The sequence below is a fragment of the Neomonachus schauinslandi genome, chromosome 5 (genome assembly GCF_002201575.2).
Source record: "Neomonachus schauinslandi chromosome 5, ASM220157v2, whole genome shotgun sequence".
NCBI classification, from domain to species: domain Eukaryota; kingdom Metazoa; phylum Chordata; class Mammalia; order Carnivora; family Phocidae; genus Neomonachus; species Neomonachus schauinslandi.
In genome coordinates this window covers 60,437,623-60,504,881 of record NC_058407.1, presented here as the reverse complement: position 1 = coordinate 60,504,881, position 67,259 = coordinate 60,437,623, and the positions used below count along the sequence as shown (strand labels likewise).

Genomic DNA, 67,259 nt, shown 5'->3' with positions numbered 1-67,259 from the left:
ACTACAGATTCACCTTAGCTTCAGGGGCCTCCCCGAAAGATGTTGTCCCACTTTCTGGGGCCATCTTTGGTAACTGGTTGCTCCATCTAGTAGATTCCTTTGAAGAAAAGATGTGGGGCTGGGGCCAGGGGGATTGGGAAGCTATCCTTTGTTGAGCCCCTACTGTGTTCCAGGCATTATGCTAGGCATTCACCTTAATCCACACAGCAGTCCAGAGAGGTAGCAGTTATCATCCCCATTTCACGGAAGAGGGAGCTAAGAATCAGAAGTTAAGCAACTTGCCCAAATCACACAGCTAGGAAGTGGCAGAGCTAAGGTGGGAACCCAGGTCTTGGTGATCCTGAGCGCTCTTCACCACCAAAGGCTTCCTCCTCTTCCTCAACTGCCCCTCTCTCCATGGGATGAGAGACTTGGGAAATTCAATGCAATCCAATTCAGCAAACATTTATTACCTGCCTCATGCCAGGCATTGATAGGTGCCAAAAAAACAAGGAAGGCCGCTGTCCTTGAGATCTGGTGGGAAAGATAGGTATATGGACTAGGAAGTATCTAACTTCAGCATCACTATCTGAACAAGGTGGCATGGACCAGAGGGAAAAAAATGATACCTTATTTTCTCTTTCTGGACAGAATATATAAATACATTATGAAAGGGGTACAAATAAACTGAAACAAACAGAGTACCTACTTAACTGCCATCCAAGTCAAGAAATAGTATTTCCTGTGCTCCAGAAGCTCCCATGTGTTCTTCCCATAATTCCTTCCCTCCCCTAAGAAGTAACCACCATCCTGACTTTTGTGATAATTATTTCCTTGGAGTTTTTAAAGATCTTATTTATTTATTTGAGAGAGAGAGAGCACGAGCAGGGGAAGGGCAGAGGGACAAGCAGACTCTCCATTGAGCAGGGAGGCCAGCATGGGGGCATGGGGCTTGATCCCAGGACCCTGAGACCATGACCCCAGCTGAAGTCAGACACCTAATCAACTGAGCCACCCAGGTGCCCCTTCCTTGTTTTTCTTTTTTTAAAGATTTTATTTATTTATTTGAGAGCGAGTGAGAGAGAGAATGAAAGAGAGAACATGAGAGGGGGTAGGGTCAGAGGGAGAAGCAGACTCCCCGCTGAGCAGGGAGCCTGATGTGGGACTCGATCCCGGGACTCCAGGATCATGACCTGAGCCGAAGGCAGTCGCTTAACCAACTGAACCACCCAGGCGCCCCCCTTGTTTTTCTTTATAGTTTTAGCACCTATGCCTGCATCCCTAAAAATATTGCTTACTCTTGCCTGTTTTTGAGGTTTATGTAAATGAAATGATACTGTATTATTCTTTTGTGTCTTCTTTTGTTCAACTTCCTGTTTGTGAGACGTATCCAAGTGGTTGCACATAACTGTCTTTTTATTGTTGCATAGTACTCAGTCACATGAATACATCACAATTTATGTTTTTATCCTACTGTTGGTAGATGTTTGAGTTGTTTTCAGTATGCCTATCATGAACAATGCTGCTAAGAACATTCTTGGACACGTTTCCCAGGACATACATGCAAGAGTTCTTCCAGGCTATAAAACTAAGAGTCATGGGGCACCTGGCTGGCTCAGTCAATAGAGCATGCTGACTCTTGATCTTAGGGTCATGAGTTCAAGCCCCACATTGGGGCTTTTAAGCTTACTTAAAAAACCAAACCAAACCTAAGAGTCGAAGTGTTCCTATAGGCAATCTCAGTTATCAGATAATGCCCAGCTGTTTTCCAAAGTGGTTACACCAATTACATAGAAAGCAGAACTTTCTAACCAGGGGTCAGGCATGAGACCAAGAAGACCCATAGGCTTTCTTGCCTAAAACCCTCTGCAGTTTTCCCTTTTACCGGACTAAGATCCAAGCCCCTGTGGGGGTTCCCAGGGCCTTGCGTGTTGGGGCCCCTGCCTTGATCTCTATCTGTGCCATTAGGACTCTCGCCTTTGCCCCCAGTCCCATCGAGTGTTGCCACCTCTGCCCCACCCCCAGCCCCAATCTTCTGCTGAATGTTCTTTCACTAGATCTTTCCATGGCTCTCTCCCTCATTTCCTTCAGGTCTTTGCTAAAATACCGCTTCTCAATGACACTTTCCTTGACCACTTAATCTAATTTTATTTTTTTAAAGCTTTTATTTATTTGAGGGGCGCCTGGATGGCTCAGTCGTTAAGTGTCTGCCTTTGGCTCAGGTCATGGTCCCAGGGTCCTGGGATTGAGCCCCACATCGGGCTCCCCGCTCATGAGCTGAAGGCAGATGCCCAATGACTGAGCCACCCAGGCGCCCCTAATAAATAAAATCTTTAAAAAAAAAAAGATTTTATTTGAGAGAGAGAGAGCGCCTGAGAGAGAGAGATCACAAGCAGGGGGAAGGGTAGAGGGAGAAGCAGACTCCCCGCTGAGCGGGGAGTCAATCCCAGGACCCTGGGATCATGACCTGAGCCAAAGGCAGACGCTTAACTGACTGAGCCACCCAGGCACCCAGACCACCAAATTTGATATTGCAACCTCCCACATTCCTTATCCGCTCCTCAGCTTTGTTTTTCTGCACAGCCCAGCCACCTGGGATGCATTCAGCCTCAGGCACCTCTCCCCTGGTCTGCTGGGGCTTGACAGACTGTATCTCGCCCCAAACCTTTAAGCGCTGTCATACCTGACAGTTTGGGGGCTGACTAGCTGCCCCTGCTGATGGGCCCACCTCTCTGAGCCACTTGTCATCAGGGCACTCTGGGTTTCCCACAGCCATTCTCATGCTCTGAAATAAGCTTATGTATTTGTTTATTTACTTGTTTGGTTTTGGTCCCCACCCTGCCCCACCCCTCACTTTTATGGGCACTCTATAAAAGAGGAAACTTAGCTGCCTCATTCACTCCCTTTTACACGATAAGTCCTCAAATAATAATTGTCCAGGTTGGTTGTCAGTCTTCCAGAGACAGCTGAGCACCCCCACCCCAACACCTGGGATTTGCCCTGGCTGGAAATCCCCAGAACCTAAGCATCCTCCCTCCACTGCCAGTTCCCTCCAACATCCCTGGCTCAGTGTCTCAGACAGCTCTGGGGTGGCGGCTGGGGCTGCTTCCCTAAATGCCCTCGGGGAACAGTCTGGGAGCTAGAGGCAGCCAGGGCAGGTCCGGTGGTGGCCGGCCTGGCCGTCAGGGCCAGGGCGCGCTGGGCAGGGGTCCTTCCTTACCCAGGCAGGTGTCAGGTGCCTGGAGCTCAAGAAAAAACATTTTGATCGAATAAAGGGGAAGACTTCAGAGATGAGAGAACCTCACCAGGCAGCGAAAAGAAAAAGAGCATTGGGAGCAGAGCAGAAGGAACGGTGGAAACAAAGGACTGGAGGCATGAAAGCGTCACATTTGAGGAACGGGTTCTGCTGTGGTGCAGAGAATTTTCAGTGGAGGGTAGCATTCCAGGAGAGCATCGCTGGGCAGGCCTGGAAGGGGAGGGCTGGCTGCGGAGGTCTGAGCTCCCAGCAGGATCAGCAAAGGCTCAGCCGTGTCTTAGGTTTAATCCTGCCCCTACCCCTGCCTCTCTCAGTCCGCCCCTCCTACTTCACCCCTGCCCTTCCCTTCACCCAACCCCCAGCCTGGCCGCTCCTGCAGCTGAATGGACTTCTCTCTCGGCCTACGCTTGGGGCCTCGGAACAAGAAGGCTACCCACCAACAGCCCCCTCCACCCTCTGGGCACGGCCCACCAGCTGCCTCTCCTTGTCTGTCCTGTCCCCCCTCCGCCTGTTTTTGCCCCTGCCCTAGCTGTCCTCCTCCCACCTGCTCCTGCACTGCGTATCCCTCTTATGCAGCCACCTGCCCCTCCTGTCCCGGCCTCCCTGGCCCACCCTGTACCTGCCCCTGCCCTCCCTGCCCTGCCTGCCCGCCCTTGACTTGTCCCCACAGCTGCTGCATCCCATGCACTGGTCCACACTTGACCTGCTGCCATCCCTCATCTTGCCCGATTTCCCCTTGCTCCAAAGGCCGAGCTGCCTGTCCAAGTTCCTGCTTGGACGGCAGCAACAGCTGTGGCTGTGGCCGAGGGGCTCCTCCAGGCTCCACTGGCCGCTGCTTCAGGGGACAACGCCCCTCTCAGAGGCACTGTCTGATAGTCTAGCTGGGCTGTTGCTCCCCTGAGAGACTGTCAGTCTCCTGGAGCACTTCTGCTAGCTGCTTCCTCTGCGGGGGAGACAGAAGCTCTGGAGTGAGGAGAGGGATCAGCTAGACCCCTCACCCAGACAGGCAGAGGCAGAAGGCTGCTCAGAGCCCCGGCCTCCCCCTCAGTCCCTGAGAGCGGGGCATCTGCTTTGATGTTAGTTTCTGGACATGCTCCCGCTGGGTCCAGAACCTCCTCTTCTGCAACTTCTGGAATGGAAAGCGTGTTTCTCAGAGCCTCCCTCATGGCTGCTGAAGGTGAGCAAGTTGGCCATTTTCTTCCTCTAGTCAGCCTCTGCTGGAGATCCTTCTTGGCTCATCGTCTCTGTAGTTTGCCTGGATAAGGTGCATTCCTCCTCTAGAGGCAGGAGGGGATTCTTTGTTAAGGGGCTACGTCTTGCCTCTTGGACCTCCACCCATCTCCCTGACTGACCCAAGAGTCTCTGGACCCCTTAACTCTCATCTTGAGTCAGGCAAAGAAGGTCAGTGGCTCTTGGATCAGAAGAGAAAGTTGAGCAGAGGGTTCCTGGCTCTTCCCTCCCCTTGGATATCATGACATCCTTCATGGGCCTTTGCTTCTAGGAACCTGGCATTCTCTGCCTGGATGTCTTGTCTTTCAAATCTCTGAGTGCTCACGCAGTCTCATGACCTCAATCTTCCAGCAATAATCCCACCTGCTACATTCATGCTCATCTGGCATGGGGATAAGGGAAGCTGGGAACCCTGGAGTCAGGGTCCCAGTGATCCCATCCACATACCTAGTCAGAATCCCCCCGTCCCTGGGGGTGGAGCTGGGGGTTTGGAGAAGCGACCAATAGGAAGCTGGAAGTAAGAGCCCGGGTATCTGCCCAGGACTGGGCCTTAAGCCGAGAGCCCCTAAGTACCCCTCTACATTCCTCAAGTCCTTTCAGTGTTCTCTTTCTCAGCCTCCTTCTGTGGGACCCTTTGTTCTTTCCTTTCTATCTCTGTGTAACTTTCTGTTTACCCTTCCTTCTGTCTGTCTACATCACTCTCTCCAGTTCTACTTCCTTCTTTCCATCACTGGGACATTCTGCCTTCACCTAACTTTATCTCTACATCAGTTTTCCCCGTTCTCTATCCCTCTATTTCTCTCTCCATTTCCCCATCTAATTAATTTGGTTAATTGTAAATATTTTATTTATTTGACAGAGAGAGAGAGAGCACAAGCAGGGGAAGTGGCAGGCAGAGGGAGAGGGAGAAGCAGACTCCCCACTGAGCAAGGAGCCTGATGTGGGTCTTGATCCCAGGACCCTGGGATCATGACCTGAGCTGAAGGCAGACGCTTAACCAACGAAGCCACCCAGGCACCCCTCCGCATCTAATTTAAAGTCTACCTAACATAGATGTCTTTTTCTTTCCCCCTTCCCTGTGTCAGTTTGTGTCTTCATTTCTATTTGCTTTCTTGGTCTTTCGATCCACCTTACACATCTCTCTCTTTTTTTAAAGGAAGTTCTATGCCCAACATGGGGCTCGAACTCAGGACCCTGAAGTCAAGAGCCGCACGCTCCACCGACTGAGCCAGCCAGGCGGCCCCCCTCTCTGTTTTTCTATCCTGTTCTGCTTCTGGTGCATTTCATTCTCCATCTCTTTCATTTCTATTTCCCTTTCTGTCCTTGTCTCCCTCCCTGTCTTCTGGGTCTAGTTGTTTTTTTCACTTCCTATTTCTTTGTGCCTCTCCATATTTGTCTTTCTCTCTCCCTGGGTCCTACAGGTACCTGCACACCATGCCTGCGTCATGCCTATCTCATTGCTGTCCGAGGTCCAGGACAGTGAGTCCTCCAATGTCTGTCTATCCCACACATGCCCCAAGTACTGGTGTTTGCAAGGGCTGGACACAGCTACCAGAAGAGTCCTTCCTTTCCTCACCCATGATCCAGGCAATTCGTCCCTACTCAGCTCTAAGCTCAAACTTTTTAAAAATGATGCTTCTTCCAACTTCTTTATTCTGAAAATAAGCAATTAAAAAGAATTGGGGCACCTGGCTGGCTCAGTCTGTGGAGTGAGCAAGTCTTGATCTTGAGGTTATAGGTTCAAGCCCCACATTGGGTGTAGAGATTAGTTTAAAAAAAATCTTTGGAAAAAAAAAAAAGAATTAAGCATTTATGTTGCCTGTCCTATATAAACTATATTTCAGGGTAACCAAATAGCTCTAAGTGGTGGAGAAAACTTCTCATTTACAGAAGAATTCTAGCTAATGTGGAAGGAATATGGAATTAGAAAAATCATTTTGCAACTCTTAATGAAATAATTGATCAAACCAAGAATCATGAATGGATGAAACCAAAGACGATGGTTGATGGGGAACTTTACAATGGAGGAATCAAGCTGTCACCACCTGACCCCACTGATGAATCTTACCATCACTAAAAAGGGCACAACCACCTACTGTGTACCTCCTGATGTGATGTAATCTGAAGCCCTCAGCACCACCCATGAAAGACTCTTGCCAAACAAAGGAACAAACACACACAAAAACTGAATGTGATTCAAATCAAACCTCTAGAACTAACCTCCACTTAACAGGAAATATCAGGGATGGAGGAACAATTTAAATGACCTAGCAAGGAGGCGAGAAGACACATCCAGAATGTGGAAACTTTTCAAGGAAATCTGACCCAATTTCTTCATCTAGTGAATGGCTGGGGGAGGAGGGAAATAATAATAATAATAATGATAATAAAAGGACAACTATTATATGGAGCACGTGGACCTTGTTTGGTTCTTGATTTGGACAACCCAATTGTAAAAAGACAGTTTTAGACAGTTGGAGCCTTTTATTTTTATTTTTTTTTAAAGATTTTATTTATTTGACAGAGAGACACAGCGAGAGAGGGAACACAAGCAGGGGGAGTGGGAGAGGGAGAAGCAGGCTTCCCGCCGAGCAGGGAGCCCAGTGCGGGGCTCGATGCGGGGCTCGATGCGGGGCTCAATGCAGGGCTCGATGCGGGGCTCGATGTGGGGCTCGATCCCAGGACCCTGGGATCATGACCTGAGCTGAAGGCAGATGCTCAATGACTGAGCCACCTAGGGGCCCCAGTTGGAGCCTTTTAATTATGGATTGGGTATTTACAATGCCAAGAAATCAGTATTGATTTTGTTAGATGTAAAATGGCTTTGGGGTTATGTAAGCAAAGGGCCTTATTTCCTAGAGATGCCGAAGTATGGAGTGAAGTGACATACTTACTTTTAGATATTTTGGCCAACAAAAAAGGACAGAAAGCAGGGAGTAGAAGGAACAAAGTGACAATATTAATATTATTATTAATATTAATTATTATTAATATTAACTATATAAGGGTTCATAGAACTATACTCTCTACCTTTGTGTATGTTTGAACATTTTCATAATAAAAGTTTTAAACAATGTTCCTCTGGTGAGCAAGGTTCCTAGTTATTCCCAGAGCATCCTCCCACCTTCCCTGAAAACGAGGACTTCCCCTGTGACTCTGCAATACATAGACCTCAGCCCTCCTTGCCCTTTACTAGAAGCATGTCCTAGAGATGGGCTGTGCTCACAGGCTGCCTTTTATCTCTTCCAGTCCTCTGCTAGCACATTTCCCATGTTAGGACCTTTCCTAGCTGTGCTTCTCAGTTCTGAAGGGACAGGGGAGCCTTACGACTAAACATATTTTTTTTTTTTAAGATTTTATTTATTTATTTGAGACAGAGAGAATGAGAGAGACAGAGAGCACATGAGAGGGGGGAGGGCCAGAGGGAGAAGCAGGCTCCCTGCCGAGCAGGGAGCCCGATGCGGGACACGATCCCGGGACTCCAGGATCATGACCTGAGCCGAAGGCAGTCGCTTAACCAACTGAGCCACCCAGGCGCCCTAAACATATTTTTAATAGGTCCCACAATAGGCAAAAATAATCCAAAATAATGTGATCTTGCTGTAAGTCTCTCTCTGCCAGGTGCTTTTGAGCAAAATGTATCTCAACAATGGGAGAAAACTGGCCTCCCTCCTGGAAAACAGAAGGCCAGAATGTAAGGCCATCCTGTCCCACTCCTGCCTTCATTCAGGATGACCTCCACCCCCAAAAGAAACAAGGGTCATGAGTTCAAGGAGCTTCAGTCCAAGACTGGGATGGAGAGTATTTGGTTCACTCACTGAACGACCTTGGGGAAATCTTGGTTTTTGAGTCTTTGTGTTTCTAGGTGAATGCATGGGAGCCACTACTCTGTAGGGGTTTGCCAGTTAGGTATAAAGGCACTCTGGAACTTGTAGGATATAAATTTTAGCTGTTTACTTTATCATAAGAAAGTATTTCTCGGGGTGCCTAAGTGGCTCAGTCTGTTAAGCATCGGACTCTTGGGGCGCCTGGGTGGCTCAGTCATTGGGCATCTGCCTTCTGTTCAGGTCATGATCCCAGGGTCCTGGGATTGAGCCCCACATCGGGGTCCCTGCTCGGTGGGAAGCCTGCTTCTCCCTCTCCCACTCCCCCTACTTGTGTTTCCTCTCTCGCTCTCTGTCAAATAAATAAATAAAATCTTAAAAAAAAAAAAAAAGCATCGGACTCTTGATCTCAGCTCAGGTCTTGATCTCAGGGTCATGAGTTCAAGCCCCGTGTTGGAGCATACTTTAAAAAAAAAAAAAGAGGGGCGCCTGGGTGGCTCAGTTGGTTAAGCGACTGCCTTCGGCTCAGGTCATGATCCTGGAGTCCCGGGATCGAGTCCCGCATCGGGCTCCCTGCTCGGCAGGGAGTCTGCTTCTCCCTCTGACCCTGCCCCTCTCATGCTCTCTATCTCATTCTGTCTCTCAAATAAATAAAATCTTTAAAAAAAAAAAAAAAAGATTTCTCAAGGTGTAATCCCAGACTCTCCCACCCTCTACCCTCCAAGCCTTAGTGTAAAGGAAACCAACATTTACTAATCACCTGTGCAAATGAGTGAACTCATTTCATCTTCTCAGAAACCACATGAGTGTGGAACTAGAAAGATCTGAGTCCCAGTTCTTTTTTTTTTTTTAACATTTTTTTTTTAAAGATTTTATTTATTTATCGGACAGGGAGATAGCACAAGTAGGCAGAGCGTCAGGCAGAGGGAGAGGGAGAAGCAGGCTCCCAGCCTGACGCAGGGCTCAATCCCAGGACCCTGAGATCATGACCTGAGCCGAAGGCAGACGCTTAACTGACTGAGCCACCCAGGCGCCCCTGGGTCCCAGTTCTAACTCTGTCTCTTACCATGAGATTCTGGGCATATTATCTAAGCTTTCCAACTATCAAGGATAATAATAGTACCTACCTTATGGGTTGTTGTGACACGACATAATTCATATACTGCAGATGGCCCAGGAATTCCTTTTTTTTAGATTTTATTTATTTATTTGAGACAGAGAGAATGAGAGAGAGAGCACATGAGAGGGGGGAGGGTCAGAGGGAGAAGCAGACTCCCTGCTGTCCAGGGAGCCCGATGCGGGACTCGATCCAGGGACTCCAGGATCATGACCTGAGCTGAAGGCAGTCGCTTAACCAACTGAGCAACCCAGGCGCCCAGCCCAGGAATTCTTAAAACAGAGTTTAGATGCACATAGATAACTATTTGATGAGTGTTACCAGCTAATATGGGCCAGCACTTTCTAGGCTAATTTATCTGAATTAACTTATTCATTTATTCATCAAATATTTACTGACTGCTTTTTACTTACCAATAACTGTTTTTTTAAAACTTTATTTCTTTTTTTTATTAATCTCTACACCCATCATGGGGCTAGAATCCCCCACACACACCCCTGATCAAGAGTCACATGCTCTTCTGACTAAGCCAGCTTAGTGCCCCCCAATAACTGTTTTAAGTACTGGGAATACAAGTGAACAAATAGATAAAAATCTGTAGGGAGGGGGTGCCTGGGTGGCTCAGTTGGTTAAGCGACTGCCTTCGGCTCAGGTCATGATCCTGGAGTCCTGGGATCGAGTCCCGCATCGGGCTCCCTGCTTGGCAGGGAGTCTGCTTCTCCCTCTGACCCTTCTCCCTCTCATGCTCTCTGTCTCTCATTCTCTCTCTCTCTCAAATAAATAAATAAAATCTTAAAAAAAAATCTGTAGGGAGAAGAGATAGTAAATAAGTAAAATACATAGTGTGCCAGATGGTGTTAAGTGCTATGGAGAAAATGCAGCGAAGGGGAAGAGGCTGGAAGGACAGCAGGTAGACTACTAGTGGAGGTGGTGGTGATGCTGTTTTAAACAGGATGGCCCAGGAAGGCGTCTCTGAGAAGGCGACATTTGAACAGAGAACTGGAGGGGCTGGAGGGAACCAGGTGGGTATTTGGGAGAAGAACCAAAACCTTTCAGGGCACAGTATGCAAAGGCCCAGGAGGTAGCCAATATAGATGGAGTAGAAAGAGTTTGGAGGGAGAATTGTAGATGAAGTCAGAGAAGTAGTGGAGGAACAGGGGATAGAGGGTTTTATAGGTCATTATAAAGATTTTGGCTTTTAGGCTGAGTGAGGTGGGAAGCCATGGGAGATACACTAAGGCTGGAGTATAAGGAAAATAACCTTTCCAAGGTAACACAGCTTGTTAAGTGGCAGAAGGCGGGCATTCAGCAACAGGGCTGAACTTTAGCCTTTTTTACTTGGGCACTGCTCTCCTTTGACTGCAGACAAAGGAACTGGGACACTAAGAAGTAATGTGCCTTGCCCAAGGCCACGCAGCGGTAAGTGACAGGGGTGGGATTTGAGCCTTAGCTCGGCTTCATGCGGGAGTCCAAGCCCTTAACACCACACTGCCTCCCTCAGGTGTCGGGGCCATACTGACGTCGGGCCCGGAGGTCACCAAGGTGAGAGAGGAGGAAAACCTGAGAGCCGCCTCGGCTTAGGGCAGCGGTGTTCCTTCGGATGCTCCAGCGCACGAGTCTGCGGGACTGCAGGCATTCTCCATGCTACGAAGGGAGAGAGAGAAAATGGGTCTTTATTTCGGGGCGGCCCCGCAGTACCCGGGAGTCGAAGGAGCGGGTGTCACGGGAAGGCAGCGGAGGGGGCCAGAGCGAGAGCCGCAGCCCTGACCGCCTCTACTCTTTGCCGCGGGCTTCGGAAGTTGGGCGCCAGTGTGGGGACAGGAAGGCGGAGCAGGGGCGGGGCTTGAACGCCTCACCCCGTCACGTGATGGGGCCATCATGGCGGCGGCCAGAGGCCTGCCCGGCTCCCGGAAGCAGGCTGTGAGGGGCGGGCGCGCTGCTGGAACCCAAACCCGAGCCCAAGCCGGAGGTAGAGCGGGCAGGGCAGCCGGGCGGCCTGGAGCCGGACGTGTCCGGGGCGTCCCCGCAGACCGGGACAGCAGGTGAGACGGGGTCTGGGCGAGGTGCGAGCAGGTGTGGCGGCACTAGGGCGCTGGGCTGGGGCTAGGGGGCGCAGGGGGTTGCCTATGACCTGGAGGAGCGGGAATCCGAGATGCACGCGCGTGACCCTGAAGCAACTCCGGAGGCCCGCGCGGGCGGGAGGGATGCCCTCGACAGATGGAAAGACTTTGAGGGCAAAAACGAGCTTCCCAGAGAGAATGGGAGGTGATACAAGTATGCAGAAGCTGTAGTGGAAGAGGACAGCACCCCTTTAACTTGTGGGGCTGGGATTATTGTATTAAAGGGACTCTCTCTTTGCTATGCCGGGCAAGGGTGGGGCGAATGCTCAATCTTCCCCCCTCTCCTCTTACCCCTCCCTGCCCCACAGTGTCCTAGGAGACCTGCTCTGGCGGTCCACTCCACCCACCCACCCAACTGGTCCCTCCAGTCTGAGCTCTAGGGGAGTGGAGTTGAGGGGTGGGGAAATGCAGTTGGCAGGGGGGAGGTTGGGTGGAGCTGTCTTCTGCTTCGACACCCAGCCCCTTGACAGTTGCTACCTGGGCAATGGATGTGATTCCGAACCCCCCTTCCTTCCCTAGGTCGTCCGGGGGCCCGCCATGCTGGTGACTGCCTATCTTGTTTTTGTGGTCCTCCTGGTCTCCTGCCTGGGGTTGGAACTGTCAAGATGCCGGGCTAAGCCCCCTGGAAGGGCCTGCAGCAACCCCTCCTTTGTTCGGTTTCAACTGGACTTCTATCAGGTCTACTTCCTGGCCCTGGCAGCTGACTGGCTCCAGGCCCCCTACCTCTATAAACTCTATCAGCATTACCACTTCCTGGAGGGTCAGATTGCCATTCTCTATGTCTGTGGCCTTGCCTCCACAGTCCTTTTTGGATTGGTGGCCTCCTCCCTTGTGGATTGGCTGGGCCGCAAGAAGTCTTGTGTCCTCTTCTCCCTCACTTACTCTCTATGCTGCTTAACCAAACTCTCTTGGGATTACTTTGTGCTGCTGGTGGGCCGAGCACTTGGTGGGCTGTCCACGGCCCTGCTGTTCTCGGCCTTCGAGGCCTGGTACATCCATGAACATGTGGAGCGTCATGACTTCCCTGCTGAGTGGATCCCAGCTACCTTTGCCCGAGCTGCCTTCTGGAACCACGTGCTGGCTGTAGCGGCAGGTGTGGCAGCTGAAGCTGTGGCCTGCTGGATGGGGCTGGGGCCTGTAGCGCCCTTTGTGGCTGCCATCCCTCTCTTGGCTCTGGCTGGGGCCTTGGCCCTTCATAACTGGGGAGAGAACTACGATCGGCAGCGTGCCTTTTCAAGGACTTGTGCTGGAGGCCTACGCTGCCTCCTGTCGGACCGCCGCGTGCTGCTGCTAGGCACCATACAAGCCCTGTTTGAGAGTGTCATCTTCATCTTTGTCTTCCTCTGGACGCCTGTGCTGGACCCACATGGGGCTCCACTGGGCATTGTCTTCTCCAGTTTCATGGCCGCCAGCCTGCTTGGCTCTTCCCTGTACCGCATCGCTACCTCCAAGAGGTACCACCTCCAGCCCATGCACCTACTCTCCCTTGCTGTCCTCATCGTTGTCTTCTCCCTTTTCATGTTGACTTTCTCCACCAGCCCAGGCCAGGAGAGTCCAGTGGAGTCCTTCATAGCCTTTCTACTTATCGAATTGGCCTGTGGGCTATACTTTCCCAGCATGAGCTTCCTGCGGAGAAAGGTGATCCCTGAGACAGAGCAAGCTGGTGTACTCAACTGGTTCCGGGTGCCCCTGCACTTACTGGCCTGCCTGGGGCTCCTAGTTCTCCATGACAGTGATCACAAAACGGGCACTCGGAACATGTTCAGCATCTGCTCTGCCGTCATGGTGTTGGCTCTGCTAGCGGTGGTGGGGCTCTTCACCGTGGTCAGGCACAATGCTGAGCTGCGGGTGCCCTCACCCACGGGGGAGCCCCATGCCCCTGAGCTCTAACCCTGTTCCAGGACAAAGGGCCTGGGAAGGACTCTTGAATCCCACCTCCCCAGGGTTGTACAGATCTCTCCATGACTGACTTTGCAACTGTCTGGGCCCTCAGCCTGTCCTGGGGCCCCTCCTGCCAGGGCTCTGGGTTGGGGAGCACATGGGGGTGATGGCTGGGAAAGAAGATGCCAAACGTTGCCTCTGTGTTACTCCCTCTCCCCTTTCCATTTAAAAATAAACACTTGTAATCGATCATTGATGTGATTCGCTCATCCTCACTTGCACCCACCTCGGTAGTTTCTGATGAGTGGGCACCTGGAGAGTTGGAGGATAGAGGTGGGCTCATCAGCAGAAGCCACTTGTATTTCTAGCCTCTCAAAGACTGTCTCCAGCTTAAACTGAGAGCTGTAGCATTGCCTCTTAGCAGAAATGGGTGGGAAATGCCTAGGTCTTCTATATCTTGTCACCCTGGGGACAGGTACCCTCTCTAGTTGCCCAGCAAGACCCTTGCTCCACATCCAGGGTGAGAGAGTCTCTGGAGCATGTGGGGTGAATGCCACTGAACAGAGATTCCAGGGGCTCGAGTTGCTTCTGTGACCACCGTGTGGGGCAAATCTGGGAACTTCCTGCAGAAACAAGCTTGCAGCTCAGCACATGTATGCTACCTGCCTTCTGCCCCTGTGGCAGAATGCTCCATTTGTCCAGCACCACCTGGGTCCACCCGGGCTTGTGTCCCGTATCCTTGCACGAAACCTAAGTGAAGGGCTGCCAGGAGGAGAAAACAGTGAATGGCTGAGGGACTGGGACACCTTGTCTGTACCTGACTCTTCCCCACCCAGCCTCAGTGAGGGTGTGGAAGCCATCAGGGCAGGAAACTGTACCAGTGGGAACACCAGTTCTGTGGGCCCCTCCCTGCCTCACATGATTTTATCTCCCTTTCCTCCTCCCACCAAAACTCGGGCTTCTCAGGGGAAGCAGAGCCAGCCTTAAGAAATGGGGGGTGGGGTAGATGAAGGGAGGGTAGGCTCAGGGGTATGTCCTGGAATTTGCTTGAGCTGGAGATGGGGGATCCACCCATTTTGGAAAGGATTGACGCTATTTCCCTGGGTCCCAGTCTACTTTCCAGACAGGAAGATGCAAGGTGTACCAGGACCTGCAAGTTCTGACCTGTGTGGAGAGATAACATCAGCTGGTGCTGCAGGAATGTAGTGTGGATGCGCTTCTGCAGGGGGAAACTGAGGGGGAGGGATGGATGGGGGTCTCAGGTCCCTCTTCAGTGAAGAAAAATAAAAGGTCCCCCACCCAGACTGCGGGGAATAGAGGTTGAGGTTAAGTACAGAAAAACAGATACCTTTTCCTTCCCCCATCTTGAGGCTAAGAGAGAGTCTTCTTGCAAAATTCCACTTCCTCTTTCTGCCCCGTTGAGCTGGACCTAGCTATATTTTATAGTTATTTGTAGACTTTCCATCTCTCTCTACCATAGTGTGGTCTCCTTGTGGATAGGAGCAAGTGTGTTTTATTTGCCTTTGTCTCCTCCATATATACACACAGTGGGTGCTCTGCCTGTGGCTGTGCTCAGTAAATATCTGGCGAGGAGACAGGCTAGCTCACACCTGGCTTTTCAAGTGCTGCCCATTTGGGAAGTCTGTTAGACTGGAGTCCAGAGCCTAGTTAGTGATTTGTTGTTTGGGACGACAGTAATTATTTACTAATGGAAGCATGAGGGGGCCCCACATTCCTAAGTGATAAGGAAATAGGAAGAAGAGACAGACTAATGAGGCTCCTTTAGTTTTGTCCCTGCTGAGCTTTCTCCAAAGGGGCTGGATAGAGTGGGGAGGGCTCTGTCTCCTCAGATGCACAGGGCGTTAAGAGCTCCAAGGCATCTTAGACACTGTCCATTCAGCCTTAAATATATTTTCATTAGGCATCCACTGTATGCCATGCAGTGTATTACTAGGTGCTGGTAAATTTCTTTTACAAAGAGCATGTAGCAAGTGAATGGCAAAGCCAAAGCTAAACTGTGCTTCTTGCTGCCTGCCTAGTGCCCCTTCTATGACAGGTACTGCCTGTGTCCCCTGGGTCTTTGCTGATCTGCCTTTTCCCCCTCTAGCCTTGCTCCCTCATCCCAAGCCCGGTCCTGGGAGAAGGGCAAGAGACTGGGAGTGTTTGGCCTCAGCCATCTGGTCCACTTTTCGGTATCTGCCCATAGGGGTCAAAGGAGAGATTGATTCTCCTGCCTGCAAAATACTGCTTATAATGCTCTGCTGAGAGGCCGTATAGGCAACTGGTTAAGAGCATGGAACTGGAGCCCAACTACCTGGGTTCAAATGTGTGCCTTAGTTTCCTCATCTGTAAAATAAGAATGATAATATAGTCTCTGCCCCCATAGGGCTCTTTGGAGGATTAAAAGCATTGTTGTATTTAAGTGCTTAGAACAGCACTTGGCCCACAGTGTAAGCACCACATAAGTGTTTGCTTTTATATTTTATTTTAAAATTTTTTCAATCCAGCTGAGCCTAACCAGATCTGGGTATGAGAATGAAGGGATGGAGCTATCATGGGGTATAGAACTTTCCAACGCATCCCAGTGGCTGGGTGATTCCCAGAAGTGTTTATCTTTGGTCCTGGCCCAGATAGAAGTATCAAGCTATTTGAGAGGCCCTCTACTCTGGGGTATATGAGCAGCTGAGTAGGGTGTCAGTATGTTCCACTTGAACTCATTTCCTCTTCCTCAAGTGGGAAGGTCAGCTTGGTGTCAGACTTGATACACACCACTATCTTTCACTAAGAGGCTCCTGATTTTCTGACTTCCCATCCAGCTGGACACATGATTATTTGATTTGGAACTTCTAAGTGATCCTGAGGAGAGCAGAAACATCCCAAGGAACCAGGATCCAATGGACGAGAAGGCAGGAGGATTGGGTCATGAGGACAGCACTGGGTTCTGAGGCCTGGAGAACTGTCTCTTCCTGGAAATTCAGTCCCTGCTCAGGAAGAGGAGGGGCTTTTCCCAGCTAATGGCCATGGCCCCTTGGCTAGTTCTAGGTTCTATTCCCCATCACTGTTCCCCTAATCCCAACCCTGTGGTTCTCTCTGTCCCTTTTATTATATTTTGCCACCACTTCCTCACAGAACCACAGAATAGAATTATAAAACAAAAATTTGTCATGCTTGGGATTAGATCTAATGTTACAAAATTACTTCGTGGGGTGCCTAGGTGGCTCAGTTGGTTAAGCGTCTGCCTTCGGCTCAGCTCATGATCCTGGGGTCCTGGAATCAAGTCCGTGTCGGGCTCCCCGCTCAGCAGGGAGTCTGCTTCTCCCTCTCCCTCTGCCACTCCCCCTGCTTGTGCTCTGCCTCGCTCTGTCAAATAAATAAAAATAAAATCTTATTAAAAAATACTTCTCGGGCGCCTGGGTGGCTCAGTTGGTTAAGCGACTGCCTTCGGCTCAGGTCATGATCCTGGAGTCCCGGGATCGAGTCCCACATCGGGCTCCCTGCTCAGCAGGGGGTCTGCTTCTCCCTCTGCCCTCTTCCCTTTTGTGCTGTCTCTCATTCTCTCTCTCTCAAATAAATAAATAAAATCTTTAAAAAAAAATTTTAAAAAAATTCTTCTCATTTGCTTTAAAGGTTTTTTTACAGTAAAGTTTATGAACTCACTGTAAAATGATCAAATGCAAATACAGAAATATATGTTTAATATAAACAACGTATATGATTTATATATAAAATGTAAAAAAACGACAGGCTCCCTTAATCTCACTCTTCGTATAGGCTCCCACTATTAAATGTTTGGAGTCTAATCCACAGACTTAATATTAGGGGTGTTTTTTTTGTTTTGCTAGTTTTGTTTTGTTTTAAGTAGACTCTATGTCCAACGTGGGCTCAAACTCATAATCCCAAGATCAAGAGTCCCATGCTATACCTACTGAGCCAGCCAGGTGCCCAGTTGGTTGTTTTGTTTTTGTTTTTAAATAAAAATTGAATCAGGGGCACCTGGGTGGTGCAGTCGGTCAAGTGTCTGACTCTTGGTTTCAGCTCAGGTCGTGATCTCAGGGTCGTGATATCAAGTCCTATGTTGGGCTCCACTCTCAGTGCTGAGTCTGCTTAAGACTCTACCTCTCCCTGGCCCCTCCCCACCATGTGCGCACTCTCTCTCTAAATCAATCTTTTTTTAAAAATTGAATCAAAGTGTTGAATCGTGCTCTTCTGCAACTTCTTTTTTATGTAACAGTATATCTCATTTTTTCTCTTTAAAACAGCTGAAATCCTCAGGAAGACTATACAGTCTTCATGTATCTCTGACATCTTTATATGTCAATACATACAAGACATGCTTTTTAATGGCTGCAAAGCACTGTTAGAGCCTTTGGAAAGCTTTTCAAGGCTATTCTATTTGAGGCCGGCAGAACCCCTGGGAAGTAGTGAGGCTTGATGTTACTATCCCCATTTCACAGATAAATAATACATGGAACTGGGGCTAGAATCCAGCTCCTCTGTTCAGGTTCAAATTCAGAGTTCTTTCCACTATCCTGTGCTGTCTCTTTATAAGCTTGGGCTTCAGGTGAGGGATTGAATTTTGTGACTCAGGTTCATACTGGTCAGCATTTATTAATCTCTTAATATTTAAGGAACTTACTACTTCTTGTAAGAAGTAGAAGATGAATAAAAAAGGATAAATTCTCTGCCCTTAAGAAGTTTAGAATCAAGTAGATGTAATACATAGGAAAAAGTCCTAGAACACTCGCTACACAACATGTAAATAAATAAGCACTTATTGGGCGCCTGGGTGGCTCAGTCGGTTAAGCGACTGCCTTCGGCTCAGGTCATGATCCTGGAGTCCCGGGATCGAGTCCCGCATCGGGCTCCCTGCTCGGCGGGGAGCCTGCTTCTCCCTCTGACCCTCCCCCCTCTCATGAGCTCTCTCTCTCTCATTCTGTCTCAAATAAATAAATAAAATCTTTAAATAAATAAATAAATAAGCACTTATTGCTAAGGTGTAAGCAAGAGGAAATGAGTAGTGTGAAAACTGATGTATTCATTGATCATTTAAGAAGACCTCTGCTGGGTCCCTTATGCTACAAGAGATATGTATGTAATGTCTATAACATACATTTTGCGCCGATATTAGTATTATCATTCCAACACCGAGATTCTTTGGTAATGTTCTTGTTCTTGTCTTTGTTTTTTTAAAATAGTCTTCTCTGCTAGATTCTGTGCTCCTAAAAGAGGTTGATGATAATGAAGAAAGACGATGATTGGGGCTCCTGGCTAGCTCAGCCAGAAGAGCATGCCACTCTTGATATTGGTGTCCTGAGCTCTAGACCACGTTGGGTGTAGAGATTACTTAAATAAATAAAATTTTAAAGAAAGAAAGACGGTGATAGATAAGGATGAGTTATCCAATAGAATTCATCAGGAAAAAGTGAACTGGAAGACCAGAGTTTTGAACTGAATTCTTTGGCAGAGGAAGGAAAGAGAAACAGAGCCAACCGAATTTGCACGTTTGGGGAAGTAGTTAGTACTTACAAACGTAAGCCATTAAAGACTGTGAAATATCCCAGTGAATGAGTTTTCCCGGTTCTTCCCTTAACCCTCCCCTCTACCCTCCATCCTCCATCAAGGAGCGCTAGATCTTCTGTCTTCCTCATACAATCCAGTTGATGGAGTTGATTTAAAGAGCAAGGCTGGAAGGCAGAGAGAGAGCTGGAAGTCGCCATGGTACTCCTGTCAGTGCCCTCAGAAAATTTTATTTTTAAAGAATTCCAGGAAAGGCTACGCCCTATTTTCCCAGTAACCCAAACCGCGTGAATTTCCAAGTAAGTTCTTTTTGTTGTCTAGCCTACTTCTCTCCTCTTGAAATTTAAACTTTCTTAGCTCTGAAGATAAAGAAGAGAAGAGGGCAGAGTTCTGGCCCTCCCGATAGCTACTAAGCGACGGAGAGGTGAGGATCTCTGCCTTGACCAGAAAAAGTGGGGAAACCCGCGCCCCCAAGAGGCCTTAACGCCCACAGCAGCACGACACCACCCCCGGCGTCACGTGACGGTGCAGCGCAGCGGATAAACTACAACCCCCACAGCGCCGCGCGGCACGCCGGCGTTACAAAGCTCTCTCTGATTGGTCACTGGGGATATTTGAAAGGGGGGGCTGGCGCGGAAAACGAAGGTTGCGTCTTGGATTCTTGCGGAGTGCTCTTTCGGGCTAGTAAGTCCTGGACTTGGGTAGGAGGTGACGTCTGGGGCAATAAGGCCTGGAGGGACTCGTGAGCGTGTGTATGTGCCAAGGTAAGGTGGGGTCCCCGGCGCTGACTTGAGGAAGAGGCGGGGGCGACTCTGCGAGGAAAGGTTGGGAGACCTCAGGACGTCTTGGTGGGCGCGGAACTCGGTGGAGGCCTCCGGTGTGGGGCGTTGGGGTGGTGGGATGGGTAGTGAGACCGGGATTAACCCGGAGGAAGGAAAAGCGGAAGCGTCGGTTTATAACGGGAGCCCACTGTCCTGGCATGGTGTTTTTTACCCCGATAGGATTTCTTTTCTTTTCTTTTCTTTTCTTTTCTTTCTTTCTTTCTTTCTTTTTTTTTTTTTAAGTAACCTCTACACCCATGGTGGGACTCGAAGTCACGACCCCCGAGATAAAGAATCATATGTTCCACCAACTGAGAAGCCAGGCGCCCCTCCCGATAGGATTTCTGATGGAATTCTTTGGCCCCCTTCTTCCGCAGCCTTCCGGCCCTTCTCCTGTCCTCCATTTCGCTCCATTTCGATTTTTCTTCACCTTCTCTAATCCTCCTTTTCTCTAGCCCTCCAACGCCATGAGGAACTTCAAAGGAATCAACTTTGGGACCTTACTAAGCAACCCGAAAGAGGCTGAAGAATTGCTGCCCGACTTGAAGGTAGGGGTGCTGTCTAGTTCTGGATACACCTGACTTCTCAAGATGAGCTCTTTTGTTTTTGTCTTATTTAAGAGACAGTTTAATTGGAGATCCTCTCCTGAGCAACCCTATTTCTAGTTCTCTTTCCCTGCCTTGGCTATCCCAATCACATCTTCCTCTCCTCTTAGGAGTTCCTGTCCAAGCTTCCAGCTGGTTCACCCAGCTGCCGATCTGATGCTGAGAGGAGACAAGCTTGTGATGCCATCTTGAGGGCTTGCAACCAGCAGCTGATGGCCAAGCTGGCTTGCCCTAGGCACCTGGGGAACCTGCTGGAACTGGCAGAGCTGGCTTGCAATGGCTACTTGGTATTCACCCCCCAGCGCTCACCCCTTTACCTGGAACGAATTCTCTTCATCTTTCTGCGGAACATTGCCACACAAGGAATCCCAGAGGCCACACTCCGGTTCGCTCAGCCCCTCCATGCCTGTTTGATGCAGTGCTCCCGCCAAGCTGCTCCCCAGGACTATGAGGCTGTGGCTCGCGGCAGCTTTTCTCTGCTTTGGAAGGTGGCAGAAGCCCTGGAGGAGCGGCGAGCTGCACTCTCGGCTCGGCTGAAGGCCTTGAGCTTTCTAGTGCTCTTGGAGGATGAAAGTACCCCTTGTGAGGTTCCGCACTTTGCTTCTCCAACAGCCTGTCGAGTGGTAGGTGCCCATCAGCTATTTGATGCCACCGGGCACAGTCTGAATGAAGCAGATGCTGATTTCCTAGATGACCTGCTCTCCAGGCATGTGATCAAAGCCTTGGTGGGCGAGGGAGGGGGTTCTCCTGGTCCTCTTTCTCCCCAGAGGGCCCTCTGTCTCTTGGAACTCACCCTGGAACACTGCCGTCGCCTCTGCTGGAGCTGCCACCATGCCAAGGCCACCAGGGTAGTGGAGAAGGCCCATGATTACCTAAGGAACACCGATCTGGCCCCCAGCCTCCAGTTATGCCGGCTTGGAGTTGAACTGCTACAGATTGGGGAGGGAGGACCTCAAGCACTGGCCAAGCTTCTGATTAAGGCATCAGCTCTCCTGAACACCAGTGTGGAGGCACCATCACCCCCGCTGCGGGCGTTGTGTGACTGCTGCCAGTTCTTCCTCTCAGGCCTGGAGCGAGGCATCAAGAGGCGCTATGGACCTGATGCTGTTCTGGGCCTCTTCGCTTTTCTTGGCGGGTACTTCTCTCTCCTCCGGCAGCTGCAGGATGGTGTGAGTTAAAGACCTAGAGGTAGGGTGGGAACGTGGTTCTGCAGACTGTCGGGCTAAGGTCTTTGGCAAGATCTGAAAGCCCTGGCTCCCTCCGTGGTAAGCCACTCTCTGGATTATGCCTAGCCCACCCGCCAGCAACCTAGTCTACGCTGGGAGGGCAATGGCCCCTTCTCATGTCCTCCTTCCTACTCCCTGGGCTGAGTCCGCTCTCCAGGACGCTGGGCCAGGCTTCAGCTTGGAGCTCCCACTTCATCTCGGCCCCTCAAACCAACCCCTTCCTTCCTCAGGTCTGTGGGGATTCCTCCAAGCAGCAGCAGTCTTTAGTTCAGATGCACTTTCAGGGACTTCATCTCTACACTGTGGTGGTTTATGACTTTGCACAAGGCTGTCAGGTACAGTCTGGGAATCAAAACACCTGGACAAGTCCTGGGTCTGGGGTTGCTCCACTGCCCTGGTAGAGCGTTGGGATGGCCTTGGCTTTGGGCTCGGGATGGGGTAGATGTCACCTTGGACCTAGTATGTCTCCTCTCACCCTCAAGCCCTTGTTGTCCCTTTAGGTAGCTGATGTGGCTGACCTGGCCCAGCTAATGGAAAGTTGCAGATCTACTGTGGTCTGGATGCTGGAGGCCTTACAGAGCCTGTCAGGCCAAGAGCTGACTGACTATCTGGGCATGACTGGTTAGTACCTTGGGGCCCAGAGGTGGGGGGATGGTCATCACTCACTAGGCAGACAAATAGCACTTGCTGGATGGTTCTGACTACTCTGGGGACTCCTTATGGCTTAAGGAAGAGTGAAAAAAAATGTAGAGTAGAGAAGTAATGAGGCTAACTTATAATAGCGGATGTAAGTTTTTCCCCATTGACTTTGAAATATGATTTGGTGTTTCTTTCATGAAAATGTTTATACCTGATATGCAACTTTATGACCTTTCTATATGTTTACATTTTAAAGAACATTTGTAACTTAATTTTTTTTAAGAACCACATAAAAATGCTTTAAAAATCAAATTGCACAAAAGGGCATGTAGTTGGAAGTGACTCTCTCACTCCTAATCCTGGTTACCAAGTTCCCCTCTGCAGAGGCAACTAATATCAATTTTTTAGGTATCGTTCTAGGGCTATACCATGTATATATAAACCAACTTGCATATGTACTTCTCCCCACCCTTTTAATTGAAATGTATAGACAGAAAAGTACTAAGATCATAAGTGTATGGTTTGCTGGATTTTTTACAAAGTGAACATACTTTGTAACCAACATCTAGGTCAAGTAAGAGCATGACTTAGACCCCGGGAAATCCATCCTTCTGTCCCCCCTTTTTGTGACCAGCCTCCCCAACAGCATAGATTAGTTTTGTCTATTTTTGTTTTTGTTTTTTTTTTAAAGATTTTATTTATTTGACAGAGAGAGACAGCGAGAGAGGGAACACAAGCAGGGGGAGTGGGAGAGGGAGAAGCAGGCTTCCCGCCGAGCAGGGAGCCAGATGCGGGGCTCCATCCCAGGACTCCAGGATCATGACTCGAGCTGAAGGCAGATGCTCAACTGACTGAGCCACCCAGTTGCCCCTATTTTTGTATTTTATAATAAGTTTTCCCCTCATTTTACAAAAAGCATGGCCCATTAGTTTAAGTTACACAAACCCAATCAGTTCAGTCATTGGGAGGTTTTGGAGAACTTTTCATATTCATGTAGTCGGTGGTTGAACCTACCCATTGAGATGAAAATATGATCAGGAGTCACAAAAATTACCAGCATGCAAATTCTTCCCAGAATATTGAAGAATGAATTTTTCCCCAACCATCTACATTGATAGCCAAATGCTGTATGAACTCGAATTTAGGAAAATGTTATTCATTCAACAAATACCTGTTGAGTACCTACCATGTGCTAAGCATTGTCCTGAGTACTTGGGTGTATCAGTAAACAAAACAAAGATTCCTGTCCTCACGGAGCCACATTCCAGTTGGGGGAGAATGATAATAAGCAATAGGATAATTATCAATATGTTAGAAAATGATAAGAAATATGGGGGGGGAAGGAATACTAGAGCAGGATAAGAAAGGGAATTAGGAGTTCAGTGTGGGTGAGGGACAAGTTACCATTTAAAATAGGTTGGTCGGGCGCCTGGGTGGCTCAGATGGTTAAACGTCTGCTTTCGGCTCAGGTCATGATCCCGGGGTCCTGGGATCGAGTCCCGCATTGGGCTCCCTGCTCGGCGGGGAGCCTGCTTCTCTCTGCCTCTGCGTCTCTCTCTCTCTCTCCCTGTCTCTCATGAATAAGTAAATAAAATATTTTAAAAATAAATAAATAAATAAAATAGGGTGGTCTCGGGGCACCTGGGTGGCACAGTGGGTTAAGCATCCAACTCTTGGTTTTGGCTCAGGTCCTGATCTCAGGGTCATGAGACTGAGCCCCACATTGGGCTTCACGCTCAGTGAGGTCTGCTTGAGATTCTCTCTCCTCCCGCTGCCCCTCCTGCTCATGCTCTCTCTGTCTCTCAAATAAATAAATAAATATTTTTAAAAAAATAAAATGGGGTGGTCAGGATAGGCCTCATTGAGAGAGTGACATGAGCAAAACTTGGAGGATGTGATGAAGTTGGCCATGTAGACACCCGGAAAAGGACATCCCTGGCAGAAGAAATAGCCAGTGCCAAAGCCCTAAGGCAGGAATTGGTCTGGTGTGTGCAAGGAATAGGAAGGAGGCTACTAGGGTGGCTTCCATGGAATGAGGGAAAGAGAAGGAGGTATGGGACGGGCCAGAGTGTCTCCCCAAAATTGCTGCCCTTTGGAGCAAGATGAAGACGAAAATTGGTATGTGAGGTGAGATGGGCCCTGTGTGGGGATGAGGACTCGGCTCTTATAAAACAAGCGCCAAGGGGCTGGCTGGTGTGGGTTTGCCTTACCGGAGTGGACCTCATGGGCCGCCTTGGAGCAAGAAGGGGAGAGCCGCCCCTCTCTTATCCCCTAGCAAGAGGCATTGCTGTCTGATCTAGAAGCTCCTGAGCCGACCACAGGTTGAGCTCCTCTCTACCACCTCTCCCAACGGGAGAGGCAGTGGGAACTCTTCTGCTGGCAACCATTCTCTCTCTCACCTGCAGCCTCTTACACCAGTAATTTGGCCTACAGCTTCTATAGTCACAAGCTCTACGCCGAGGCCTGTGCCCTCTCTGCGCCCCTCTGTCAGCACCTGGGCTTGGCGAAGCCGGGCACCTATCCTAAGGTGCCTCCTGAGAAGGTACAAGGGCAGGAAGGGAGGTTGTGTTGGTGGCCTGAGCAGCATGAAAGAGGCTGGCCAGGGCCCTGCCTTGGAGTAGGGACCAGGACTTGAGGCAGCGTTTCCCACACCTCACTTGTACTGTTACTCATTTCTTTTTATTGTCTCACTTTTTATATTTAGCCATGTCCCAAGCTGGTGGTTCTCAAGCTGGTCGCACATTAGAATCACCTGAAAATCTCTGGTGCTAGACCCCAGGTGGCTGGATATTTTCCGAGTTCCGCCTAGGAGGTCCTTTCAGTAGCCAGAGTGAGAGCCACTACCAGGATACCCATGAAAGGATGGGTTGGCTGGGATTGGCGGCCGCGACAGGTTGTAGAGGGCCTGGGATTTCATCCTGAGTGAGCTTGATGAGCCTCTCGAGGATTTAAGGGAAAGCATGATACCAGATTGGCATTTGGGGTTTCTCTGGCATCACTGTGGTGAATGAACAGAGCGCAGGGACAACGCTGGGCGCCGGCACTGCTCTAGCAGCCTAGACAGGAAAGGTGGGTGTCTGAAGCAGCTTACCGAGGGCTGGGGAGACGTGGACGGGTACACCAAAGCCAGGATTAATCTGGCAAGTGACTGGCTGTGAGGGAGGGAGAAAAGTCAACGATGGCCTGGCATTTCTGACTGAGGAGAAGGCGCTGACTTGCTGGGAGAGGGGTTACAGGAGAAGGAGCAGGTCTTCAGGGCTGTGGACATAAATATGTGGATGGGGTGGATTGAAGCTTCCGGCTGGGAGCCCCGGGGTATTTAGTGCTTAGGCGTCTTCTGCCTCCGGGGCAGGGGTTGGGGCAGGAAGCCCACCCTGTGGTGTGTGTACCTGTGCGGGCATGTACTCACCCATTGTTACAGACTCATTGGTTCCTCTCTGCAGTTTGGTCTGTTCGCTTTCTCTGGTCAGTTGCACAGGTTCTTCCGGCTACATGGAGAGAGTTTGAAGAAACTGGGTAAACAGGCCCAGGGCTGCAAGATGGTGAGTTTGTGGCTGGCAGCCCTGCGGCCCTGCAGCCCCCAACACATGGCTGAGCCAGTCACCTTCTGGGTTCGGGTCAAGATGGATGCAGCCAAAGCAGGAGACAAGGAGCTACAGCTGAGGTGAGTTGGTGGGGGGAGAGAGAACCATGTTTGCTCCCTGGCTAGAGCTGGCTTTGGTACTCGTGGTCTCGGTCATCCTTCTAGCTGAAAAAGGCACTGATTCCTGCCTTCACTGTTACTCGTCAGGCGCCTACTGTAGGCCAGCCGCTGTGCTAGGTACTAGGGGAGCAGTGGCGATGGGCAGTGCTCTTGCTTTCACAAGGCTGGGCCTCCTTGGCATGGGGCGGAGGCTCCATGCTTCATGGGCTCCCTGACCTGGTGCTGGGCCTGCCTTCTCTCAGGACTCTGCGAAACAGCCTGAGCGGCTGGGACCCAGAGACCCTGGTCTTCCTGCTGAGGGAGGAGCTGCAGGCCTATAAGGCCGTGCGAGCGGACACGGGGCAGGAGCGGTTCAACGTCATCTGTGACCTGTTGGAACTGAGCCCTGAGGAGACACCGGCTGGGGCCTGGGTTCGAGCCACCCACCTGGTGGAACTGGCTCAGGTGCTCTGCTACCACGACTTTGCCCAGCAGACCAACTGGTGAGGAGGCTAACTGAGGATGCCACTCTTGCTTCTTGCCCTGGGTGCTCTGACCCTCTTCAGAGGCTGTTTCCCTTTCCATGTCCCTGAGCATCCCCTGCAGCTTGTGGCCGCAGGAGGTCATTCAGAGGGTGGGGCCGGCTGTCCTGCAGAAGGCCCTTCCCAGGATGCTGTGGCAGGTACCCGCATTGGGCCCAGCTTCAGTGCCCCCTTTCCCTCCAGCTCGGCCCTGGATGCTGTCCAGGAAGCCCTGCAGCTTCTGGAGTCTGTGAGGCCCGCACCCCAGGCCGAGGATCAGCTTCTGGATGATAAAGCACAGGCCCTGCTGTGGCTCTACATCTGTACTCTGGAGGCCAAGATGCAGGAAGTAAGTGTGGCTGCTGTACCGCACAACTCGGGGCGGGGATTATTTTCCCCAGGCCCACAGTGAGCTGACGCCTGCCCCCTTTTTTATCCTGATCTCCCCATCCAGGGTATCGAGCGGGATCGGAGAGCCCAGGCCCCTAATAACCTGGAGGAATTTGAAGTCAATGACCTGAACTATGAAGATAAACTGCAGGAAGATCGCTTCCTATACAGTAACATCGCCTTCAACCTCGCAGCAGATGCTGGTGAGGGCTGTGAATGTAGTGTGGTGGATAGGGTCTCCTTTGTGGCTTCCTCGGAGCTGAATGGGGACCCTGGGTATGGGAAAGGTGGGCCTGTAGGGTGGGAGGTGGGCACAGAAGGGAGAGGGTGTTCTGGAGAAGGCTGCGTTCTCCCCAGATAACCCACGCTCCGAGAGAATGGCTGGTCCCTTTCTTCTGACTTCTAGCTCAGTCCAAATGCCTGGACCAAGCCCTGGCCCTTTGGAAGGAGGTGCTTACAAAGACGCAGGCGCCCGCCGTCCGGAGTCTCCAGCAGACAGTGGCTTCGCTGCAGACCCTAGCAGCCCTTTATCAGCTGGCGGCCAAGGTAACAGGGCAGGGTGCTAACACAGCCCAGAAGCCCAGCTCCTTCTCCTTCTTTGACCTGCGAATTTGCTGAGAGGCCATGTAACCCGGTGTGGGCTCTACCACCAGCGTCCCTAAGTCGAAATCCAAGCTCCATCCTTTATTAGTAACTCGCCTTGGCAAGTGACTTAACTTCCTAAGCCCAGTTTCCTTATCTCTACAATGAGGACAATAATAGTACTGTGTCATCGTGTCGTCAGCGCTTAGTGAGAGAACATGTCTGGGCTGGGCCTAAGCATAATATTCAAGTGTCAGCAATAACTATTATTAATTCTTGGATAGTTTGAGACCTGTATACTCAGAAACATACAGAGATACCTAAAGGCCCGATTTTACCTTTTACACGCAATGTCGGGCCGTCTCACAGACTCCCTGAAGCTCCTCCCTGGCCACCACGTTAGGAACCTCCGAAAAAGAACATGGCACATCCACGACCTTTGTTACTGCAGCCAATTGGCCATATTTCTAGCATGAGGACTGGGGGAAGCTGCCTCAGCCCTGGACCCGAGTCTTGGCTCTACCACATACCTGTAATGTAAACTTAGACAAGCAGCTGAGCCCGTGTCAGTCATAGTATTTTCGGCTATGGTCGTCTATAAAATTCAGGTTAGAGTCACTATGAAGATTAAATGAGTTGATGCACATGAACCTCTTTTTTTTTTGGACAGTTCGGGTTTTTTTTGAAGATATTTGACAGAGAGAGAGAGCATAAGTAGGCAGAGCGGCAGGCAGAGGGAGAAGCAGACTCCCCGCTGAGCGGGGAGCCCGATGCAGGATTCGATCCCAGGACCCTGGGATCATGACTTGAGCTGAAGGCAGATGCTTAACTGACTGAGCCACTCAGGCGCCCCGAAAATTCGATATTTTTGTTATGACTTTACTTTTGAAGCTTCATTTTTTTTTTCAAGTTTATTTATTTTTTTGTAATCGCTATACCCAATGTGGGGCTCAAACTCAGGACCCCAAGATCAAGAGTCCCATGTTATTTCGACTGAGCCAGCTAGACACTCCTTCAAGTTTTTTATTTTTTTAAATTTTTAAAATTTAAACTCAATTAACGTATAGTGTATTATTAGTTTCAGAGGTAGAGTTTGGTGATTCATCAGTTGCATATAACACCCAGTGCTCGTTACATCGTGTCCATCACCCAGTTACCCCATCCCCCCATGCCCCACCCCTCCAGCCACCCTCAGTTTGTTTCCCTATAGTAAGAGTCTCTTACGATTTGTCTCCCTCTCTGATTTCGTCTTATCAAACTTTTTTTTTAATTGAAGTATGATCGACATACAATACTATATTAGTTTCAGGTGCACAGCACAGCGATTTGGCAATTCCACACATTACCCGGTGCTCACCACGATGAGTGCTCACCGTACAACATTATCACATTATTGACTCTATTCCCTATGCCATACTTTTCATCCCCATGACTTACTTATTTTATAACTGGAAGTTTGTACCTCTTGATCCCCTTCACCTATCTTGCCCCCTGCCCATCCATGTAAACCTCTCAGCACAGTGCCTGGCCCATAGTAAGCTCCCAGTAAATCCCGGCTGTTGATGCTGACTGGCACCTAAGCTTTCAAACAGGAGGGTCGATGGTGGTAGTCTCCCTCACTGCTCCCCTCTCAGGCTCCTTGAGGGTGGCTGACAGTTGCTCTGTCTGTAGCCACACTCCATCCAGGCTCTGAGGTCAGACCGAGGTCTCCAAGGGCTGGGGAGCCGAGAGTAGAAGTGGAGGTTCGAGCAGGAGCTGGGTAAATTTCCCGCTCTTGGCTGACCAGCCCCTGCAGGCTCTGGAGGTCCTCCTGCTTGTACGGATCGTCTCCCAGAGATTGGAGGACCACGCGAAGGCAGCTGGCTCCTCCTGCCAAGCCGCCCAGCTGCTCCTGACACTCGGCTGTCCCAGCTATGCCCAGGTGAGTGCCCAGCCAGCCAAGCCTGGAGCTACAGGGGGGACCCGGCCTTAGCAATGCATCTTTTCTCTAAGTAGATAAGATACCGAAGGGGCATCTTCCCTGCCTCCGATCGCCACATCCTGCTGGAGGATCGTAAAGTGTGGAGTGGTTGGGAGGCAGCTGTGGGAAGAGGAAGCGTCTTTCCTTCTCACCGCAAAACCATTGTTCGCTAAGTCTTACAGATCCTGCCCCAGGAATAGGCCACTAATCCTGTATTTCCCCACCATTTGCCCCGATCGCTGTTTCTCCACTCGCTTAGGACTGCGCTGACACCGCCTAGCTGGTGTCCCTGCCCGTGGCTTCTCCCTTCTGCACTTTGTCTTCTAACTACTGCTAACATGATCTTTTTAGATGTGGTCTTGTCTTTTTTCCTGCTGACAGGATTTCATTGGTTGCTCCATTACCTGAAGGATGCTGTCTAGATGCTTTGCTTGGTATCGCAAACCTTCTATATTCTGGCTCACTGGTCCTTGCCACTACCCCCCCCCCCCCCCCCCCCCCCCCGGAACTTATGTCCATCCACACGAGTTGCTTTACAGCCTTGTACATGCCGCCTCTCTTTGGTTGTGTTAGCCCCTCCACCCTAAATGCACCTCCCCCACCCCCCTTTTTTTTATTCAGCCGACTTCTACTTTCTTTTCAATTGCTCTTTCATGAAGTTTTTTATACGTCCTCTTCTTCAAGGGCAGAATCCCCTACTTTCCCTGGGTCCCCATACCACTAATGGTATTGTGTCTTGATTACAAAGGCATGCCTGCATCCCTACTGCACTGCAAGCTATTGGATGGAAAGTCCTACTTACTTCCTTTTTTTTTTTTTTTTTAATTTTTATTTATTTATTCATGAGAGACAGAGAGAGAGAGAGGCAGAGGGAGAAGCAGGCTCCCAAGGAGCAGAGAGCCCGATGCGGGACTCGATCCCAGGACCCTGGGATCATGACCTGAGCCGAAGGCAGATGCTTAACCATCTGAGCCACCCAGGCACCCTTACTTCCTTTTTTTAAAATATTTTTTCTAGGGGTGCCTGGGTGGCTCAGTCGTTAGGCGTCTGCCTTCGGCTCAGGTCATGATCCCAGGGTCCTGGGATCGAGCCCCACATCGGGCTCCCTGCTCGGCGGGAAGCCTGCTTCTCCCTCTCCCACTCCCCCTGCTTGTGTTCCCTCTCTCGCTGTGCCTCTCTCTGTCAAATAAATAAATAAAATCTTTAAAAATTTTTTTTTTCTAATTTTTAATTTTTTTAGTGGCGGGCAGGGCAGAGGGAGAGAGAGAGAATCTTAAGCAGGCTCCACACCCAGTGAGGGACCCAAAGTGGGGCTTGATCTCAAGACCCTGAGATCATGATCTGAGCTGAAATCAAGAGTAGAATGTTTAATTGACTGAGTCACCCAGGTGCCCTGTTAGTATTTTATTTTTAATTTCTCGTGGGGCTCGAACTCACAACCCCTAGATCAAGAGTCGTACGCTCCACCAACTGAGCCAGCCAAGCACCCCAAATCCTGCTTATTTCTTATTCAACTATGTCTTTCTAGCATAGTGGTCAACCAAAAGATACTAACTGAACATTTTAGTGAGTGAATGAATAACTCTTTTTTTTTTTTTTAGATTTTATTTATTTATTTGAGAGAGAGAGAATGAGAGAGAGCATGAGAGGGAGGAGGGTCAGAGGGAGAAGCAGACTCCCTGCTGAGCAGGGAGCCCGATGCGGGACTCAATCCCGGGACTCCAGGATTATGACCTGAGCCGAAGGCAGTCGCTTAACCAACTGAGCCACCCAGGCGCCCGAATGAATAACTCTTATGTAGATTATAATATTTGAAATAATTTCATATTCAGTTGCATGTGTTCTGCATCTCACTTGCAAGTGCTTTAATCCACTTTAATTTGAAAAGTCTGGCTGCCTCTCCTTATCAGCATGCTCACGCATCCCATGATTGTTTCCTTAGATACACCTCGAAGAGGCAGACTCGAGCCTGAAACTTCTGGATCACACTACAGACACGTACCTGCTCCTTTCACTGACCTGTGACCTACTTCGAAGTCAACTCTACTGTGTTCACCAGAAGGTATTTCTCACGTTCTTAATCCCCAGAGTTCCCAGGTATTGGAAGGATTTTAGGATTTTCAGGGTATTTGTGTGGCTTCTGAGATTTCCCTGAAATTAGGAAGAATATTCCTGACCTTGAGAAGCAGTGCTGTTTCCTCGCCTTGCCCTCTCCGATGAAATGTCACCAGCACTCCTCTAGGAGAGGCACAGTCCTTCCCATTCTTTCTCAGTCTCCTCAGTCACACTGTCTAGTCCTGTGATTAGAAACTGGGATGACAATGATCTTGGGAAGGCACTGGAGCCCTAGAGTAGAAATCAAATGGGATGCAGAAGACCTGAGTTTTCTCACAAACCAACTGTGTGAACTTAGCTGAGTCATATGTCCTGTCAGGCTACAGTTTTCCCCACAGCTCTTATCATTCCCCAAAGCCGGGGCTGGGCCAGAGGATCTCCAGGGGCATTTTAAGTTCCGAATCGCTGATCTGACTTCACTCACTACTCTCCTCCGGCCCTCCCTGTCTCCCAGGTGACGGAGGGCGCCTCTCTGTTGCTGTCTGTGCTTCGGGACCCTGCCCTCCAGAAGTCATCCAAGGCCTGGTATTTGCTGCGTGTCCAGGCCCTGCAGCTGGTAGCATTCTACCTTAGCCTCTCATCGGACAGCCTCTCAGCCTCCCTGCGGGAGCAGCTCTGTGCCCAAGGTGAAAAAATAGGGGGGTTGATGGCCCTTCGTGGTCAGATTGTGTGGTTTGTCCGCTCTCGGCTCTTCTCAAGCCCTTGTCCCCTCTGCTGTCCCAACTGTGTGGATTAGCCTACCTGGAGGCTGCCCAGAGTAGGCCTGGGGTAGCATATGAGTTTCTGTTTGCCTGTTCCCTAACTGACCACTTAGTATCTGGCTAGAATGCTCTTCTGACAAGGATTCTCAGGCCCCGTGTGGTCTGAGGGAAAGAGTTCTGTGGTTGAGTCCCTCTGCCTTAGGCACAGCAGAAGAGCACAGCATGCTTGGCCTTTGCTCCCTTAGTAGGTGAAGGTGGTGGCAGTGGCGGCTGCATCATCTCCCTTCTTGTCCCGCCCACCCCCCCTCCCCCCCCGCCACACACAGGCTGGCAGACGCCTGAGATCGCCCTCATCGACTCCCATAAGCTCCTCCGAAGCATTATCCTCCTGCTCATGGGCAGTGATGTGCTCTCGATTCAGAAGGCAGCTGTGGAGACACCATTTCTGGATTCTGGTGAGTCTGAGGAAGAGAGCAAGGCCCTGTGGGCGGGAACAGGCTCCATGGTGGGGCCACCAGTTTTGCCTCCAGAGGATCCAGGCGGTGACTGAGGAATGACGGTCCTGTCTCTCTCCTTTGCTACAGGTGAAAATCTGGTACAAAAGTGGCAGGTTCTGACCCAGGTGCTGAGCTGCTCGGAGAAGCTGGTCTCCCGCCTGGGCTGTCTGGGCAGTGTGAGCGAAGCCAAGGCCTTTTGCTTGGAGGCCCTGAAACTCACGACGAAGCTGCAGATGCCACGCCAGTGAGTGCCGGGCGGGAGGAGGCCGAGTCCAGAACCCGGGTGCCCACATGCTGGACCGCGGGTTCCCAGACTCTTCCACAGCTTCCACAGGTTAACCTGTTCTGTTTGGACGGGTGGGGAGAGTACGTTCCGTGGCAAAGTAAGTGGGACATGCCAAGTTACCAAGGTTAGACATCCTTATTTCCTCTAGGACTTCTCACGTCCTTCAATAATGCTCATACGCATTGTAACTCTCCAAAAGGGAGACCCAGTGTACCGTGTTTCCCTAAATCCCTTTGCCCACAGAATCCTTTTTTTTTTTTTGAGGAAATGTCATTTGGGAAATCTGTCCTCATATGCAAGGCTGACTTGGGGTGAGAAAGCAGTGTAGAGGGTTTTTCCCGGGGAGCCTGGAAGTCAGCTGGAGGCTGTGAAGGCCTTTCAGAGGCTAGGAGACTGCCCCCACTCTGCCTGTGAGAGGGGCCAAAAGACAGAGTCTGGGAAAACAAAGGCTTGCACACTGGCGGTCGTCTCCTCTCCCAACAAGGTGCGCCCTGTTCCTGGTGCTGAAGGCGGAACTGGAGCTGGTGCGCAGCGACATCGACCTCTGTCAGTCGGACCTGCAGCAGGTTCTGTTCTTGCTTGAGTCTTGCACAGGTGAGCAGCTGGGGGGCCCTCTGCACCCGCAGGCGGTGGCAGGAGGGGCCCACACACTGCAACACACCTGTGTATGTAAAAGTGTGGTGCCCTTCGAGATCAGTCTGACTTCCGGTCCCCCGGGCAAAGCTCCTTCTACTTCGGTCAGACCACTGGTCTCCCTCCTTCAGATGGTTAATCCGTGACTAACCCTACCTGGCTCTAGTTTTCAGCACTAATATATTTTGGCTATTTATATGTATTTATTTTCTAGTTTTTTAATTTTTTAATTTTTTACTTTTAAGTAGGCTCCACACCCAACATGGGGCTCAAACTACAACCCCAAGATCAAGAGTGGCATGCTCCTCTGACTGAGCCAGCCAGGCACCACTGCCTATTTGAATTTAATTTAAATCAAATTTAAAATTCATTTCCCCAGTCACTTGCCGCATTTCATGTGCTCGTAGCCACATGGGGCTGGTGGCGACTCTGTTGGACAGCACAAATGTTGTGTCCTCAGGAGGGCTTAAGTTAGTAATAAAATAGCTTATGATACATTTTTTTCTTGTAACCACTTTTATCTCTAGTATTTCATTGGAGCCACACAAAACCCTGGAAAGTCAGGTAGACCCATAGATTCTTTTTTTTCATTTGTAAAATGACGAAGTTGAGAAATTCAGCATTTGGGGCCAGGATCATGGGCCTAGTGGGGGGAAGGAGCCAGGATTGAGACGGGGGCCTCCCGGTGCCGGCCTGCTACCCTGAGCCACGCAGCCATCTCCGCTGCAGCTTTGGGGGCTTTGTGGGTTGTGTTAATCCACTGTGGAATGGGAAGAAAACATTAAGGATTTTATTGAAAAAATAACAAGCCATATTAACATTTCGTATGTCTGTACAGTAAATGGTACAAGTAGTAAGTCAATAACACCTATATGAGGGAATTGGGCCCTGGAGTAGCTCAGGAAGCACTTGGTAATTCTGGTTTCACTCTCGCCAGAGTTTGGTGGACTAGCCCAGGACCTGGACTCTGTGAAGAAGGTCCACCTGCAGAAGGGCAAGCAGCAGGCCCGGGTCCATCGTCCTCCGGAGCTTCCAGAAGAGGAGCCCTTCCTAAGAGGCCCTGCTCTGGAGCTGGTGGCCACTGTGGCCAAGGCACCTGGTCCTGTAGCACCTTCTACTAATTCTTCCCCTGTCCTGAAAATGAAGCCCCAGCCCAGCCCTGGCTTCCTGACGCACCTGCCCACGTGTGACTGCTCGCTCTGTGCCAGTCCTGTCCTCTCGGCAGTCTGTCTGCGCTGGGCATTGGTCACAGCGGGGGTGAGGCTGGCCACGGGCCATCAGGCCCAGGGTCTGGATCTGCTGCAGGTCGTGCTGAAGGGTTGCCCTGCAGCCACTGAGCGCCTCACCCAAGCTCTGCAAACTTCCCTGAATCACACAGCACCGCCCTCCCCTGCCCCAAGGCTCCTGGATGAGCTCTTAGCTCAGGCCTACACACAGCTGGCACTGGAGGGGCTGAGCCAGCCATCAGACAAGAGCCTGGGGAAGGTCCTGGAGTCAGGACTGAAGTTTGTGGCAGCGCGGGTTCCCAACCTGGAGCCCTGGCGAGCCAGCCTGCTCTTGACTCAGGCCCTCGCAAAGCTGGCAGGCCTCAGCTGCTGCACTGGCCAACTTTTTGCCAGCTCCTGGGGCTGGCAGCCACCACCCGTAAAACCATCCCCAGGCTCAGAGCCCTCTAAGCCTCGGAGCCAAAAACATTCTGGAAGAGGGCGTCATCGGGCGGCCTCTTCTACCCCGTCCCTCCATAATACCTCTCTGAAAGGTCTGGAAGGTGGACTGCCCTGTACACCTAAGCCCCCAGGCCAGGTCAGGCAAGCAGGCCCTCGCGTCCCTTTCACTGTGTTTGAGGAAGTCCTCTCTACAAAGAGCAAGCCTGAGGTTCCCAAGGCCCCGAGGGTACAACAGAGGGTCCAGACGCGCCTCAAGGTGAGGTGGGACTGTGGCTAGGTGGTGGTGGTGGTGGTGTCAGGTGGGGTGGTTCTGGAGAATTGTGCAGAGTAGGTGTCTCTGTGGAATAGTTTCCCAGGGCCTGCTGGGACCTTTAGCTCTACTGTTATCGGCAGGATCCCAACATCTTCCACAGAAAGACAGTTCTACCTTGGTTTCAGACAGAAGGTGCTTTCCTTAACTCTCTGGTTCCTTTCCCTTTTCATCCTTCCTCCTTAACTTTTGTTCCCTCCTTCTCTCCCTCCTTCCACACCCAGGAGTCCCTGCCCTTGGCTGAGTGTGGTGGGTGTCTGTATGGTGGAGAGGTTCATTCCTAATCTTCCCCAAGACCTCTGGGACTGTGCCTCCGCAGTGCCACCTGCTGGTGGATGTCTTGTCACTGAAGGCCCCCGGGCCCTTCTCCCTTTCCAACCATCCCAGGTGAACTTCAGTGATGACAGTGACTTGGAAGACCCTGTCTCAGTTGAGGCACGGCTTGCAGAGGAGCCCAAGAGACGGGGCACTGCCTCCCGGGGCCGGGGCCGGGCCAGGAAGGGCTCGGGCTTGAAGACTGCTTCGGTGGCAGCCCCAGATAGTGGCCCTGGGCGACCTGGGCTCAGTGGCAGGAGCCGGAGGGCCAAGAAGGTGACATCAGGACATTGTGAGGAGCTGGGCTCTGAGATCATGAGGACCATCCCCGAGGAGGAAATGACTGACAACCAGATGGAAATGAGCTTTGAGATCCTCAGGGGCTCTGATGGGGAAGACTCCACCTCCGGTATGATGCTAACGGTGGGAGGGAGAAGGTGCATACATTTTTGGGGGGTTGCCCCGGGACCAAAGCCCAAGAAATAATTGGTGCCAAAGACAGTACAGAAATAAAGCTTTTTTCCTGGCTCTGGGACTGGATCCTAAAAGAACAAAGGGAATGGCAGGAGGAAGGAACTACAGAAAGTCATGTTCTCTCCCCAGGTGGGAAGGCACCCGCTCTAGGACCTGATACCGCCATAGGAGAATGTGAGGTGTTGAGACGTGATTCCAGCAAAGAGGAGCTGCCCATCCCATGCCCAGACAAGGATCTCGGTCCTCGGCTCCGACTCCCCTCAGCCCCTGCAGCCATTGGTGAATATGCTGACCTCTGGGGTCTGGTCACTAGGAGAGAGCGAGGCTTTAGGTGTCTCTCTCTCTCTCTTTTTTTTTTTTTAATAAAGATTTTATTTATTTGAGAGAGGGAGCAAGAGAGAGCACAAGTAGACGGGAGGGGCAGAGGGAGAGGGAGAAGCAGACTCCCTGCTGAGCAGAGAGCCCGATGTGGGGCCCCATCCCAGGACCCTGAGATTATGACCTGAGCCAAAGGCAGATGCCCAACCTACTGAGCCGCCCAGGCGACCAGCCTCTAGGTCTCTTGATCCTGATGCTCTTCTAGCCTGTCCATGGTTCTGTCTTTGGATCCCCATCTAGATCTGGTCACCTTTGAAGCTGGGTTCAGGGAATTGACCAGCACTCTCTCCACTAACTGTGTGCAAGTCAGTCAGCCTCTCTGAGCTTCTATTTACTTATCTATAAAATGGGGTTTGGGAGTTGATGTAAGCTGCGTAGCATCCCGCTTGGCACACTGCTCTTCGTAAATGATAGCTTTTATTTTTTAAGTGGGAGAGGAGGTAGGGCCTTGGAAACCTGGAACTTTCATGCAAAATTCTACCAGCTAGGAGGTACGGGACTCATCTATAGCAAGTATCTTCACCTTCTTCTAGGTCTGTCTACCTTGAATTCCATCTGTGACTTACTGACCATTGCTTTCCGTGGGGTTAGTCACTGCCCTCCTAGTGGGCTCTATGCTCACCTCTGCCGCTTTCTGGCTTTGTGCTTGGGCCACCGGGATCCCTATGCCACTGCCTGCCTCGTCACCGAGTCTGTGTCCATCACCTGTCGCCACCAGCTGCTCACCCACCTCCACAGGCAGCTCAGGTGAGTGGCCACAGTCCCCGAGGCCCATGCTGGGGCAGACTGGAGGGAGGGTCCAGATTTTGAAGGAGGGACAACTCACCCCTACTTGCGTTGTCCACAGCAAGGCCCAGAAGCACCGGGGATCACTCGAAATGGCAGACCAGATGCAGAGACTGAGCCTGGAGGAGAGGCCTGGGGATGTCCCCCTGACCCGCATCCAGCACCTCTTTTCCTTCAGGGCTTTAGGATCTGGTCAATTCCCTGAGCCCGAGAAGGAGAGTTTCCAGGAGCGCCTGGCTCTGATCCCCAGTGGTACGGTAGTAGGCTGCAGCTGGCTCTTCTGTCCTTGTTTGCATCTTCTTACTAAGGAGTTAGGTGGAGGACTTTAAGGCATTGGTTAACATAGATTTATGACCTTTATGGAAGGACATGTCATATCTTTTCATTGATTATCTTTTCATTTTGTTACTCTCACCAAAGAGAACTACCCTAAATCTGAAGGTCTTTTTTTTTTTTTAAGATTTTATTTATTTATTTATTTATTAGAGAGAGAAAGTCAGAGATAATGACAGCATGAGTGGGGAGAGGTGGGAGAAGCGGGCTCCCCACTGAGCAGGGAGCCCGATGTGGGACTTGATCCCAGGACCCTGGGATTGTGTGACCTGAGCTGAAAGCAGACGCTTAACCAACTGAGCCACCCAGGTATGCCCCTCCACCAACTTTAACTTTGAGTTACTAGCAGGTTCAGTGTCTTTACTCAGGGGTAAGTTCAGGCGTGCAGAGGCTTCCTATGCTAACATGAAATCCGTTACCAGATGATTTGAGTGCCTCCCTCTGTGCAGGAACTTCTGTTTCTGTGAGGGACACAAAGAAGTACAAGATGTGGTCTCTGTCCACAGGCGGCTGTTAGGGCAAGGGAGAGCACCTTGAACTAGTGACAAGGGAAGATTTCTTGGAGTTGTTGGAGTTGTCTTGAGTGATAAATGGGGATTGAGTGCAGAAGACAGAGAAGGGGATTCCTTGTAAGAGCTGAAATGATCCTGGGTATGCTCTCTGTGGCAGGGGTGACCGTGTGTGTGTTGGCTCTGGCCACGCTCCAGCCTGGAACTGTGGGCGACACCCTCCTGCTGACCCGGCTAGAAAAAGACAGTCCCCCAGTCACTGTGCAGATCCCAACTGCCCAGAACAAGGTAGGTTTCCTGGGCCAGTAAGCAAAGTTGGGCTGGGGTAGGCTTCTGGTGAAGCTGCTCCCATTCTGTGGCTGGGGGATGGAGAGATGGTGATCGTGTGGACCAGAAGAAAGCTCACAGCCCCATCTCTCAAAGTTTCCTCTGAGTTCAGCCCTGAAAGAGTTTGACGCCATCCAGAAGGAGCAGAAAGAGAACAGCAGCTGTACTGACAAGCGAGAGTGGTGGACAGGGCGGCTAGAACTGGACCATAGGATGGAGGTGTGTGTCTGCAAGGTGGGGTGGGGTCAGGCCTGCCCTGGGAGTGACCCCGGGGGTGTCAGTGTCTTCTCTCTCAGGGGTCCCAGGCCAGTGCTGAGTTACCTCAGGTCCTTTCTGGAAGCACAGGCCTAAATTTTAAAAAAATGATGTTACCTGGCAAAGACTTTAAACAAGAGCCAAAAACCTGAAGGTGTTATGGCAACAGAATGTTTAAAAATACATACAAGAAAAGGGATTTAATTTAAGCCCAAGTATCAGCTTCCTGGGTTTAGTTTTCATCGCCCGCCTATTTGTATTTGTCAAAACATAGTGATATGTAATAAATCATCTTATCTGTACTCCCCTAGTCTCAGCAAATGAAAAATGTTTCTAGCTTCTTGCCTTTTTTTTTTTTTTTTTAAGAGCGGGAGAGAGAGAGGAGGCGGGAGGGACAGAGGGAGAGGGAGAGAGAGAATCTGAAGAAGGCTCCGCACCCAGCGTGGAGCCCGACACGGGGCTCCATCTCACGACCCTGAGATCACGACCTGAGCCAAAATTGAGAGTCAGACGCTTAACTGACTGAGCCACCCAGGTGCCCCTCTAGCTTCTTGCCTTTTTAACTGGCAGGAAGATATGTAAGACAAATATGCTGGAAAACCCATTTCCTCATGTCCAGAATGTTGGTGCCTGTGGGATAAGAAACTCAGCTCCTCTCTGGGACTAAAGGTTCTATTCCTCCTTATTCAGGTTCTCATCACTTCCCTAGAGAAGCATGTGTTGGGCTGCTGGAGGGGACTGTTGCTGCCATCCAGTGAGGACCCTGGCCCTGCCCAGGAGGCCTCCCGCCTACAAAAGTTGCTGCAGGAATGTGGCTGGAAATATCCTGACCCCACTCTGCTGAAAGTGAGTTGAGAAATCAGGGAAAGGGGAAGAAGCTAGACTTAATTCTTTCTCACTGACCACTGTTCCCTTGCAGGCCATGCTCAGTGGTGCCAGTACCCTCACTCCTCAGGACGTTCAGACCCTGGCCTCTGGGCTGTGCCCAGTGCGGCCAGAACGAGCCCAAGAGCTTCTGAGTGAGGCAGTAGGACGCCTGCAGGGTCAGACAGTCCCAAGCGATAGGCACCTTGTCCTAGTGCTAGACAAGGTAAGGAGCTAGGGGCTGGAGGGGCAGTGTCTGGTGGACAGTGGGCACCAACTCACCCCCATGCCCCTTCCGACACTTGTGTGCGCCTGCCTCGAGATAGTCATCCCCGTGTGCTTTTACCCCAGGACCTGCAAAAGCTGCCGTGGGAGAACATGCCCAGCCTCCGGGCACTGCCTGTCACTCGGCTGCCCTCCTTCCGCTTCCTGCTCAGCTACTCCATCATCAAAGAGGTGGGGTTCAGGGAGTGGGGAATGACTGGTGATTGACAGAGATCTGGGAAGACAGGAGAGGGTCTCGGGAACCGATGGCTCATTCGTGGAAAGGAGTTTGGAGTTTGTGGAAGCTTGGGCCCTCTGGCCAGACCAGGGTCCTGATCACCAGTATCTTCTCCTCAGTCTGGGGCCTCGTCGGTGCTAAGCCAAGGGGTGGATCCACGCAATACCTTCTATGTTCTGAACCCTCACAATAACCTGTCAAGCACAGAGGAGCAATTTCGAGCCCATTTTAGCAGGTCAGTGGGATAAGAGTAAGAAAGGGGGTGGGGGAGAGCAGAGACCACATAGAGGGGCTCATATACTTTCCTGCAGAATCAAATGGTACAGCCCACCTTCTCCCTAGTATTCCCCCTGCCCTCTTTGCCAACTGACCCCAATTCTTACTCCTACCTTTTCCCCCCACAGTGAAGCTGGCTGGAGAGGGGTGGTTGGGGAAGTGCCAAGCCCAGAGCAAGTGCAGGTGGCCTTGACGGAGCATGACTTATATATGTGAGTGCCTAAGGCAGGGAGGTGGGGAGAGGGGCAGGCCCTGGAGGAGGGCATCACCATAGTTTTCTTTGGGGCTTTGAAGCCACTGGCTGACTCAGGATGCCCTTGGAAACATGGCAGAGGCCAGGTATTGCTAGGTCAGACTCGTCTCACGTCCCTCTGCCTTAGCTACGCAGGGCACGGTGCTGGCGCCCGCTTCCTGGATGGACAGGCCATCCTCCGGCTGAGCTGCCGGGCGGTGGCCCTGCTCTTTGGCTGCAGCAGTGCGGCCCTGGCTGTGCACGGGAGGCTGGAGGGGGCTGGCATCGTGCTCAAGTATATCATGGCTGGCTGGTGAGTCCTGAGGGCCCTTCCTAGCTCCCAGCCAGGCTCTTTCCCCAGCCTGAACCCTAAATCTTCTCTTGTGCCCCCCCCCGTTCTAGTTCCCTGGCATGCCTGGGCCTTTAATCTTCGCCCTCTTCTGCCCCCCCTCCTGGAACTAGGGCACTTCTCATTGGCTCACTCCTCTTTCCTCACCCACCACCGCCAGTCATGTCTGCCTATGTATTTTGTTTTAGAGCCCTCACTTTGTAGTTCTTCTCCTCTTTTCCCAGTCCCCTGTTTCTGGGTAACCTCTGGGATGTGACTGACCGTGACATCGACCGCTACACGGAGGCTCTGCTGCAGGGCTGGCTTGGAGCAGGCCCAGGAGCCCCCCTTCTCTACTATGTCAACCAGGCCCGCCAGGCTCCCCGACTCAAGTATCTTATTGGGGCTGCACCTGTGGCATATGGTTTGCCTGTCTGCTTGCGATGACCCCTTGGAGCTGTCCTAGTGCTGGTGGAAGCCATGTGACTGTTCTACCTCCTCTTAGATGTAACCCTTAGGACAAATATTTTAAGTGATTTTTCCCAGTGTTTTATATGAAACCTTTCCCTTTGATTTAACCTTAATATAATAAAGATGTAGTACTTAAACCTGTTTTGTGTGGTTCATTGGAGAACATTTGTAAACACAATTATTGGCCCCGCCCACTGCGTGGTACTATAAAGAGGTGAAAACAGCTTGCAGTTGAAGTGCGCGCTCTCTCTCTCGCTGACAAATAAAATCTTAAAAAAAAAAAAAAGAGGCCACCGTCCTCTCCCCACATATGCCTTCTCAGGCCATGAACTTTAGCAGCAGATTCTGTGGGATTTTCGTATGGTTTTTCTCTCCCCAACCAGATTGTTAAATGCCTCGGAAGCACGTTATCTTACAATCTCGTGTATCCCTCACATCTAACACATGGTAAAACATCGTTTTGATTACTAAACCTTGTGCTGTACTTGTTGGTTGACAACGTGACTCCTTATGGTTCTCTCCACCACCAGACCTTTCCACCGTGTGAGCCCAAAGGACCACTCACGATGCTACTTGACCCGCGAATTTCACAGGCTTCTTTCTTGCCTGTGGTTCGTTAGGTTTAGAGCACCCACACGGAGTAGCATACATTACTTCGCAATGTTGTGATGATGAACCGGGTATTTTTAAGATTTTTAAGCTCCCTGAGGGAAGTAGTCCTGTTTGCTCCAACTTTACTATGGTAGGCGTCGGAGGTTTTGTGAAAACAATACGCAGCTTTCGCCAAACCAATGTAAGTCTCCGAAAGGCTCCAGCCCGCCCTTCCCCGCCCCGACGAAGGACCATAGAGATGTCCGGCACAGCGAGGCCTCCTGGCGCAGCCATCGAGATGCGCAGCGGGCGGCTAGAGCGTTGCTGGTCGAGCCGGCTTCCGCGCCGTTAGTCCTCCTTCCCAACATGGCGCAGTCAGTTAACATCACCGAGCTGAACCTGCCGCAGCTAGAAATGCTCAAGAACCAGCTGGACCAGGTGGGGACGGGCGGCAGAGACACCCCATTCCCGCTTCACGTGCCTCCTGCCCACGCGTCCTCCCTCGCCCCCATTCCTCCCCTCTTTGGGAGGCTTCCCTTCCCCTGGGAAACCCCCACCCCATCCCAGGATCGGCCCCCTCTCCGGCAGTGCCCCCTCTCTCTCCAGCCCTCCACAATGATCCTATTTCCCGTCCTCTGTAGGAAGTGGAGTTCCTGTCCACGTCCATTGCCCAGCTCAAGGTGGTACAGACCAAGTATGTGGAAGCCAAGGACTGTCTGAACGTGCTGAACAAGAACAACGAGGGTATGGGGTAGGCGCGTGAAGGCAACCTGGGGGATGTGGTGAGCCGGCTACTCTCGTCCCGCCTTCTAATCCCGTTGTCCTTACCTGAGATGAGAAAGCAATCCTTTACGTACTGTAGAGCGCTACAGGAGCCCTTTCATGTTGCCTATCTAGAGTTGAAATGTACAGGACATTCCTCTGCTGTTGTCCCTGTTTCCGTTCTTTTCTTAAAATCTCTCATTCTCTCTGCCATCTTGGAACTCTCTTTAACGTCTTAACCTTCCCCAGATGTTTGTCTTAATTGCTTTCACAGGGAAAGAATTACTCGTCCCACTGACGAGTTCTGTATCCTTTCCACAGAAACTGCTACCCTGCTCTTTCCTTTTCTCTCTCACCCCTCGCCCGAAAAAAAAAGGAAAAAAAATGGGATTAGTTTTGATTACTCCAGAGAGTCCCCATGATTCTGAGAACGCTCTTATTATGCATTCTTTGTACCTCTCCTACCTAACCTGGGGCCAACATCCAGCTAATGCCTTGTGAGCACCAAGGCATATGTAGAATTGAGATGTGATTATTTCCCTTTGCTGTTTGAGAATATCCTCTAATAGGAAGACAAAACAGGTGGGTTTAGACTTTTAATAATAACTTAGAAGAGATAAACGATGGAAGAATAACAGGATATAGAAACAAGGGGGTTGGCTGTGTTTATGAATCCTGTTTTGGCTTACTTATGGCTCTTATTTCTAAACTGTTGTTACCAAGAAACCTGGATTGTGGCTACCCGTTCAGTGTTTTACTTGAATGAGTTAAGTTACGACAGTAGGGCATCTGTAAGCTGTAGTCTGAGAACTGACAGGCTGAAAAAGAAATACAGAAGCAGTGTGGTAGGGGTTGGCTAAATAGTGAGCATTAAATCCACTAGGAATTAGCTAGTGATTTCATGACTGGGGCTGTTGATGGAAAGTGAAGCCGGCTTTTCACTTTACTACTCTCCAGCAGTAGGAAAATATCATTGTATCTAGTCCTTCTGGGGGGGCTAGTGGAAAAAACTGTAAGAACTGCTTGTAGGATGGGAGAGGGGATCAGGGCAAGAGAGTGTTCTAGCATATGCCATTTTCTCCATAAGGAGCCGACTTCTCTGTCCCTTCCCAGTTGGAGTGTATAGGTACAGTTCTAAGGCCTCCAGATTCTTCAGTCCTTGTGGCTTGTAGCTTTTTAGAAAAGAAGGCCAAGCAGGCTGGCTGACAGGGAATCATGACACTCCTGCTGGGCTAGTTTTCCCTTAATCCTTGCTTCTCAGATGTATGTCCCTGGGAAGCTACATGATGTGGAACATGTACTCATCGATGTGGGAACAGGCTACTATGTAGAAAAGGTGAGTGGAAGTAACCACCTGGATGCCCCTCTGAGCAGGGAAAGGAAGTTTAGGGGAAGACCTAGAGTGCCGCATAGGGTCTCCTCTTAGCCCTTCATTCACCTCTGACCTTGCAGACAGCTGAGGATGCCAAGGACTTTTTCAAGAGGAAGATAGACTTCCTTACCAAGCAAATGGAGAAAATCCAGCCAGCTCTGCAGGAGAAGCATGCCATGAAACAGGGTAAGATTGGCCTGGGGCACCTCTTCACCCTTTCTACTTCCATGGTAAAGAGCATGGATTCCGGTATGAACTGGGGGTGTCCCCTTTGCTAGATTAAAACCATGTCTTTCTCTTTGGTGTCTAGATGTATTCTCTAGATTCTGTGCATTACATATCCACTATTTGTAGATTGCTGCATTGGGTGCTTGAGAAATTTAGAGGAAGGAAATCATCCTTGTTCTTGGGGTGTTCTATTTAATGGGGATGGAATGGGGGAGATGATACATGTAAATGAACACACAGGAAAGAAATAACAGCCCTAACTAAGTACTAGCCATTGCAACCCTGGCTACACATGAGAATAACCCAGGAAGTTTAAAGAGGAAGCCTGAGTCCAAGCCAAACCAATTAAATCAACCTGGGGGTGGGGGGACTCTAGGGGGTCAGTGTTTTTCTAAAAACTCCCCAGGAAGGGGCGCCTGGGTAGCTCAGTTGGTTAAGCGACTGCTTTCGGCTCAGGTCATGATCCTGGAGTCACGGGATCGAGTCCCACATCAGGCTCCCTGCTCAGCAGGCTCCCTGCTGGCCCTCCTCCCTCTCATGCTCTCTGTCTCTCATTCTCTCTCTCGCAAATAAATAAAATCTTTGAAAAAATAAAAATAGAAAAATAAAAATTCCCCAGGTAATTCTGTTACACAGTCAGGATTGAGAATCACTGTTCTAAAGGTGAAAATCTTATCCACAGTTATGTTTGACTCGTTTAATAATGTGTTTTGTTCATTTTTATGTCTCAGTGGTTATCATATATTTACTGACACATTGTAGACTGTAAATTTGTGTATGCATGTAAATGTGTCCCACAGTGGATCAGTGTTAAAAGCTTTGGGGTTGTTTTGTTTTGTTTTGTTTTTAATTATTTGAGAGAGTGCGCGAGCAGGGTGGGGGGGAAGAGCGGGGGGGAGAGACTCTCAAGCGGACTCTATGCTGAGCTAGGAGCCGGAAGTGGAGCTCCATCTCAAGACCCTGAGATCAGGATCTGAGCCAAAACCAAGAGTCCCACGCTTAACCAACACCACCACCCAGGCGCCCATCACTGTGTTATAAGTTTTATTAACTGTACTTGGTTGTCCACCTGTCTTTAAATTTTTTCCTCACGTTTCCTGAACTCTGGGTTCTCCCCTCAAGCTCCAGACCAGGATCTGACTCTTCTTTTTTCCCACAGCTGTCATGGAGATGATGAGCCAGAAGATTCAGCAGCTCACAGCCCTGGGGGCAACTCAGGCTACTGCCAAGGCCTGAGAGCTTGTTTCAGATCTGGGGCAGAGGGACTCTGCTTCAGGAGCTTGGGACTTTGTGGGCGTGGCTTCCTGGGGTCCAGGAAGAGAACGATCTTGTGTTTGATGCTAATAAATGTGCCAGCTGGGCAGAATGTTGGTCTTTTCTTGCATGAAGCAAAGGACTGGTGATGACATGGGAGGGCGGTGACGGACATGCTGTGCCCCTCCCCAGAGCCTGCTCAGTTAGTGGGGGATGCAGTGCTTATCTCGGAGGCTCCACCCTGGGCCTTTGGAGGAGTCCGGCAGAAATTCCGCGAGGCGCCGCTCTCTGCGGGCCGGTTGCCGTGGGAACGGCCGTCCGGCGGAAATGGAGCTGCGCGTGCGCTTCCTCTTCCGGGTCGACGACCCCCCCCCCCCTCCCGACCCGGGAGGCTGTATGGGCTGCCGCTTCCCGCGCGGTCTCCTACATCTGCTGCGGCCGCCGCCAGCCTCGCGACCCCGGCCCCGTGGGCTCAGCCTGGAGTCCGTCCCGCCGTCCAAGCGACCCCGCGACAGCCTCATGGCGCCGCCCCGAATCGGCACGCACAACGGCACTTTCCACTGTGATGAAGCCCTGGCGTGCGCACTGCTGCGCCTCCTGCCCGAGTACCGGGTACGATCCGCGGAAACTGACCCCGGGACCCCTGAGGGCTTCCCGGGCGGGCTGCGCCCGAGCACCCCCTCCTTCCCCGAACATTCATTCTCTCTCTGCACGACCCTGGCCGCCCCCTCACCTCCTGTGTCCGCTGCAGGATGCAGAGATTGTACGGACCCGGGACCCCGAAAAACTGGCTTCTTGTGACATCGTGGTAGATGTGGGTGGCGAGTACGACCCTCAGAGACACCGATATGACCATCACCAGAGGTGAGTGCCCAGATTGCATTTCTTTAGCGTCCTTGACTTCAGCTTTGTTCTGTGCCCCAAGGCAGCCATCCACTGCGGTGATCCGTGCCCGCGAAGGGGACCGCCTCATCCTGGAAAGCCAGCTGCTGAGTGCCACGGGACTACAGCCTGCCGGCTCGCCCCCTGCTTTGCGTCCATCCCCCTGGCCTTGGGCCTCCCTGGCTTCCAGGCGGTCCTCACGCCCCTCCCCGCCGGCCGCCTTCCTTGGCCCAGTGAGGATTTTCTCCCACTAGCACCATCCTCACCCCAGTTAATACCCCAGTTCAGATTGGTCCTTTCACTTGCCCTTGCTGCCCCACTTCGGACTGCTGGGCCCACATGGCAGCGGTGGTGGTGACAGCTCGGATGTATGTGGTCCTCTACTTCATTTATACTCGTACATTGGGAAATCTTTCTTTTCCAAGGCTGACCCATTATCCATGGTACCATTTCAGTCCTCTTCCTCTCAGGCCCCTACCTCATCAAACTCCCTCAGTGAGTGACCCTGCCACCTCCTTTTCAAAGGAAATTGAGCCTTTCCTGCATGCACATCCGCAGATTCCCATTCCCAAGCATCCTCAGCTCCCTCTTTCCAGTTCAGGAAACATTGTTCCCTTCTGTTTGCCCCTTTTGTGATCTATTACTTTCTCCTCGGGGGGCTCACACCACCGTTCTCCCCAGTGTTTGTTTCTCTTTTAAGATTTTATTTACTTATTTGAGAGAGTGAGAGAGCATGAGCAGTTGGAGGGGCAGAGCTTCAAGAGGGAGAAAGCAGGCTCCACTCGGGGCTCCATCCCAGGACCCTGGGATCATGACCTGAGCCGAAGGCAGGCACTTAAGCCACTGAGCCACCCAGGCACCCCCTCCCCCAGCCTAAAACTCTGCCCAGGCGTCTCCATTTGGAAATCAAGAGTAAATAAAAAACCAAACCCTCCCTCATATACCCCACACTGCTTAAAGTGGGGATCTCTGACAGAGTATGAGAATATTTTATTGTAATTTTCTTTAAGTATTTTTCTCCCTTTCCCTTTTTTTTTTTTTTTAAGTGTACGTATTACATCCATAAATGATGTGGTGGGGGAACCCTCCTGCTGTTTATAGACTCATCTCTTACCCTCCCTTCTCAGCCTCTCATCAATGAAAGAGCTGGCCCTGGTTCCACATCCCTTCCAGTTCATTCCGTTCATTCTTTCTGCTGGTCCTCTCCCAATCTCTCCACTGGAAATGCTCATGGAAAGGGCCCCTCAACACCGAACTCAGGTTGCTGGTGCAGGGTCTCACCTTAACAGACCTCTTTGTAGCACTCGACAATATTGAGTAATTCCTTTTTCCTAATGATTTTATATATTTTTTTTTAACTATGCAGTATTTGATACATAAAACGATGTATTTAGAACTTTTGGAATATAAAACACGTAACAAACACCCATGGACTGATCTCCCAACCTCAGAACTAGAAGACTACCATTACCTTTGCATCTGGGCACCAGTACTTCTTCGCTGTCCCGGTCCCCTGCCTCCCCAGAAGCAAGCGGTGTCCTTAATTCCGTGTTCATCATACCCCTGTTTTACTGTGTAGTTTAGCGCATATGTCTGTTTCCATCAACAATTTCGTTTAGCTTCTTTTTGGACTTTTATCTGGGGGCTGACTATGCATTAATCTTTATACCTTATGAACATTTTATAAATATTTTTGTATTTACTCAATAATAAAAAACACTAAAGCAAAAGTAAGCTCTCTAGCTGATTCTGACAGACTGGTATTAGAAATTACAGCGGTAGTTTCTACTTCCCTCAGGACTGTCATACCATTTCCCTATTCTCTGTGCCACTGAGAATTCAGATTTCTGCTTTCCTCACTCCCCTGCACCTGCGGGTGACCTTGCATTTGTTCTGCATGCTGGCTGGCACAGTGCTCTCACATGAACTTGTCCACTGAAAATTTCTCAGTGGCTCCCCACTACCTACAGATAAAGTCCAAAATCCAAACTATGGTGGACGAGGCCTGCCATGATCTGGCCCTTGCTTACCCTCTAGCTTTATTTTTTTTGCCACTCCTCATACCCAAGCTGCCTTTCTTGCAGTTCCATGTAGAGACCTGTCTTAGCCATTGTAAGAGATGTTGTTCCATCTACCTGGAATGCCTTTTCTCCTTGACCTTTTGTCTGGCTGGCGAACACCTAATTCCTCTTTTAAGAATGACCTGAGGGCGCCTGGGTGGCTCAGTTGGTTAAGCGACTGCCTTTGGCTCAGGTCATGATCCTGGAGTCCCGGGATCGAGTCCCACGTCGGGCTCCCTGCTCAGCGGGGAGCCTGCTTCTCCCTCTGACCCTCCCCACTCTCATGTGCTCTCTCATTCTCTCTCTCTCAAATAAATAAATAAAATCTTAAAAAAAAAAAAAGAATGACCTGAAATCTCTCCTCCCCTCTTTCCTTTGTTTATAACCTAGCTAGAGCATTCGCTTGGTTGGTTGTGGGCTTGTCTGCCTGTAGTAGATGAACTTGAAGGCAGGGACATTGTCTTAGGGTTTTGGTTTTGTTGGGTTTTTTGTTGTTGTTTTTTAAGATTTTTTAAATTTATTTGTCAGAGGGAGAGCACAAGCAGGGGGAGCAGCAAGCAGAGGGAGAAGCAGGCTCCCCACTGAGCAGGGAGCCCAAGGCGGGACTCGATCCCAGGACTCTGGGATCGTGACCTGAGCTCAAGGCAGACACTTTACCAACTGAGCTACCCGGGCGCCCTTGTCTTAGAGGTTTTTTTTTTTACCCCTGATGTCTAAAACGCAAAGCCTGGCATGTAGTAAGCATTGAATTAACCATTGTCAAATGAAAGCGTGAATGGAGACTCCAAGCTGAGATCCATGTTGAACCCCGAGGAAAAGCTAAAGCCCCACAGCTGGGCACCCTCCTCCCGACTCCTGAGTGTTCTCCAGCCTCCACCCCCTCGAGCCTGCACGTGCAGGCACATGCTGTGGGCTAACTGGGGCAGCTCTGCCTCAGCCCTACCTCCCTGTGTTCCTCAGATCTTTCACAGAGACCATGAGCTCCCTGTCTCCTGGGAAGCCTTGGCAGACCAAGCTGAGCAGTGCGGGACTCATCTATTTGCACTTCGGGCACAAGCTGCTGGCCCGGTTGCTGGGCACCAGCGAAGAGGACAGCATGGTGGGCACCATCTATGACAAGGTGGGGACCCAAGGACAGAGATGACCCGTAAATGTGTCTCCACCAACTGGGAATGGCACTCACGCGGGACTGGGCCTCAGGACTCCTGGCCTACAGTTGGCTCAGCACCTTCTCCCCCGGTCAGGCTCATCTTCTCACAGGGGATGGCTCATCTCTCTCACCTCTATCCCGGGGTGGTTGCAAGAAGTGGGTGACGTAGTGTTCGGGGAAGGGCTTTGAAAACCATAAAGCAGTGTTTCCTGGTCTTTTTCTTGACCTGACACGCATAAAAAATGATTGTTCAACAACTTGGTAATAGAAGAGGCTGCTTGTGTTGGGAAGCACATGGCTTAGAGGTTCTGGCTGCCCTGAAGGTGGAGGGAAGCGTATCTGGGACACGAATTGGGACGTTCAGCTGGGAAGGGTTGGATTATGAAAGTATCTTCAGGTTCCACCAGCATCCCCTGTGAGCAGCTCAGCACATTCCTGCTTCGGGGAAGGAATGGGGGTACACCTGTCAGATCAGTGATTCTGAGGACACCTGCTTGACCCCCCACGCCTGTGACATTCACTAGTCAAGCTGCAGATTCCGTCAACTCTGGTTTTTGCAGAAGCCACGGAGTTCGGTTCTGTCATAGCTTGCCTATTTGCCCCGTGACACAGCGTTAGTACGACCCAAAGAAGTGAAGAAATATGAATGGTTGAATTGGAGCTTTGGGAATACTAAGGTTTTTAGACTGCCTGAGTCCATTTTCCCTTCTGCTGAGGGGCTTCTAATTTTTTTTTTTTTTTAAGATTTCCTTTATTTATTTGAGAGAGAATAAAAGAGAAAGAGTGCACAAGTGTGGGGGGGGGCTGAGCAAGGAGCCTGATGTGTGGCTTGATCCCAAGACCTTAGGATCATGACCTGAGCTGAAGGTACACGCTTAACCAACTGAGCCACCCATGCCCCCTGCTGAGGGGCTTCTAAGCAACTGAAGTAGATTATACCAAGTTTTAGTTGATTATCAGGTTGGGGTCCAGAGCAAGAGAGGCTGGGCATAAGGGAGTTTCTTTTCAGCTCTCCCCGAGGGGAGCACTTAGCTGCATACCACGGACATGTTGATGTTGTAAGCCTACGTGCAGAGCAATTTTGCTGTAAACGTTCATATCCCATGTCGTTTCTACCCCCAGACTTTTTTTTTTTTTTAAGATTTTGTCAGAGAGAGGGGCGCCTGGGTGGCTCAGTTGGTTAAGCGACTGCCTTTGGCTCAGGTCATGATCCTGGAGTCCCGGGATCGAGTCCCGCATCGGGCTCCCTGCTCAGCAGGGAGTCTGCTTCTCCCTCTGACCTTCCTCCCTCTCATGCTGTCTCTCATTCTCTCTCTCTCAAATAAATAAAATCTTTAAAAAAATAAAATAAAAAGATTTTGTCAGAGAGAGAAAGCTTGTGCATGCACAAGCAGGGGGAGCGGCAGGCAGAAGCAGGTTCCCCACAGAGCCAGGAGCCCAATGCAGGACTTGATCCCAGGACCCCGGGATCATGACCTGAGCCAAAGGCAGATGCCCAGCCGCCGACTGAACCACGCAGGTGTCCCTGCCCCCAGACTCTTGCAGCACTACCCTACCCTTTCTTTGGCCTCAGGGGTTGCAGTACCTGTTCCCACCACGTGACACGTCATGGGCTTCCCTGGGACCACATCCCAGCTCCCATGTCTGGTCCAGCACTCAACCCTCCCACCTGACTCGTGTTTGGCCAGACCCTCATGTACCTCAGTTACCAGGTCACTGAATAGCCTACTCAGCCCACCTGGAGATTTACCCTATCTCAGCCACCGGGATCCACTCCCAGAGCCCCTAATGGGAACTCGAGACCTTCCTTATTCTGAAGTCAGCAGCCCCCCCTTCACCCATGCTGGCCTTGACTCAGGCTTTGTGCGGTACTGGAGGGAATGCTGGATTACAAGTCAGGTGATCGGAATTCCAGCCCCAGCACGATTAGATCCCACCTGAAGCCACCGAACTCCCCAGTTCCCCCTTTCTTCATCCAGTGAATGTTGAGACACCCTCAGGGGGCTGTTGTGGAGATTAAATGAGTGAAATCTGTAAAACGTGATGCAAATGGTAGGAATCCCCAAGAGCATTTACTCCTGCTACCGCCTTAGATGTATGAGAACTTTGTGGAGGAGGTGGACGCAGTGGACAATGGGATCTCCCAGTGGGAAGAGGGAGAGCCTAGATACGCGCTGACTACCACACTGAGCGCCCGGGTTGCCCGACTGAATCCTGTCTGGAACCAGCCCAACCAAGACACCGAGGTAAGGAGAGCCCCAAAGGAAGAGACCAGGAGGCCTGTAAGCACTTTGGGGGAGGACAGGAGAGTGGTTGCCTCCTCCAATCCTAGCAAAGTCAAAAGCTGGGGCCAGCACCGCGGTTCTCATTCCCACGATCCCCAGGCCGGGTTCAAGCGTGCAATGGCCCTAGTCCGAGAGGAGTTCCTGCAGAGACTGGACTTCTACCAGCACAGCTGGCTGCCAGCTCGGGGCTTGGTGGAAGCAGCCCTGGCCCAGCGATTCCAGGTACAGGCCCGGGAGGAGGCACCGTGGTTCGCGGCTTAGTGACTGTTGGCAGGCTGCTGGCCGGCAGGGGCTCCTGCTTCCACCCTCGTCTCCCAGCCCGGCCTCCCTTTCAGGTGGACCCAAGTGGGGAGATAATAGAACTGGCGAACGGTGGATGCCCCTGGAAAGAGCACCTCTACCACCTGGAATCTGGGCTGTCCCCACCGGGGACCATCGCCTTCGTTATCTACACTGACCAGGCTGGACAGTGGCGGGTACAGTGTGTGCCCAAGGAGCCCCATTCATTCCAGAGCCGGTAAGGCCCTAGAGGACCACCCTGCGGCCCTTGACCTTCAGGCCTGTTTCAGCCCTATCAGAGGGACCACTAACCTTGGCCTCTTCTGTGCTCCCTCTCTCTACTCCTCCAGGCCTCCACCTGCTCCCACTGACTTCCTCTTTCTGTTCACTTGTAGGCTGCCCCTGCCAGAGCCATGGCGGGGTCTTCGGGATGAGGCCCTGGACCAGGTCAGTGGGATTCCTGGCTGCATCTTTGTCCACACCAGCGGCTTCATTGGTGGGCACCACACCAGAGAGGGTGCCCTGAGCATGGCCTGTGCCACCCTGGCCCAGCGCCCGGTACCTAAGCCTCCCACAAACTCCCTAGTCCAATAAAACGTCATCTGTCGCATACTGATCAAGTCCTTGCCCCATTATTGCCTGCACCATTTTGGGAACTTGCCTGAAACTTGGGAAAAGTGAAAGTCTATTACATGCCAAAGCCTATGGTAGGTCTTTTCTTAGCTCTGCTTTCCAAATCACCTGAGAACCACCCAGTTCCTAGGGTTAAATAAGTTGGCCAAATTCATAAAAAGTAACACAGCCATCTTAACCCAAAGTCCACACCTTTTTTTTTTTTTCTTCACTAGACCCCAGTGCAACTCCCTGGAAAAAAAGTCTCGTAACGGAGTGGAAAACAACAAAGGGTATTGTTTATTATTAGAAGTGCGAGTGAGGGGAGTGGGACTGGGCAGGCAGTGGCCCTGGGAGAGGGTCCCACGGGGCAGAGGTTGGGGATGTCTCAGTAAAGAGGGGTAGATCATGAGTAGAGCCTCCACCCCCAGCTGGGGGCTCCTGGGTTCGGCCAAGCACTGGGCTAAAACGTGGAAACTGGGCATTAACAAAGTACAGAGGGATGTGGGCAATTCGGCCTGTGGACCAGCACTGCAGAGAGGGACAAGAAAAATCAATCAGAGCCTAGGCCCAAAGAAGGCCACATGGCAGGGCCACGTAGCAGCCACAGCCCTCAGTTCCTCCATTCTGCTCCCCAAATGCCCAGCAGCCTGGCCTACTCACCACACTGAGCAGAGCCCCTTTGTTGAAGGATGGATGGAAAGTGATGAGCTGCGCCTGGGCCCCCGGCTCCCCCTGGATAATGCCGCTAGGGGGAGAAGGTGAGCAGGCAGCTGGAGACGGGTGAAGCAGGATGTGGGTTCTGAGTGGGGTGTGGGAAGGTGGGTAGGGAGTTCAGACCTGATGGCCTACCTGGCACTTACCAAGGAAGCAGCTCAAACACGGGGCTGTTTCGAGTGCGAAAAAGGAGGATGACTGGTTTCCCATCCTGGACCCGTGGATTTCCTATGAGAAATGGATGCGCTAGGAAGGCACCCTGGAGGCAGAATCCCAGCGCAGGGCAGAGGACGGCAGCCCGGGCCCGGACACCCTCCACTAATGGGAAGACGGCCGTGGCCTGAGCAAAGTCCTTCCCAACTCTTACCTTTCATGAGCACAGCCAGACGCTCCCCACTGGGGTCCCAGACCATGGAGTGGGCTTCTCCCCCAAATCTGAGTTACAAGAGTCAGTTGGGAGGGCTCAGCATGGTCCCGCCCACCTTTTCACCGCCCCTCCCTTAGCCATTCAGCTCACCTTTCCTCTCCATCTGGTGTCTGTACTGTCGTCTCAGAAAGATCCGCCACAATGGTGGCTGACTTGGCACCTCCAACGCGCCCCTTCCCCTCCCCTGCAAGAAGGGCGGAGGCTCTGAAGTACAGCAAGCGGGCCTCTCACTGGTCCTCTGCCTCACATCCGTTGTAAGCATCAACACCTCTCAAGTCTCCCAAGCTTTACTTCCCTTTATCCTTCAGAGTAGCGTCTTCCAGAGGATTCCTACCTCCCTCTGACTACCCCAGATATTCTGCATCCTGAGCTGTTTCCCCTGACTCACCGCAACGTTCTGGGAACGACAAGGAGTAAATGAGTGGTTCCCCCAATACAGTGAACAGCAGTCGGTTTCCATCTGGGCTCCAGCAGCCAGTCTGGGGTCAGGGAGCAAAAGGCAGGAGAACATCGGTCGGCAGGGGAATGCAGGAAGAAAAGTAGAGGGTGAGGGGAGACATGCTTGGGGCACCGGGGACCCGCCTCCTCCCCAGCTCTCTGAATCACGGTCCCCTCTCACCTGACACCGCCCTGACAGAGTAGGCCATCTCTCACAAGTCCACATCTGGGCCTCCCAGACTCTGTGCCGGAGAGAGGCAGGTCACAACTCAGGACCTCTAGGTTCCAAAACCTGGACTGCCCTCCGCCTGCCAGTCCCAGGGCCAGGTCAGAGAATGCGAACAGAACAGAAGGTTCTGCTGCTGGAAGTTCCAGGAGCCAAGTGCCTTTCTCTAGGTCGTCCTTGCCCTCCCCCTCCCTCTGGCCTCCTCCCACTCACCGAAAGACAGCTGAAGGAGTGGTAGCCAGGACTTTGCTGCCATCCGGGGACCAGAGCAGATTGGTAACCCCGCCTCCCCGAAACCAGGGAAGGGGAACACAGGTCTCTGTTGAGACATCCCATACCTAGGCCAGAGGGGTCGGGATGAGCGAGGAAACTCCAGCATCCCTATCCTGTCACAGGGGCTGCCCTTACTCAAGGTACAAAGACACAGAAAGGAGATGAAGCAGGAGAGGGACTGTAGAACAGGAGGGAATAGGCTGATATGTGCAGTGACAGCAAGCAGAATTGTACGTCTGAGGAGTGTGAATGGTACCGCTCCTTCCCTGGGTAAGTTTAACACTGAATGGACGATTATTTCTCTCCTCCCCATAGGCTATCTTCCACCCCCAGGCAAAGAATGCTCTTGCCTCAAGTCTGAGGGGGGCTGAAATGACCGCAAGAGGGGGGGACCAACTCACCAGGATAGCAGCATCCACAGGTGAAGCTGAGAGCAGCCGCCCCCCACTGGGCGCCCAGGCCAAGCTGGTGACAGGTGTGTGTCCAGGGTGAGAGAGCACTTGGGCACAACCGGAAGAGGGTCTGCAGAGGGGAAACAGGGTATGAAATCAGAAGGAGACAAGGACACCCCATGACTATTTCCTTACCTCCTGACAAAACTTCCACATCCCAATGGTCCCTCAAATCCAGGTTAGGGGAAATGAGTAAGGGTCATGGAAGTTAAAGGAAGAAGAAAAAAAAAAGGGCAAAATCACCACCATTAGGTCCACAGATGAAAACGAGTGAAAGGGAGTAAGCTTTCACTGTAGGCGTCCAGGAGACACACACTTCGACCAGCAAGGCTAGATGGTGCCGAGCCTGGGAGAGGTCACGCTCCGCCCCAGACCAGAGCCCTCTCCCCATGGGGCCATCCAGCCTGGAGCCCCGGATCATCTGTGATGTTACCTCAAGGTTCCAGTCTCCTCTCCAGAGTTATCTGCTGCTCCCCAGAACTCATCCTGTGCCGCAAACCCTGTCCCTCCCCTCTTTCCTTGTCAGAATTACTCTCCCTCTGTGCTCCTGCATGGTTTTCTGCTTGTCACAAAGGTGCAGCGGGGGGGTCGTCCTCCACCACCGGGCTGGGAGCTGCCTCGTACTTCCTGAGCCGCGTACTTGGCCTGACAGGTGCAGGCTACTACCTGAACGCCGCCCTCCTCCTCCACCACTGAACGGTAACCACCTCTAGCGCCAGTGGGACCTTAGGTCGCCGACCTACAACTGTTTCCTGAACTTTACAATAAACCCTAGTTCTCTTTTCAGGTCCGTTCATAGAGATCCATCTCATTCTTTTCAGTGGCTCCGCTGTCTGCACTGCCCTGAATCAAGAAACTAGAACTGATTCAGTCATACCTCCACAAATGGACATTACAACTGTTTGTAGTGTTTTATCATTTCAAACAATGCTGCAAAAAATATTCTCTATATCTATATCCTTATGTACTCGTGTTACTATGTGTTCATAATTTGGGAGTAAAAAAGGCTTGCACTTTTATTTTTTTATTTTTTAAAGATTTTATTTTATTTATTTGTGAGCGAGAGAGAGAGCGTGAGCGCACAAACAGGGGGAGTGGCAGGCTATGTCAAATAAATAAATAAAATCTTTTAAAAAATAAATAAAAATAAAAAAATAAATATGCCAACAAATTATTTTCTGAAAAGTTTGTACCACAATATAGTCTTCTCACCAAGAAAAAAAGTACCCATTTTCCTGGTCTTGCTAGTACTGGATATTACCAAACATTATAATTTTAATACCACCATTCTGAATGAGTGAAAAATATTATGTATTTTAAAAAAAAAAATTCTGTATTTTCTTCCAATCCTTTTATTTTTACACTTAGTTCTTTTCTCTGCTTGGAATTTATTTGTATAGAAAAAGTATAGGGCGCCTGGGTGGCTCAGATGGTTAACGTCTGCCTTCGGCTCAGGTCATGATCTCAGGGTCCTGGGATCGAGTCCCGCATCGGGCTCCCTGCTCCTTGGGAGCCTGCTTCTCCCTCTGCCTTTCTCTCTCGCTCTGTCTCTCATGAATAAAAAAAAAAAAAAAGAAAAGAAAAAGTATAGAATTTTTTTTTTTTAAAGATTTTATTTATTTATTTGACGGAGAGAGAGAGAGCGAGAGCAGGAACACAAGCAGGGGGAGTGGGAGAGGGAGAAGCAGGCTTCCCGCCGAGCAGGAAGCCCGATGCGGGGCTCAATCCCAGGACCCTGGGATGATGACCTGAGCCGAAGGCAGATGCTCAACGACTGAGCCACCCAGGCGCCCCTGTATAGAAAAAGTATAAAGCAAGGACTACCTTTATTATTTCCTAAATGGAGAGCCAATTAGCCCAACACTAAAATAAAAAAATCTAAACTTCATTGCAATGAAAAGCCACATTTCTCATATATTCTTAGATCTATTCCTGAATGTTACACAATTATGCTGATCTGTTTGTCTATCCTCATGCCAATAAATTCCCATTACTGTAACTTCATAAGATATTTAATACTTGGTAGGGCAAGTCTCCCCTCCACATTCTTCCTTTTCAAACTTCTCTTGGCAACTCTTCCATATTTATTCTTTAATAAAAACTCTGGGGCGCCTGGGTGGCTCAGTTGGTTAAGCGACTGCCTTCGGCTCAGGTCATGATCCTGGAGTCCCTGGATCAAGTCCCGCATCGGGCTCCCTGCTCGGCAGGGAGTCTGCTTCTCCCTCTGACCCTCCCCCCTCTCATGTACTCGCTCTCTCTCATTCTCTCTCTCTCAAATAAAAAAAAATAAAAAACTCTGAATATCATTTTGCCCAGTTCAGAAAAACCAAACCCAGCAGAATTCTGGTTGCAAGTCCACTTAATTTGACATTTCTATGATGACACATTCCTGTCCAGGCGTACAGTGTGTCTCTCCGTTTAGTCAGCTCTTGCTTTATGTTCTTTCACAACTTTCTCCAGATGTCTAGTAGATTAAATAAATTTAACAATTCATTCCCAGTGATTTTGGTAACTGCACATGTTGTAAGTAGAATATTTTTTCCATTTCAATTTCTCAATGATGATTGTAGGTATAAAAGGAAACTATTACACTTTTGGTCTCCTGGATCCAGTCACCTTCCTACATTTAAATTTCTTATTAGCTCAAAGAGGTTTTTTTAGCTGAGTCGCTTGTTTTATCTAGGTATGAAATCATTATCTTCAAAGAAGAATAATTTTCCCTGTTTTCAAGACTTCACCTTTTTTCTTGTCTTACTGCACTCACTAGAATCTCCAAATATAATGTTGATTAATAACAGTGATAATGGGGGACACCTGGCTAGCTCAGTAGGTAAAGCATGTGACTCTTGATCTCGGGGTTGTGAGTTCAAGCCCCACACTTGGTGTAGAGATTACTTAAAAAAATAAAATCTTAAATAAAAATAACAGTGATAATATATCTCTGTCTTGATCTTGACATTACTGAAAAAAATACCTTTAATATTTCATATTCACTAATATGGTAGCCACTGATTCTGAGTAAATACTTTTTTTTTCTCAGTAAATACTTTGTTTTCTCCTTTAATTTGCTAATTTTTTTATTAGTCTTTTTTTTTATTCTTATGTTAATCCCCATACATTACATCATTAGTTTTAGATGTAGTGTTCCATGATTCATTGTTTGTGCATAACACCCAGTGCTCCATGCAGAATGTGCCCTCCTCAATACCCACCACCAGGCTAACCCATCCTCCCACCCTAATTTGCTAATTTAATAAATCATGTTAATAGATTTCCTGATGACAGTCTAATTTCTGAAAAATCCTACTTGGTTAAGATTTTTTTTAAAATATGCTTTTGGACTCTATTTGCTAATATTTTCTTTAGGAGTTTTAAATCTATGCTAAAATATTGTCTTTCTTATACTACTTATTGTCAGGCTTAGGTTTTAGGTTTGAGCTTTATAAAAATAAACCAGGATGGATTCTGGGACAGAAGGAGGACATCAATGGAAAAACTGGTGAAATTTGAAGAAAGTCTGAGTTTAGTTAATAACATATAAACGTCAGTTTCTTAGTTTTGACAAATGTCACATGGTAACAAGATGTTAACAATGGGTGAAACAGGGATGCCTGGGTAGCTGGTTGGTTAGGTGTCTGCCTTTGGCTCAGGTCATGATCCCAGGGTCCTGGGATCAAGTCCCGCATCAGGCTCCAGGCTCAGCAGGAGTCTGCTTCTCCCTCTCCCTCTGCCCCTGGGTTCATGTGCTTGTGTGCTCTCTCTCTCTCGTTCACTCTCTCTCAAATGAATAAATTTTAAAAAATCTAAAAAAAACAATGGGTGAAACTGGGTGATGGATATTCAAAACTCTCTGTACTATCTTTGCAGCTGTTCTAAAAATCTAAAATTAGAGGCGCCTGGGTGGCTCAGTCATTAAGCATCTGCCTTCGGCTCAGGTCATGATCGCAGGGTCCTGGGATCGGGCCCCACATCGGGCTCCCTGCTCCGTGGGAAGCCTGCTTCTCCCTCTCCCACTCCCTCTGATTGTGTTCCCCTCTCTCGCTATGTCTCTGTCAAATAAATAAATAAAATCTTTTGGGGCGCCTGGGTGGCTCAGTTGGTTGAGTGACTGCCTTCGGCTCGGGTCATGATCCTGCAGTCCCTGGATTGAGTCCCGCGTCGGGCTCCCTGCTCAGCAGGGAGTCTGCTTCTCCCTCTGACCCTCCCCTGTCTCATGTGCTCTCTCTCTCAAATAAATAAATAAAATCTTTTTAAAAAATTAAAAATAAATAAAAATCTAAAATTATGCCAAATAAAGTTTATTAAAAGAAAAAAATCAGGAGCCTGATTTCCAAAAATTTCCCAATTTTTCTGTGATCTGGTCTAATTCAAATAACATGGAGGGGAGCCTGGCTGGCTCAGTCGGTAGAGCATGTGACTGTAATCACAGGGTCATGAGTTCAAGCCCCACTATGTGCTGGGCGTGGAGCCTACTTTAAAAACAAACAAGGACACCTGGGTGGCTCAGTCGATTAAGCGTCCACCTTTGGCTCAAATCATGATCCCAGGGTCCTGGGATCGAGCCCTGCATCGGGCTCCCTGCTCAGCGGAGAGCCTGTTTCTCCCTCTGTCTGCCGCTCCCCCTGCCTGTGCATGCGCTCTCTCTCTCTCACAAATAAATAAATAAAATCTTAAAAAAATAAAATAAAAAATACAAACAAAAACACGGAGATTATCTTTTCTTTGAAATTAGACCTCTCGTAAAGCCATGTCTGTGTGGCATTTTTTTTTAGTGGTAGAGCTCATCTGTTTTAATTTCTTTTACACAATCCACTTTGGTTACAGATGTTGGTAGAGAATCAAATATTTCCTTTAGATTTTCAATGTGTTGGTCTAAACTTATACATGATATTCTGTAATAATTCTTCTATTTTCTTCCATATCTGCAGTTATCTCTTCTTTCCCACTCTGAAAAATACTGTACTTTGATTTTCTCTTTTACCCTAATAAGGCTGGCCATAAAGTTTTCTTCTTTATTCATAATTTAAAGGATGAGTTTCTGATGTTATATTTACTTAGTTCTCATGGGGATTCTTTTTCCAGTTTCCTTGATTTCAACTTATGTCTATATGAATCCCCTCCCCCACTGCCTTTAACCCTACATCTGACAGTCCTCTGGAAAAGTCAGTCTTTCTACTCCATGATCCATGTATACACACTGCCCACAATTTCAGAAGCTCCCAGTTCTGTCCCTTTCTCTAGATTACAGCATTCTCAGCAGCTCGACATTGACCTTAGGTCTGCTTCTCCCAGCCCTGGGAAGTGCTGTGAAGATAAAGAACTTCCAGACCTCCTGGCCACCCACCACCACCACTAACACGGCCACAAGCCTCCGGCCAAGGGAAGACAGAGGCTACTGGGACTCACCGGGTAGACAGAGAGGTGGGGTCCAGGGTCCAGATGAGAATGCAGGTCTGGCAGGCCACAGCCAAGACAGAGGCACTGAGGGGCTTCCAGGCCAGAGCGGCCACATTTCGCTGCAGCCGGTGCTTCAGGGAGGGGACTATAGTGCTGTGGTGAACGTTAAGGGACTGAGTCAAAGCAGGGACACTATAGCTCAGGGGACCGGAATTCAGTTGAGGAGGGAAAGGCAAGAGAAGAAAGCTGATCACCCAGGGCCTAGGGGTATTATGGGATAGGATAGGATAAAGGTTAGATCTGGAAATGGGACACATCTAGTTGTAGAGACTCCCTGACCCTAGTTCTGGAAGGGGTCCTGTGGCCCAGGCCCAGGAACCTACAGGAGCCCTGGAACCAAGACTGATGAGGAAAGAAGACTGACTTAGGGAGACCGAAGAGTCAGAGCCCGCCCAGTAGGTGTCCACATACCTGTTGGCATTATACACCCGGATTGAGTCATCTAGCAGGGCCACTGCAAACTTGTTGGTGTGGGGGTGCCAGGCAAAGACCCGCAAGCAGCAGCTGGACCTGGGGCCAGAGTGAGCATGAGGGGCCTGAACCCATCCCCCAACCCAGAGGCTCAGGTTCCCTTTCACGTGAGGGCATTATTGCTTTTCACTTTTTCTTTTATTTCTTTTTTTGGGAGTGAGAATGTGGGTAACAGTCAGGAAAGGGGTGAGAGGGGTCTCTGCCTTGACTTCCCTCTCCCCCAGAGAAGTTCCAAGGTTCAGGACTTCCTTCCCACAAAAGCCTCAGGGCTTGTACACTCACCAGTTTGTGACTTGGGCAAATTCAGCAATCAGATCTTCGCTCCTGAGCTGTGAGAACAAAGCGGATAGAGGATGTGCTGGGGCAAAGGGAGCTTATCCCCCCAACTTCCCACAGGGGAACTGGACCACTCCCACCCTCTGCAGCCTTTCTTCCCACCCCACCCTGACCCTAAGGGATGGGAAGTGGAAGAGGGCAGGAGTGAGGGAGTAGCAGCCAAAGGGCCAGGGGAGGAAGCCAAACTTACAGACAGATGGGGGAACAGGGACCCATGGAGGGAGGAGGCCCATCGACAGAGTGCCAGGGCCCAGCTGGACGCCGTCTTCACCCACTCAAACACTGTGGGGATGAGGAAGCAGCTCTGATTAAACCATTCACAGGGCTGTCACTGGGTACCCTTGGATAAGGAATGAACAAGGAAAGGACAAGCATTCCCCAGGGCCTTCTGCCCAACCCATACTCAAGATACCCACTCTGGGGTATGTGAGATAGGCAGAGGACAAAAGAAGATGGCACCACATAGACAACTAGGACAGGAAAAACAAGGCTAAAGGGAAGGGGGCTGGGCCCAGAGGTATTGGGATGAGTTAGGAAAAATATGGAGGGGAGATGCCAACCACAAAACTAGAGAAGGTTGTAGGGAAAAGTACTTACCCTCCTCCTCTGAGTTCGCGATTTCATTCAGCACCCCAAAAAGGCCCATATCACGCCTGAGGAGAGGAAGCTGGGAGTCAGATTACTCTGATCCCTTTGGTCTCCCTCTGCAAGTTATACTCATTTAGTAAATGTGTACTAAAAATAAAAGCACTCAGGGGCGCCTGGGTGGCATAGTAGGTGGAATGTGTGACTTTTTTTTTTAAGATTTTATTTATTGGGCGCCTGGGTGGCTCAGTCGGTTAAGCGACTGCCTTCGGCTCAGGTCATGATCCTGGAGTCCCGGGATCGAGTCCCGCATCGGGCTCTCTGCTCGGCAGGGAGCCTGCTTCTCCCTCTGACCCTCCCCCTCTCGTGCTCTCGCTCTCTCTCTCTCTCGCAAATAAATAAATAAAATCTTTAAAAATAAATAAATAAAATAAAAAATAAAGATTTTATTTATTTATTTGCGAGAGAGAATGAGAGACAGAGAGCACGAGAGGGGGAGGGTCAGAGGGAGAAGCAGGCTCCCTGCCGAGCAGAGAGCCCGATGCGGGACTCGATCCCGGGACTCCAGGATCATGACCTGAGCCGAAGGCAGTCGCTTAACCGACTGAGCCACCCAGGCGCCCCAGGAATGTGTGACTCTTAATCTCCGGGTTTTGAGTTCAGGCCCCACAATGGATGTAGAGATCACTTAAAAATAAAATCTTTGCGGGGCACCTGGGTGGCTCAGTTGGTTGGGTGACTGCCTTCGGCTCAGGTCATGATTCCAGAGCCCTGAGATCAAGTCCCACGTCGGGCTCCGGGCTCAGCGGGAAGCCTGTTTCTCCCTCTGACCCTCTCCCCTCTCATGATGTTTCTCACTCTCTCTCTCAAATAAACAAATAAAATCTTTAAAAAATATATAAATAAATAAAATAAAATCTCTGGGATGCCTGGGTGGCTCAGTCAGTTAAGTGTCTGACTCTTGATTTCAGCTCAGGTCTTGATCTCAGGGTCGTGAGTTCAAGCCCCACAACGGGCTCCATGCTGGGTATGGAGCCTACTTAAAATAAAATAACACAACACAAAATCTTAAAAAAAAAAAAAAGGAGCATTCACACTTAATGAGTTCCAAGTATGTGCCAGGCACTTTATATATTATCCTTTCATTTAATTATCACACTAATCTGAATGGCATTCTGCTCATACCAACAAGGCAACTAAGGCTCAGAAGTCTTTCAGGGCTTTGTGAGCAGGTCAGGGGATCAAGGCCCACCCTAAGCCTGTGAATGGAAAGCCATGGAAAGATTTTTTTTTTTTTAAGTAATCTCTACACCCAACATGGGTTCAAACTCATGACCCTGAGATCAACAGTCATGCTCTACTGACTGAGCAAGCCAGTTGCCCCACCATGGAAGGATTTTAAGCAGAGGAATAAACTGATCACACCAGCATTTTAAAGATTTATTTATTTGAGAGAGAGAGCAAGCGAGCACAGGCATATGTGCGCACCAGTTGGGGGAGGGGCAGGAGAGAACCTTCAAGCAGACTTTCCACTGAGCATGGAGCCTGGAGCGGGCTCCATCTCACGACCTGAGCAGAAACCAAGAGTCGGATGCCCAACCAACTAAGCCACCCAGGCACCACCCCCCCAAACTGGCATTTTAGAAAGATCAGTGTGGCTACAAATTAGAGGGACGGCACAAAAATGGAGAGGAGGGGATGAGTTAAGAAGCTACTGCAGGAATCTGGAAAAAAGGCCAAAGTGCTCTGAACCAACAGGGTTGGAGAAAAGCAGATAGATTTGAGAGGTTGAAGAAGTAGAATGAACAGAATTTGAGGGCTAACTAGACATTAGTAGGAGTAACATCAAACGAAACACCTATGTAATAATCGCAGTAGCTAATACTGCGCACCATACGCCAAGGCTGGGCTAGATGCTCTGCATGCATTATCTAATTCAGTCACTATCACAACCCTTCAACATAGGTATTGTTACATCTGCATTTGTAGATGAGAGAACAGAGGCATTAAGAGGTTGATATTGTCAATGTGACCTCGATAGGACATAGCTGCATCAGGATTCAACCTGTCTGCCTCAGAGCCTACACTCAAAAATCACTTGCTCCTGGGGCGCCTGGGGGGGGCTCAGTCGTTAAGCATCTGCCTTCGGCTCAGGTCATGATCCCAGGGTCCTGGGATTGAGCCCCGCATCGGGCTCCCTGCTCAGCGGGGAGCCTGCTTCTCCCTCTCCCACTCCCCCTGCTTGTGTTCCCTCTCTCGCTGCATCTGTCAAATAAATAAATAAAATCTAAAAAAAAAAAACCACTTGCTCCTGAATGAGCAGTGAGGCCATTCCTTGAGATGAAAAACACGAGATAGAAACAGGTTTGGAGGGCGCCTGGGTGGCTCAGTTGGTTAAGCGACTGCCTTCGGCTCAGGTCATGATCCTGGAGTCCCTGGATCGAGTCCCGCATCGGGCTCCCTGCTCGGCGGGGAGTCTGCTTCTCCCTCTGACCCTCCCCCCTCTCATGTGCTCTCTCTCTCATTCTCTCTCTCTCAAATAAATAAATAAAAAATCTTAAAAAAAAAAAAAGCAGGTTTGGAAAGGAAAATGAAGAGATCGGCTTTGAACACGCGGAGTGTGTAAAAGCCTGCAGAAGAGCCAACTGAGGGTGTCTGGTAGACAAGGGAACACCCAGGTATGAAGTCTCAATTCCGAGTCCAGCCCAGGACACCAGCATTTCAGGGACATCGGAAAGAGGAGGCACAGAGAAGGCAGAGAAGCAGCAACTGAAGAGGTAGGCAGTGAGAAAGAATGACTTATCAGGGACTGAATGACTTATCAGACAATGAATGGCTGTTTAACTTCACTCACACAAAGATGCGCAAATTAAATGGTACTCTGATAACAAATACCTCGATCTGGCGGCACGTGTGTTGGGGAGCGGGCACTCTCATACACTGCTGGTGGGACTGTAAATATGTACAATTTCAATGGAGGGCCATTTGGCAGCAGCTCACAAAATTACAAATGAACATACCCTTTGAAGCCACCAACTAGATTTGTAGGAATTTATCCTACACATGACAGTGATAATAACTAACCCTTGAAGGTATTTTTTTTTTTAACCCTTGAAGGTATTAATATGTATGTGCCAGGCACTGTTCTCTAAGTGCTTTACATCCATTAATTCATTTCATCGTCACTACACCTTGTAAAATCGGTCCCCTTTTACAGATGAGGAAAGTGAGGGACCAAGTGATTAAGTAACTTGCCCAAGATCACACAGCTAAAGAGTGACAAAGCCAGGACCTGAACCCAGGCAGTATGGCTCCACTCCTAAATGTGCTAAACGAATGACCTAAATATGAGATTATTCACTGCAACACTATCCCTAACCTTGCTGAGCTTCAGGTAAGGGCTCAGAAAGTGGTAATGATACAAAGAGCAGGTAGGGAGCAGGCTCACTTAAACCAGAAAGCAAGGCAAGTCATTGGAGATGAAATGAACTACTGTCGACTTAGGTTTCCCAATAAGGACTACTAATTTGTTATGATGAATGATATCCGGCACTGAGCTAAAGAGAGCCTGGCAGCCCAAGGCAGAGGGATGTTGACCCCATCTTCTCTGGGATCTGCAGACCATGATCCGGGAGACCCTTTGCGACATCTCACCATACGTTGATGCATCTCTTCCACACTTGCTCCCGGTGATGGATGAAGGCAGTTCTTGTGCCATGGTCCAGCCTCCCAGGGGTCTTCAGGGGATCCTTGGTTAGGTTCAGGACAGGAAGATTGATCCACTATAGGCCAGAAGTGAGAGGTGTGAGAGGTGTGACAGTGAGTCAGTCTCTTTCCCAGATCTCTGCTGAACTCCCTGCCATCTCCAAACCATGGCTGGGCTAAGAGTAAGAGGCTCTGGAAACCTGTTTCCCATTCCCATAAACTTAATCCTTGTGGGAAAGTGAAACAGCTTAACTCCCTTATCTGTAAAACTAGCGTATTTCATAGGGTTGCTGTGATTATTGGATCTTAGAACATCTGTGAGGCACACCTGATTCAGTCTCTTTCTTACATAGCAAACGCTCAATAAATCAGCAGTTTCTCTCCCTTTTCTTTCCCAGGAACTCCGTGGGGGAGAAAAAAAAAAAAAACAAACTCCAGGTTGTGCCTTCCCAGCTCTCACAGATACGGTCTTCAACTTTTCAACAGTTCTCCTGCACCCTCACATCCCCTAAATTCTCCCTCATTCTCTCCATTCCCTCCAGGCCCGCCCCACAGCTCCTCAACATCCCTCATCCTCCAATCCCAGCCCTAAAATACATTCCAGCCCTTCTAGTCTCGAGTCTGGGCCAGGCTGCTTCCAGTCGACCAGCCTGAGGACCACGACCGCTGGCCCCGCTACGGGGCCTCAGGTCCCCTATTCTCTCGGGCCCCGCCCCCACGCCGGTAGATCCCCTCCCTCCTCGCTCCGACCACCTGGCCCCGGAAGTCGGGAGGCGGACTCTCATAGCTATTGCCTGTCGTCAACTCGTTATTGTGCTCGTAGAGGGTGACTTGACCCCTAGGCGGCGGCGGAGGGAACAGTCCCAGGGAACACATCTTGCCGGGCCCGAGGACGTCTGGAATCGGTAAGCTCACGGATCCCGCTTCCCTAACCCTCTTAGTTCCCGGGCTAGATTCGGATCCGTACGGGTACCCGTCTGGGACAAACGGCAGTGCCCAAATTCAACGGAAGTTAGGGGAAGAGAAACGCAGAACACGAACGCGTGCGCAGTCCCGGGACAGACTGCCAGAACTTCCTCGCGCGCCGC

General features: G+C 50.3%; 6 protein-coding genes across 9 annotated transcripts; 5 read left to right on the top strand and 1 right to left on the bottom strand.

The window, feature by feature from the left end:
* The first annotated feature begins 3,618 nt into the window (after positions 1-3,618).
* Positions 3,619-4,125, top strand: LOC123324836 (sperm mitochondrial-associated cysteine-rich protein-like). Its single transcript, XM_044914830.1, has one exon. The coding sequence runs from the start codon at positions 3,619-3,621 to the stop codon at positions 4,114-4,116; it is 498 nt and encodes a 165-aa protein (XP_044770765.1). The 3' UTR covers positions 4,117-4,125.
* Positions 4,126-11,261: 7,136 nt separating this feature from the next.
* On the top strand, positions 11,262-13,656 carry MFSD5 (major facilitator superfamily domain containing 5). 2 transcript variants are annotated; one of them, XM_021686765.1, is made up of 2 exons: positions 11,262-11,448; positions 12,046-13,656. In XM_021686765.1, exon 2 carries the CDS (start codon positions 12,064-12,066, stop codon positions 13,414-13,416), a length of 1,353 nt encoding a protein of 450 aa, XP_021542440.1. In that variant the 5' UTR covers positions 11,262-11,448; positions 12,046-12,063; the 3' UTR covers positions 13,417-13,656. The 2 variants fall into 2 exon arrangements, with proteins under 2 accessions (XP_021542440.1, XP_044770764.1); XM_044914829.1 differs by lacking the exon at positions 11,262-11,448 and adding an exon at positions 11,647-11,671.
* A 6,556-nt stretch (positions 13,657-20,212) lies between these two features.
* On the top strand, positions 20,213-41,728 carry ESPL1 (extra spindle pole bodies like 1, separase). The gene is made up of 30 exons (XM_021686766.1): positions 20,213-20,293; positions 20,461-21,519; positions 21,807-21,911; positions 22,077-22,197; positions 24,621-24,757; positions 25,686-25,879; positions 26,161-26,400; positions 26,623-26,767; positions 26,873-27,011; positions 27,215-27,354; positions 29,177-29,311; positions 31,293-31,412; positions 31,920-32,091; positions 32,493-32,621; positions 32,751-32,907; positions 33,434-33,543; positions 34,520-35,505; positions 35,947-36,283; positions 36,478-36,627; positions 37,260-37,473; positions 37,574-37,764; positions 38,515-38,642; positions 38,778-38,900; positions 39,627-39,782; positions 39,856-40,026; positions 40,152-40,256; positions 40,422-40,537; positions 40,707-40,790; positions 40,959-41,123; positions 41,384-41,728. Exons 1-30 carry the CDS (start codon positions 20,213-20,215, stop codon positions 41,583-41,585), a joined length of 6,312 nt encoding a protein of 2,103 aa, XP_021542441.1. The 3' UTR covers positions 41,586-41,728.
* A 787-nt stretch (positions 41,729-42,515) lies between these two features.
* On the top strand, positions 42,516-45,928 carry PFDN5 (prefoldin subunit 5). Of its 2 annotated transcripts, XM_021686767.2 has the most exons (6): positions 42,516-42,638; positions 42,842-42,944; positions 43,237-43,268; positions 44,224-44,298; positions 44,415-44,520; positions 45,722-45,928. In XM_021686767.2, the coding sequence occupies exons 1-6, from the start codon at positions 42,567-42,569 to the stop codon at positions 45,796-45,798; spliced, it is 465 nt and encodes a 154-aa protein (XP_021542442.1). In that variant the 5' UTR covers positions 42,516-42,566; the 3' UTR covers positions 45,799-45,928. The 2 variants fall into 2 exon arrangements, with proteins under 2 accessions (XP_021542442.1, XP_044770762.1); XM_044914827.1 differs by lacking the exons at positions 42,842-42,944; positions 43,237-43,268 and having other exon boundaries at positions 42,567-42,638.
* A 253-nt stretch (positions 45,929-46,181) lies between these two features.
* Positions 46,182-53,084, top strand: MYG1 (MYG1 exonuclease). Its single transcript, XM_021686768.2, has 7 exons — positions 46,182-46,428; positions 46,568-46,680; positions 49,719-49,878; positions 52,002-52,154; positions 52,293-52,415; positions 52,529-52,710; positions 52,868-53,084. The coding sequence occupies exons 1-7, from the start codon at positions 46,213-46,215 to the stop codon at positions 53,064-53,066; spliced, it is 1,146 nt and encodes a 381-aa protein (XP_021542443.1). The 5' UTR covers positions 46,182-46,212; the 3' UTR covers positions 53,067-53,084.
* Positions 53,085-53,316: 232 nt separating this feature from the next.
* AAAS (aladin WD repeat nucleoporin) lies at positions 53,317-67,081 on the bottom strand. 2 transcript variants are annotated; one of them, XM_021686769.2, is made up of 16 exons: positions 66,925-67,081; positions 66,121-66,248; positions 62,479-62,534; positions 62,072-62,163; positions 61,828-61,874; positions 61,486-61,584; positions 61,024-61,167; positions 55,567-55,687; positions 55,106-55,230; positions 54,848-54,908; positions 54,617-54,707; positions 54,319-54,412; positions 54,169-54,236; positions 53,948-54,029; positions 53,748-53,832; positions 53,317-53,615 (listed from the first exon to the last, which is right to left on the bottom strand). In XM_021686769.2, the coding sequence occupies exons 1-16, from the start codon at positions 67,045-67,047 to the stop codon at positions 53,391-53,393; spliced, it is 1,641 nt and encodes a 546-aa protein (XP_021542444.1). In that variant the 5' UTR covers positions 67,048-67,081; the 3' UTR covers positions 53,317-53,390. The 2 variants fall into 2 exon arrangements, with proteins under 2 accessions (XP_021542444.1, XP_044770761.1); XM_044914826.1 differs by lacking the exon at positions 61,486-61,584 and having other exon boundaries at positions 53,367-53,615.
* Between the last annotated feature and the right edge of the window lie 178 nt (positions 67,082-67,259).

Excerpts from the sequence above, each read along its gene's own strand:
- PFDN5 (XM_021686767.2), top strand. The coding sequence starts at position 42,567 with ATGGCGCAGTCAGTTAACATCACCGAGCTGAACCTGCCGCAGCTAGAA. Across the intron at positions 42,945-43,236 it reads GCTGAACAAGAACAACGAGG|GGAAAGAATTACTCGTCCCA; the intron begins GTATGGGGTAGG and ends TTGCTTTCACAG. Across the intron at positions 44,299-44,414 it reads CAGGCTACTATGTAGAAAAG|ACAGCTGAGGATGCCAAGGA; the intron begins GTGAGTGGAAGT and ends CTGACCTTGCAG.
- MFSD5 (XM_021686765.1), top strand. The coding sequence starts at position 12,064 with ATGCTGGTGACTGCCTATCTTGTTTTTGTGGTCCTCCTGGTCTCCTGC.
- MYG1 (XM_021686768.2), top strand. The coding sequence starts at position 46,213 with ATGGGCTGCCGCTTCCCGCGCGGTCTCCTACATCTGCTGCGGCCGCCG. Across the intron at positions 49,879-52,001 it reads TGGGCACCATCTATGACAAG|ATGTATGAGAACTTTGTGGA; the intron begins GTGGGGACCCAA and ends CTACCGCCTTAG. Across the intron at positions 52,711-52,867 it reads CCCCATTCATTCCAGAGCCG|GCTGCCCCTGCCAGAGCCAT; the intron begins GTAAGGCCCTAG and ends GTTCACTTGTAG.
- LOC123324836 (XM_044914830.1), top strand. The coding sequence starts at position 3,619 with ATGGACTTCTCTCTCGGCCTACGCTTGGGGCCTCGGAACAAGAAGGCT.
- AAAS (XM_021686769.2), bottom strand. The coding sequence starts at position 67,047 with ATGTGTTCCCTGGGACTGTTCCCTCCGCCGCCGCCTAGGGGTCAAGTC. Across the intron at positions 54,909-55,105 it reads ACTCCTTCAGCTGTCTTTCG|AGTCTGGGAGGCCCAGATGT; the intron begins GTGAGTGGGAGG and ends TCTCCGGCACAG. Across the intron at positions 53,833-53,947 it reads GTGTTTGAGCTGCTTCCTTG|CGGCATTATCCAGGGGGAGC; the intron begins GTAAGTGCCAGG and ends TTCTCCCCCTAG.
- ESPL1 (XM_021686766.1), top strand. The coding sequence starts at position 20,213 with ATGAGGAACTTCAAAGGAATCAACTTTGGGACCTTACTAAGCAACCCG. Across the intron at positions 22,198-24,620 it reads TGACTATCTGGGCATGACTG|CCTCTTACACCAGTAATTTG; the intron begins GTTAGTACCTTG and ends TCTCACCTGCAG. Across the intron at positions 40,791-40,958 it reads ACGGAGCATGACTTATATAT|CTACGCAGGGCACGGTGCTG; the intron begins GTGAGTGCCTAA and ends CCTCTGCCTTAG.